Here is a 52,466-nt window from a genome sequence, read left to right as displayed (position 1 = left end):
ACTGTTTAGCATTGGCAGAGAATTTTGGCAAATCTTTCTTGGGCGCTACCCACATAATCAGCTGTGCTGCTCATCCCACAAATGCATGATCCTCACAAGTTGGACATCATTGTGAAGGTAAATAAACAGGCTTTCCAACATTGTAAAATACAATGCCAGTTAGCATTGTAACAACAGAGAAATAATCCACCAAACACTAATTTCCAAACTTTTTTTTCTGCGTTTAGTTCCCCCTGCCCATAAAACCATGATGTGAATGTAGCTGAGTAGATGCACAGAATAGGATGCCACTTTTAGGTTTGGTGATGTTGTTGGCCTTTTTGGCAATGGTACTGCTGGAGTAGAAAGGAGTTTATGGAGTATTAAGGTGTGCGGCAGCAGCAGCAGCAGTTAAAAAAAGCTTTTAGGTTATCAAACACCTAGAAAATAGAGAATCTACAGCAGAGGAAGGAGTTATTTTTTTTAGTTAGTAAATGGATATTTTAGTTTAAATCCAGTAGTTGGCGGTAATGCAACATGTTGGATGTGAGTCGCCTTTAAAAACCAAAGAAGAAGAAGAGTAAGTTTCTCATAAGGTGCTTCTCATTTCATCATTTTTCGCCTCTTCGTCTCCTCGCTCCTCGCTCCTCGCTCCTCGCTCCTCGCTCCTCGCTCCTCGCTCCTCCGGCTGTGACCCGGAAATCGATCTCAGTCCTCCATCTTGAAGGACGTCCCAATTCATAAAATGCGCATCGAGGAGCGAGGATACATCAACATCACTGCAGTTTTATACCGGAGGGAAGACAGATCACAGATCACAGATTAAAAGATTTATAGTTTAGTTGTCTTCTGATTCACCATCTAGTTATAATCTGTGTTAACTGTAGGTGTGAACAACAGACGGACCATGTTGATGGTAAAGTGTTCCAGCAGCAGAAGGACCTGCAGCATCTCTGCTTCCCACACCGTCACTGGGGTTTATAAAACCTGACAAGGAACGGACCTCAATCAACTTTCTTCAATCATTAGAAAGAGTTTCCTTTTGATGATCTGTTATTTCACTCATTAACTTTTATTAAGGATACAGTTAAAGTCAGAGAGAGAAGGAGAGTCTGTCTTTTATACCTTTTACATCATTTATCCTCATTTCCATTCAGTCACGTGAGGCTGATAATTCCTGAGTGTCGGGTTTGATATGCGTTACATCATTTCACTTTTCCCTCAAACATTCAGCCAGTACATAACTTCTACTATCAGAATATCAATAACTACAGACGCTAATAATGAATAAATAATATAAAGATATTGTTCCAGTAGAGATGGTTCCTGGTCCTCTAAACAGGACACAGTCCACAGTAGAAATACAGACTGCAGCTGTTATTCATGTGCAGGTGTTAAACAGAGAGAAAACACTGCTGCTCTGATAACTCTGTTTCTTTATTAATATTAGATCAGTTCAGACATAAACAGCTGTTAAAGCCGACTGACAGCTGATCCAGCTGTGATCAGCTGCTGCTGTCATCAGAAACAGACGTTGCTTCACGTGAAGCTTCTGAGGAAAGGACTTCTCATGTCTCTAAAAACATATTTCCTCGTTTCCTCTCTCCTCGAGTCTTTTCCTCGTTTCCGCTCGCATCTCCCGTGGGCGGGACTAAGACGCGAGGAGAGGAGTCGAGGAGAGGAGTCAAGCCGTATAAAAGAACAAATGGGAAAGAACCTTAGTTTCGCTTTCTGTTTACTGTAAACGTGGTTATTATTGGATGTGCGCACTTAGAGCAGAAATACGATCTAGACTGTTTTTTATTTTATATTTTGGTTAAATAATTGACAGCTACCTTCAGCAAACGGCTGATAGTAACGTTGATGGATCCAGGTTATTGAAGTAAATCATCTGTCGTGTGATTGGGTCAGTTTGAAGGTTTCGTTCTCAGTTTCAACATCTTCTCTCCAGTACTGAAGAGTTTAGCTCGTCTACACAACTAAAGGTTTGTATCCTGATCTCTCACAAGGCATTTCAATACAACAACAGAGGAGAAAAAAATAGATCTACAAATCCATGTGATAAATCTGTCTTGATCCGTCTGTCTTGTTTTTGTGCAGGTGAAGTCATGTCACGTTTACTGAGTGAAATAAAACAACAGGACAAATATGCAGCTGCTGCGTTGGAACGTAAGTGACTGTTTTTAGAGAGTTTAGTGCAAATAAACCACAAACATAGTAGCCTCAGTTTTATAAACACAGACGACTGTTAAACTGTCACATTGATGCTGAACTAAGGTTCAGCATCAATGTGACAATCGATTAAAATATTTAATCGTGATTAATCGCATGATTGTTCATAGTTAATCGTGATTATTCACAAATTAATCACACATTTTTGTATCTGCTCAAAATGTTCCTTAAAGGAAGATTTGTCAGGTATTTAATAAGATGGCAGTGGGAAAATATGCTTGCTTTATGCAAATGTATGTATATATCTATTATTGGAAATCAATTAACAACACAAAACAATGACAGATATTGTCCAGAAACCCTCACAGGTGCTGCATTTAGCATAAACAAATATGCTCAAATCATAACATGGCAAACTGCAGCCCAACAGGCAACAACAGCTGTCAGTGTGTCAGTGTGCTGACTTGACTATGACTTGCCCTAAACTGCATGTGATTATCGTTAAAGTGGGCATGTCTGTAAAGGGGAGACTCGTGGGTACCCATAGAACCCATTTGAAATCACATATCTTGAGGTCAGAGGTCAAGGACCCCTTTGAAAATGGCCATGCCAGTTTTTGCTCAAAAAATGTTGCGTAAATCGAAGAGTGCTTACCCAACACAACACCTGTTGTTGCAGAGGAAGGGCTACTCACTGACTTGGACATCCAGACGCTGACTAGAGAAGAACTAAATGAGCTGTTTGCTGGACGTGGGTATTTAAAACTGAGAAGGACCATCTTTGAAATAATACACAAAAAGGTGAGTTGACAAGTTGAAGTGTGATTAGAGAGAGCTTTAAATAGAGATAAATGACAATTGTACAAGTCGAATGCTGCATTGAAATAATTCTGTAATATAATATTTATTGTTTCAGAAGCCAGTTGATCAGGTCCTGAAAGAACTGAAAGGGTTCATCCCACATGAATTTTTGAGGGGTATGTATGTACATCATTGTGATGAAGAAAATAAATAGTTCTTATCCAATTCTGTGGCTGGTTCAGATGAGTTTAATTCACTGCACAGTGGAGACAGAAGTTCACAACAAAGCTGTAGATTTCTCTCGGACCAGAGTGAGTTTCTGGCCAGGATTATATACTGTACAGGGTTACAGGAAATAACAGGATAAACAAACAATGTACACAAAGACAATATATAAAAAGAATAGAGATATAAAAGAGAAATAGAAATATAAAATCTTCTTCTTGACTTGCTAGCAGTTACTTTCACTTTCACATTCGTCAGCTATTTAGTTTTTTTGCACCATGATAGCAGGGCAATAATATTACTGTATCTAAGTGTGTTTCTGTTGTCATCCAGATTCTAACAACCTGATTCTCTCTGTCCAGATGCTCTGACTAACAACGGTGTCCTGGTTGATTACCTGCACATCCTCAAGGACATGAAGACCCAAATGAATCATGTCCAGAGTTTCCTTGATGCTCACATCTGTCTTCTGGAAGAATTCAACACAAATCAGCCAAACCAGCAATCTGCCACCTGTGGTCCAGATCCAGTGTCCCACAATGGCCAACCTGATGGGCGTCAACAAGGAGCACCAGGTGAATCTCGCTCTCTTCAACTTCACACACACATTTACTAGCTGAGTTGAGCTTCCATTGTGACTGAAAATGGAGTTGATATTTAAAGGACCAGTGTGTAACATTTAGAGGGATCTATTGGTAGAAATGGAAGATACTATTAATAAGTATGTTTTTCTTTAGTGTATAATCACCTGAAAATAAGAGTCGTTGTGTTTTCCTTACCTTAGAATGAGCCGTTTATATTAGGATTGTCAAAGTTAATGCGATAATAACATGACAAACGTTATAATACTGTTTTGATTCATTTTAATATCATTGTATCTTAAAGGGGAACTACGCCCGTTTTTAAAATTCATACATGTTTAGTTGAATTAGTAGTTTTTATTTAGACACTCATGCTGATGATTGACACATAGTAAAATGCAGAGCGCGGAGGTTTACTCTTGACCGTAGAAACACATATCTGTAAATAGATATTCCATATTCATTTATTAGCTTTTTTTCTACAGCTTTCGACCGTTTCCCACTGCCTTATTCAGCGAACGCTATGTAACTTGCTCATTAATAATGTCACTCTGCTACATATAAGTGTTAAGTTGATCTATTTGATATGGTTTAGTTTATTTTTGGAGTCAGTAATTGCATTATGTCATTTGTCAGGTACAAGTACCTCAGCCACTGTTGGTCCAAAGGAGTCCCATAATGGCCCAACTGACTGCGGTCCACAAGGAGCACGAGGTGAATCTCACTCTCTTCAACTTCACACTCTCATTACATGTTTAATCAGTAGTATTCAGTTTGAGGTTCCATCATAACTCAAAATGGAGTTGATTTTTTAAATTATATACTATAAGATTTAAAGTCACACAAAAATGTGAAAGGCTCTCTCAGGAGCCAGTGTTTGGTTTGTCCGTTCTGGGCTACTGTAGAAACATGGCGGAGCAACATGGCGGACTCCTTGAAGAGGACCTGCTCCCTTTGTAGATATGAAGGGCTCATTCTAAGCTAAGGGAAACACAATGATCCTTAGTTTCAGGTGATTATACATTAACAAAAAATAGTTATGAATATTATATTTCATTTCTATTAGTTCACCAAAATGTACACACTGGACCTTTAATCTAATAAATCAAAGTAGATTCAAAGACTTGACATATTTGTATCTGGACACTCGTGCTGTTGATGGACACATAGTAAAATATCTATCTGTATGGTTTAGTTTATTTTTATTTTTGGAGTCAGTAATTCTATTATGCCATTTGTCAGGTACAAGTACCTCAGCCACTGATGGTCCAGTGCAGTCCCTCAATGTCCAAACTGATAGCGGTCCACAAGGAGCACGAGGTGAATCTCACTCTCTTCCACTTCACACTCTCATTACATGTTCAATGATTATTTGAGATTCCATTATGACTCAAAATGAACGTATCTTTTTAGAGTTGATTTATAAATGAGGTCCTATTAGATTTGGAGTCAGTAAGATCATATACACCATTTTATGTTGCAGACTCTAACTCTGGTACAGGTACCTCGGGCGCTGGTGGTCAAACGGTGTTCCTTACTGGCCAAACTGGTAGGCATCCACTATATTCCATATTCATTTATTAGCTTTTTTCCGCAGCTTTTGACCCTATCCCACTGCCTTATTCAGTGAACAGTATGTCACTTGCTCAGTTATAACGTCACTCTGCTACATATAGGTGTTAAGTTAATCTATTTGGTTTAGATTATTTTTATTTTTGGAGTTAGTAATTGCATTGTCATTTGTCAGGTACAAGTACCTCAGCCACCAATGATCTGATGGACTCCGATAATGGCCAAACTGACTGCGGTCCACAAGGAGCACGAGGTGAATCTCACTCTCTTCAACTTCACACTCTCATTACATGTTTAATCAGTAGTATTCAGTTTGAGGTTCCATCATAACTCAAAATGGAGTTGATTTTTAAATTATATACTATAAGATTTGAAGTCACACAAAAATGTGAAAGGCTCTCTCAGGAGCCAGTGTTTGGTTTGTCCGTTCTGGGCTACTGTAGAAACATGGCGGAGCAACATGGCGGACTCTGTGAAGAGGACCTGCTCCCTTTGTAGATAGGAAGGGCTCATTCTAAGCTAGCGGAAACACAATGATCCTTAGTTTCAGGTGATTATACGTTAAAGGGACTGTTTGTAACTTTTTAAGCATATAAATGTAGCGGGTCGGCACACATGCGCGTTCGCATATGCATGCTTGCGTGTGGCCGGAGCCTCGTCTCCGCTGCCTGCTCTCCTTCACTCAGACAGCGCGCGTGTCCTCCACCTCTAGACGTGAACACGTGCTCACTCCACACTGCAGAAGAGTTAGTTTAGCTCTGAGAATATCTAGTGAATGCACAGGGGACGTTTGTGCAGAAATAACTGCTGCAGCTCCTCCAGACCAACAGAGCCTTCCCGTGTCTTGTGAAGTGACGGAGCTCTTCAGAGAGTTACGTTGTCTTCTCGTTACTGACCGGGTGCCGGCGTCTACTCTGCTCTCTCCGGCTGCGGGCGGAGAGAGCAGGGAGACACGCTGCAGAGCCCCGCTGCTTCAGCCTGCACTTAGGCAGGAAAAGTCAACACCAGGATCAGATCTAAATCATGTTCATGGAGAGATCTTCGTCTGGTCAGCTAACATTAATGCCAAGCAGCTGAAATATAGAGTGATATTGTGGTTTTATCTGACGTGTGTCGACTCACTGTTTTGAGTGATGCTCGTTCAGGTATATTTAGAGCGAGCAAGCGCCAGCCCGACGCTGACTTTCGTTGATTTCACGGCCACAGGTGTCGCTGTTAACAAGCATTTCTGAAAGTTACAAATAGTCCCTTTAACAAAAAATAGCTATGAATATTATATTCCATTTCTATTAGTTCCCCAAAATGCAACACACTGGACCTTTAATCTGATAAACCAAAGCAGATTCAAAGCCTTGACATAATTTTATCTGGACACTCGTGCTGTTGATGGACACAGTAAAATATCTATCTATCTGTATGGTTTAGTTTATTTTCATTTTTGGAGTCAGTAATTCTATTATGCCATTGGTCAGGTCCAAGTACCTCAGCCACTGGTGGTCCGATGGAGTCCCTCAATGGCCAAACTGATGTCGGTTCACAAAGAGCACCAGGTGAATCTCACTCTCTTCAACTTCACACTCTCATTACATGTTTTATCAGTAGTATTTAAGATTCCATTATGAAAAGGTCAGAAGGTCTCTTTTTAGAGTTAATTATGTACTATCAGATTTGGAGTCAGTAAGTACATTTATGCCATTTAATGTTACAGACTCATTACGTGGTGCGGGTACTTCAGGCGCCAGTGGTCAAATAACGCTCCATATTGTCCTTACGTTCAAATGTTTAGTTTCCATTTCTGCCAGGCCTTCTATCAACCCATTTTAAAATACTTTAACTTTTTGATACTGAAATAACTTTAATCCAGTAAAGTGAATCATGCACAAAGCCCACAGTGGAGTTAAATTGTGTGTTGGGGAGTCATATCTGACTTTGGACCTTTTATACAACAGCTGCTTAAAAAATTTAATTCTATTTTTTTTTCTTTTGCTAAATATACACTAACATTCAAATGTTGGGTATTCACCTCTTATATTGATTGTTACCTCCGCCAAGGCCGAAGGCCTAGGAATGAGAGCTTTTCTTCTTTCCTTCAATAATGGCTATTTTAACAAAGATAAAAACTGTATAATTCAGACACCAACAATCAAATGTAGTTTTGGCCCAAAAAGAAGAATTAAATGATTCAAACTTCCATTTAGTTGATGTCCCCACGGTGTTGCATGACTATATTTCCCCCCAAATACCCTTTAGTTTTGAATTTGTTCTCCAGACCAGAAAAGCACAAGTGAGCTTCGATCATTATTGAACCACAACGTTGCAACTGGGCTCTAAATATTCTGGGAACCCGTTTTTCTTTGGGCCCTCTGTAGTCTGGTGGTTAGATTGAAGAGGTTTAAACTGTGATTTGTCAGTCCATAGTATGTTCAGCTGATATTCCAACAGTACTAACCCTAGTCTAACCTTCTATTTCTATTGTGAAGTTTGAGGAAGAGTTTTGCTAAAGCAACATGTTGCCTGTTAATTCCAGCTTGTTATGGCATTATTGTGCACTTGACACTGAAACAGGAACCGGTTTCTATATTTCTATCTGCAAACATTTTGATGCTAAGCTTCCAGTTTCTTTACCAATGACTGATGATTTCTTCTATTCCTATTGAGCTGTTGCTCAGAGGGATCTTTTTCCCTTTCTGTCCTTTCAATTGTCAGTCTGGTTGAACCATTGTAGTGTTTTGTTCTCCATGTGCTAAACAAACCCTTCATACAAAATGACATCTATTTATAAAGAGGACATTCTACAACCTAAAAGCATGAAAGACCTTTCAAAAATATAGAGTAGTCCTCTCAGCCATCTGACGGAGAAGTTTGTCTTCAGAGATTTCTGCCAGAAAGGGTTTATTTTAACCCAAAACATGATATTTTCCTAAACCTAATCAAGTAGGTTTGTTGCCCTAAACCTAAGGAGATTTCTAGAGTCACCTGAAGGCAAACCTCTCACATGTGCGCTTTTGTGGCAGGAGATTCCAAACTTTATATATATATATATATATATATATAAACTGGAAAAACAAAGTTTGGAAACTTGTGTTTGGTGGATTTTTTCTCTGTTGTTCCAATGCTAATGGTATTTTACATCGTTGGAAAGCCTGTTTATTTACCTTCGCAATGATGTCCAACTTGTAAGGATTATGAATTTGTGGGATGAGCAGCACAGCTGATTATGTGGGTAGCGCCCAAGAAAAATTTGCTAAAATGCTCCGTCAATGGTAAACAGTGTATTCTCCTGTTAGTATTGACTCTTGTTTTGAGTTGTTTGGTGGATTGGATGATTGAACTCTCTATCAGTAACAAGGAACAAACAAGACATATTGGCAATTTTACACTTTATTCATTTAATACACCGTCGGGAGCCTCAGTAGCGGTGGAAGATCCATACGCAGCCACAAACAGCCTGGCACCTCCTCCTCATGCTGGTCACCAACCTGGTCACACGTTGCTGTGGGATGGCGTTCTATTCCTCAACCAGGATTCGTTGCAGGTCAGCCAGCGTGGTTGTGTTGGTCACTCTAACACGTACAGCACGCCCACGCTGATCCTACAAGTGTTGAATTGGGTTGAGGTCTGGACTCTTGGCAGGCCGTTCCATTCTCTCTCCTCCCACATTGTGGAGGTAGTCTGTGATAACCCTGGCTCTGTGGGGGTGAGCGTTGTCATCTTGGAGGATGAAGTTAGGTCCCAGATTGTGGAGATATGGGATCGCCACTGGCTGCAGAATCTCATCCCGATATCTCCCTGCATTGAGATGGCCTTCAATGATGACAAGCCTTGTTTTGCCAGTGAGGGAGATGCCGCCCCACACCATGACACCGCCCCCACCAAAAGCTGTTACTCCATCGGGGCAACAATCAGCATAGCGTTCTCCACGTCGTCTCCATACTTTGACCCTGCCATCCAACTTTAACAGACAGAACCTGGACTCATCACTGAACATGACATTCCCCCACATGTTCAGGTTCCATTGTCTGTGTTGTCGACACCAGCGCAAACGGGCCTGACGGTGATGGGCAGTCATTGCAGGCTTCCTGGTAGCCTTATGAGAATACACTGTTTAACATTGGCAGAGCATTTTGGCAAATTTTTCTTGGGCGCTACCCACATAATCAGCTGTGCTGCTCATCCCACAAATGCATAATCCTTACAAGTTGGACATCATTGTGAAGGTAAATAAACAGGCTTTCCAACGATGTAAAATATAATGACCATTAGCATTGATACAACAGAGAAATAATCCACCAAACACAAGTTTCCAAACTTTGTTTTTCCAGTATATATATATGTGTGTCTTATACACGTTCATCTTTCTCTCTCTAGCCAAATTGAAGTACAGGATGGTTGTCAGCGGTAACACCTTCGGTGCCCATCTCAACCTGATGCAGAGAGTGAAGGATCAAGTTCAGAATCAGCTTCAGCTTGATGAAAGCAGTCAGGATCACGAGATCACTTTTCTCTTCCGCCCGATCTGTTCACGCATTGAATCAGATGTTAAGGCAGCAATGACTGATGTTAAAGGTAAGGGAAAGATTTGTCACTCCGTTCATATTGAAATAGAAATTGCATCTAATTTATTTGTGATTTGGTTTTTTATCTTTTAATGAATTTTGAATTACAAGTTTCTTTCTGACTTATATAATAAAAGTTAAGTAATGAAGTCTCTGAGAATTGCCTTCCACACTTAACCTTACAATTTATTTTTTCCATCCTAACTATCTCATTCTCCCTCCTCTTTTTTAGTGTCTTCAGACGATAAACCTGTCATTCTGGTGTTAATGCACCACACACGTGAGTTCAAGTACACATCACCTCTGCAAACATGGCGTGACTACAATAAAGTTGTGTTGTACGTTCATGTTTTCTTCCATGACACAATAAAAGGATTACTGAAGTGTGAAGAAAATAATGCTGTTGTCGCTAAGATACAAAACGAATTACTGAAGCACTTCATTCCAAGAAGTAAAGATAGCGGTGGAAATCCCCAGGGTGTGGTTGCTGGTAGTTTGACTGGTAATACTTCTGGAGGTGGTGGTAACTACAGGGGCTCTGATGTTGACAGTAGGAGCAGTGGTCTTAGCAGTAGGTTTCTTGGTTTTTATGATTACATCAGCAGCAAAAAATAAAACAGGCAATTGATTGATTTAGACCATTTACCGATTGCAAAAAAGCATTATTTTATCCTCGTTGGTAAAAAAAGAACAGCTACTGATTGTGGTCTGATGATGTTAGTATTCATGCAACGACGTACATGAAACCTGCTTTGGTGGAGGTCTGCACTCTCTGAGTGCACTATAGTCTTGTAATAAAATGCATTTCCTATAATCACATGTCCAATATTCAGCTCTCCAGTTGCTATTGTTGTTTCTGTATATATGTTAAGATGAATGTACAATAAGTGATTAAAGAGTGTCGCACAGCTCAGTAACCGGCCAAAGGATGACCTTTGTGTATTTATCAGGACACATGCTAAATAATGAATGCAAAAATATAGATTCAAAATAAAGATGTTTGCTTTAAAGTGTGAATGTGCATTTTTGCTGTCCCTTATTGTAAAGTCATGTTGCAGAAAGTGTATGTAAGGTGTGATGATTAATATACCTAATACTTTAAATAAACTGCAATCATTGGTGTAAAAAGTGTCTGCATCAGCCTCATATGAATGACTAAATACCATGAACCTATCATGTATCTTTTCCACGTACACAGTGTAAGAATAGTGTGTGGATCCAAAATCACTGATTCTATCATGAATTACTCAATAATAATAATAATAATAATAATTAGGGATGTCAAAGTTAATGCGGTAAGGCGTTAACACATTCGTTTTAACACCACTAATTTCTTTAACGCATTAACACAATCGATCTTTCGGAGGTTGTAGCGGCCTCAGTTTTAAAGCAAGAGGGAAGATACTGGTTTCGTATGAAACTACAAAACATAAGGAGCCATATGTCATACATGTGGCACAAACTGGCATGGCCATTTTCAAAGGGGCCCCTTGACCTCTGACCTCCAGATATGTGAATGAAAATTGTTTCTATAGGTACCCACGAGTCTCCCCTTTACAGACATGCCCACTTTATGATAATCACATGCAGTTTTGGGGCAAGTCATAGTCAAGTCAGCACACTGACACACTGACAGCTGTTGTTGCCTGTTGGGCTGCAGTTTGCCATGTTATGATTTGAGCATAGTTTTTATGCTAAATGCAGTACCTGTGAGGGTTTCTGGACAATATCTGTCATTGTTTTATACATACATTTGCATAAAGAAAGCATATTTGTCCACTCCCATATTTACAAGTGTATTAAATACAGGACAAATCTCCCTTTAAGGTACATTTTGAACAGATAAAAAATGTGCGATTCATTTTCGAGCCATGCATTATCAAATTATGACAAAATTATATCAAAATGACACTGTTTGTCTGTATGGCTTACTACTAAGATACAATATCTCTTTCTCAACTTGGCTCCAAGGTGTGTAAAATACAGATGTAATGTTTTGACACTATAGACAATAATTCATATTTAGTAGTGATTACAGCTGAAATTTTTTAAAATAAAATTGAAGTCTGACCTAGACAACAAGTCTAACCTACATTTTTTAGAAACATTTACTGAAACTCAATTGAATTCTTCAAGTTAATATTTACTTCTGTGCAAAATGTGTACTAGGTCAAGTGTCCGATGCAAAATCCAAGATCCAAAATGTCAACAAATGTGTTAATGTAACTGAAGCGCAGCTACATGTGACATTGAATCAGATGAGCAGGTTAAGATGTTGCAGTTTGTTAATAAAAAGCTGTACAGTGCTGCACCCTGCTGGCTTTACTATATACATGAACATGCTGTGTTGCTGAAAAACATGTTGCCACCATACTTTTAGGCTGTGATGCACAGCTGGAAGGATCTATAGAGACAAACCACTGCTTTAAAAATTAAAAAGCACTGCTCTAATTAGCAGCAGAATGGAGGTCAAAGGGGCTGAACTGAACCAACATCTTGGTCACATCTGGCAGGTAAAAAGGTCTGTAAACACACAGACTTGCACATGGCTTCGGACCTGGACTGCTTTTTCATTCATCTGTTTTTTTATATCCATATGTACCGTATACTGTGTATACTGGACTATTTTGCACTATTTTAAGTATTTTACTAGTTTTAGTACTATATTAGTATCATTATTTTAACTTTCAAGATGTTTCAAAATTTCCTGTATTGTGTTGTTAATTGTGCTACTCTACGAGCTTCTACAATTGCCCCTCTGGGACAAATAAAGTGATTTGAATTGAATTGAATTGAAAAGAAATAGTTCCCTCTGCCTATAAAACCATGATGTGAATGTAGCTGAGTAAATGTACAGAATAGGATGCAACTTTTAAGTTGGTTTATGTTGTTGGCCTTTTTGGCAATGGTACTGCTGGAGTAGAAGGGGTTTATGGATTATTAAGGTGTGCAGCAGCAGCAGCAGTTAAAAAAAGCTTTTAGGTTCTCAAACACCTAGAAAATAGAGAATCTACAGCAGAGGAAGGAGTTATTCTTTTTAGTTAGTAAATGGATACTTTAGTTTAAATCCAGTAGATGGCGGTAATGCAACATTTTGATGTGAGTCGCCTTTAAAAACCAAAGAAGAGTAAGTTTCTTAGTTTCACTTTCTGTTGACTGTAAATGTGGTTATTATTGGATGTGCGCACTTAGAGCAGAAATACGATCTAGACTGTTTTTTATTTTATATTTTGGTTAAATAATTGACAGCTACCTTCAGCAAACGGCTGATAGTAACGTTGATGGATCCAGGTTATTGAAGTAAATCATCTATCGTGTGATTGGATCAGTTTAAAGGTCTCTTTCTCAGTTTCCTGTCAACATCTTCTCTCCAGTACTGAAGAGTTTAGCTCGTCTACACAACTAAAGGTTTGTATCCTGATCTCTCACAAGGCATTTCAATACAACAACAGAGGAGAAAAAAATAGATCTACAAATCCATGTGATAAATCTGTCTTGATCCGCCTGTCTTGTCTTTCTGCAGGTGAAGTCATGTCACGTTTACTGAGTGAAATAAAACAACAGGACGAAGCAGCAGCTGCTGTGTTGGAAGGTAAGTGACTGATTTTAGAGAGTTTAGTGCAAATAAACCACAAACATAGTAGCCTCAGTTTTATAAACTGTCACATTGATGCTGAACTGTATTTAGATTAGGGCTGTCAATCGATTAAAATATTTAATCGCGATTAATCGCATGATTGTTCATAGTTAATTGTGATTATTCACAAATTAATCACACATTTTTTTGATCTGTTCAAAATGCATTTTAAAGGGAGATTTGTCAAGTATTTCATACTCTTATGGCAGTGGGCAAATATGCTTGCTTTATGCAAATGTATGTATTTATTATTGGAAATCAATTAACAACACAAAACAATGACAAATATTGTCCAGAAACCCTCACAGGTACTGCATTTAGCATAAAAAATATGCTCAAATGATAACATGGCAAACTCAAGCCCAAGAGCTGTCAGTGTGTCAGTGTGCTGACTTGACTATGACTTGGCCCAAACTGCATGTGATTATCATAAAGTGGGCATGTCTGTAAAGGGGAGACTCCGTGGGTACCCATAGAACCCATTTGAAATCACATATCTTGAGGTCAGAGGTCAAGGACCCCTTTGAAAATGGCCATGCCAGTTTTTCCTCACAATATTTAGCGTAAGTTTGGAGCGTTATTTAAACCTCTTTATCAACAAGCTAGTATGATGTGGTTGGTACCAATGGATTCCTCAGGTTTTTCTAGTTTCATACGATACCAGTACCTTCAGCTTCGAGCTTTAAAACTGAGCCCCAACACCTGTTGTTGCAGGCGCAGAGTTACGCACTGACTCGGACATCCAGATGCTAACTATAGAAGATCTGCGTAAGCTGTTTCCTGGACATGAGAACATAAAACCGAGAAGGACCATCTTTGAAATAATACACAAAAAGGTGAGTTGACAAGTTGAAATGTGATTAGAGAGAGATTTAAATAGAGATAAATGACAATTGTACAAGTCGAATGCTGCATCAAAATAATTCTGTAATATAATATTTATTGTTTCAGAAGCCAGTTGATCAGGTCCTGAAAGAACTGAAAGGGTTCATCCCACATGAATCTTTCAGGGGTATGTATGTACAGCATTGTGATGAAGAAAACAAATTGTTCTCATCCGATTCTGTGGCTGGTTCAGATGAGTTTAATTCACGGCACAGTGGAGACAGAAGTTCACAACAAAGCTGTAGATTTCTCTCTGACCAGAGTGAGTTTCTGGCCAGGATTATATACTGTACAGGGTTACAGGAAATAACAAGATAAACAAACAATGTACACAAAGACAATATATAAAAAGAATAGAGATATAAAAGAGAAATAGAAATATAAAATCTTCTTCTTGACTTGCTAGCAGTTACTTTCACTTTCACATACGTCAGCTATTTAGTTTTTTGCACCATGATAGCAGGGCAATAATATTACTGTATGTAAATGTTTCTGTTGTCATCCAGATTCTAACAATCTTATTCTCTCTGTCCAGTTGCTCTGACTAAGGACGGTGTCCTGGTTGATTACCTGCACATCCTCAAGGACATGAAGACCCAAATGAATCATGTCCAGAGTTTCCTTGATGCTCACATCAGTCTTCTGGAAGGATTCAGCACAAATCAGCCAAACCAGCAATCTGTCACCTGTGGTCCAGATCCAGAGTCCCACAATGGCCAACCTGATGGGCGTCAACAAGGAGCACCAGGTGAATCTTGCTCTCTTCAACTTCACACACACATTTAGCTGAGCTGAGCTGAGCTTCCATTGTGACTGAAAATGGAGTTGATTTTTAAAGGACCAGTGTGTAACATTTAGAGGGATCTATTGGTAGAAATGGAAGATAATATTAATAAGTATGTTTTTCTTTAGTGTATAATCACCTGAAAATAAGAATCGTTGTGTTTTCCTTACCTTAGAATGAGCCGTTTATGTTAGAGCTGTCAAAGTTAACACGATAATAACGCGGCGAAATAACATGACATTTAATGGATTGACAGCCCTAATGATAATAATAATAAATAGTGCAATCAAGTCAACTTTGCACATTTCACCTCACCACACGAAACACAAAACACTGTTCAATTCAAGAGCCATGCATTATCAAATTATGACAAAATGATATCAAAATGACACTGTTTTTCTGTATGGCTTACTATTAAGATACAATATCTGTTTCTCAACTTGGCTCCAAGGTGTCTAAAATACAGCTGTAATATTTTGACACGACAGACAATATTTCATATTTAGTAGTGATCACAGCTGATTACAAAGTCTGACCTAGACAACAAGTCTAACCTGCATTTTTTAGAAACATTTACCGAAACTCAATTTAATTCTTCAAGTTCATATTTACTTCTGTGCAAAATGTGTACTAGATCAAGTGTCCGATGCAAAATCCAAGATCCAAAATCCAAAATCCAAAATGTCAACAAATGTGTTAATGTAACTGAAGCGCAGCTACATGTGACATTGAATCATATGAGGAGGTTAAGATGTTGCAGTTTGTTAATAAAAGCTGTACAGTGCTGCACCCTGCTGGCTTTACTATATACATGAACATGCTGTGTTACTGAAAAACATGTTGCCACCATACTTTTAGGCTGTGACACACAGCTGGAAGGATCTATAGAGACAAACCACTGCTTTAAAAATTAAAAAGCACTGCTCTAATTAGCAGCAGAACGGAGGACAAAGGGGCTGAACTGAACCAACATCTTGGTCACTTCTGGCAGGTAAAAGAAATAGTTCCCCCTGCCTATACAGTAAAACCATGATGTGAATGTAGCTGAGTAAATGTCCAGAATAGGATGCCACTTTTAGATTTGGTGACGTTGTTGGCCTTTTTGGCAATGGTACTGCTGGAGTAGAAAGGAGTTTATGGATTATTAAGGTGTGCACCAGCAGCAGCAGCAGCAGCAGCAGCAGCAGTTAAAAAAAGCTTTTAGGTTATCAAACACCTAGAAAATAGAGAATCTACAGCAGAGGAAGGAGTTTTTTTTTTTTGTTAGTAAATGGATACTTTAGTTTAAATCCAGTAGTTGGCGGTAATGCAACATTTTGGATGTGAGTCGCCTTTAAAAACCAAAGAAGACGGAATAGGTTTCTATTAGTTTCACTTTCTGTTGACTGTAAACGGGGGTTCTTGTATGTGCGCACGTAGAACGGAAATACGATCTAGACTATTTTTTATTTTATATTTTGGTTAAATAATTGACAGCTACCTTCAGCAAACGGCTGATAGTAACGTTGATGGATCCAGGTTATTGAAGTAAATCATCTATCGTGTGATTGGATCAGTTTGAAGGTCTCTTTCTCAGTTTCCTGTCAACATCTTCTCCCTAGTACTTTCGAGTTTAGCTTGTCTACACAAAAAAAGGTTTTTATCCTGATCTCTCACAAGGCATTTCAATACAACAACAGAGGAGAAAAAAATCCATGTGATAAATCTGTCTGTTTTGTGTCTTGTTTTTCTGCAGGTGAAGTCATGTCACGTTTACTGAGTCAAATAAAACAACAGGACGAAGCAGCAGCTGCTGTGTTGGAAAGTAAGTGACTGTTTTTAGAGAGTTTAGTGCAAATAAACCACAAACATAGTAGCCTCAGTTTTATAAACACAGACGACTGTGAAACTGTCACATTGATGCTGAACTGTATTTAAATTAGGGCTGTCAATCGATTAAAATATTTAATCGCGATTAATCGCATGATTGTTCATAGTTAATCGTCATTATTCACAAATTAATCACACATTTTTTATCTGTTCAAAATGCACTTTAAAGGGAGATTTGTCAAGTATTTAATACTCTTGTGGCAGTGGGAAAATATGCTGCTTTATGCTGTTTTATGTATTTATTATTGGAAATCAATTGACAACACAAAACAATGACAAATATTGTCCAGAAACCCTCACAGGTACTGCATTTAGCATAAATAATATGCTCAAATCATATCAAGGCATACTCAAGCCCAACAGCTGTGTCAGTGTGCTGACTTGACTATGACTTGGCCCAAACTGCATGTGATTATCATAAAGTGGGCATGTCTGTAAAGGGGAGACTCGTGGGTATCCATAGAACCCATTTACGTTCACATATATTGAGGTCAGAGGACAAGGGACCCCTTTGAAAATGGCCATGCCAGTTTTTCCTCACAATATTTAGCGTAAGTTTGGAGTGTTATTTAAACCTCTTTATCAACAAGCTAGTATGGTGTGGTTGGTACCAATGGATTTCTCAGGTTTTTCTAGTTTCATACGATACCAGTACCTTCAGCTTCAAGCTTTAAAACTGAGCCCCAACACCTGTTGTTGCAGGGGCAGAGTTACGCACTGACTCGGACATCCAGATGCTGACTATAGAAGATCTGTGTGAGCTGTTTCCTGGACCTGAGAACATAAAACTGGGAAAGACCATCTTTAAAATAATACACAAACAGGTGAGCTAAAAAGTTGAAATGTGATTAGAGAGAGATTTAAATAGAGATAAATGACAATTGTACAAGTCGAATGCTGCATCAAAATAATTCTGTAATATAATATTTATTGTTTCAGAAGCCAGTTGATCAGGTCCTGAAAGAACTGAAAGAGTTCATCCCAAGTGAATCTTTGAGGGGTATGTATGTACATCATTGTGATGAAGAAAAAAATCGTTCTTATCCGATTCTGTGGCTGGTTCAGATGAGTTTAATTCACTGCACAGTGGAGACAGAAGTTCACAACAAAGCTGTAGATTTCTCTCTGACCAGAGTGAGTTTCTGGCCAGGATTATATACTGTACAGGGTTACAGGAAATAACAGGATAAACAAACAATGTACACAAAGACAATATATAAAAAGAATAGAGATAGAAAAGAGAGATAGAAATATAAAATCTTCTTCTTGACTTGCTAGCAGTTACTTTCACTTTCACATTCGTCAGCTATTTAGTTTTTTTGCACCATGATAGCAGGGCAATAATATTACTGTATGTAAATGTTTCTGTTGTCATCCAGATTCTAACAACCTGATTCTCTCGGTCCAGATGCTCTGACTAAGGACGGTGTCCTGGTTGATTACCGGCCCATCCTGAAGGACATGAAGACCCAAATGAATCATGTCCAGAGTTTCCTTGATGCTCACGACAGTCTTCTGGAAGGATTCAGCACAAATCAACCAGACCAGCAATCTGCCACATGTGGTCAGCATCCAGAGTCCCCCTATGGCCAACCTGATGGGCTTCAACAAGGAGCATCAGGTGAATCTCGCTCTCTTCAACTTCACACACATTTAGCTGAGCTGAGCTTCCATTGTGACTGAAAATGGAGTTGATTTTTAAAGGACCAGTGTGTAACATTTAGAGGGATCTATTGGTAGAAATGGAAGATAATATTAATAAGTATGTTTTTCTTTAGTGTATAATCACCTGAAAATAAGAATCGTTGTATTTTCCTTACCTTAGAATGAGCCGTTTATGTTAGAGCTGTCAAAGTTAACACGATAATAACGCGGCGAAATGACATGACAAATGTTATAGTACTGTTTTGATTCATTTTAATATCATTGTATCTTAAAGGGGAACTACGCCCGTTTTTAAAATTCATACATGTTTAGTTAAATTAGTAGTTTTTATCTGGACACTCATGCTGATGATTGACACATAGTGAAATGCAGAGCGCGGAGGTTTACTCTTGACCGTAGAAACACATATCTGTAAAAAAATATTCCAAATTAATTTATTAGCTTTTTTTCTACAGCTTTTGACCGTTTCCCACTGCCTTATTCAGCGAACAGTAGTAATCTCACTCTCTTCAACTTCACACTCTCATTGCATGTTTAATCAGTAGTATTCAGTTTGAGGTTCCATCATAACTTAAAATGGAGTTGATTTTTAAATGATATACTATAAGATTTGAAGTCACACAAAAATGTGAAAGGCTCTCTCAGGAGCCAGTGTTTGGTTTGTCCGTTCTGGGCTACTGTAGAAACATGGCGGACTACGTGAAGAAGACCTGCTCCCTTTGTAGATATGAAGGGCTCATTCTAAGCTAACGGAAACACAATGATCCTTAGTTTCAGGTGATAAAACATGAACAAAAAATAGTTATGAATATTATATTTCATTTCTATTAGTTCCCCAAAATGTACACACTGGACCTTTTAATCTGATAAATCAAAGCAGATTCAAAGCCTTGACATATTTTGATCTGGACACTCGTGCTGTTGATGGACACATAGTAAAATATCTATCTATCTGTAGGGTTTAGTTTATTTTTATTTTTGGAGTCAGTAATTCTATTATGCCATTGGTCAGGTACAAGTACCTCAGCCACTGATGATCCAGAGGAGTTCGTCATTGTCCAAACTGATGGCAGTACACAAAGGGCACAAGGTGAATCTCACTCTCTTCCACTTCACACTCTCATTACATGTTCAATGACTATTTGAGATTCCATTATGACTCAAAATGAACGTATCTTTTTAGAGTTGATTTATAAATTATGTCCTATTAGATTTGGAGTCAGTAAGAACATATACACCATTTTATGTTGCAGACTCTTACTCTGGTACAGGTACCTCAGGCGCTGGTGGTCAAACGTTGTTCTTTACTGGCCAAACTGATGAGCATCCACTATATTCCATATTCATTTATTAGCTTTTTTTCCGCAGCTTTTGACCCTATCCCACTGCCTTATTCAGTGAACAGTATGTAACTTGCTCAGTTATAATGTCACTCTGCTACATATAGGTGTTAAGTTGGTCTATTTGGTTTAGATTATTTTTATTTTTGGAGTCAGTAATTACATTATGTCATTTGTCAGGTACTAATACCTCAGCCACCGATGATCCGATAGAGTCCCTCAATGGCCCAACTGATGGCGGTTCACAAGGAGCACGAGGTGAATCTCACTCTCTTCAACTTCACACTCTCATTGCATGTTTAATCAGTAGTATTCAGTTTGAGGTTCCATCATAACTCAAAATGGAGTTGATTTTTAAATGATATACTATAAGATTTGAAGTCACACAAAAATGTGAAAGGCTCTCTCAGGAGCCAGTGTTTGGTTTGTCCGTTCTGGGCTACTGTAGAAACATGGTGGACTCCGTGAAGAGGACCTGCTCCCTTTGTAGATATGAAGGGCTCATTCTAAGCTAACGGAAACACAATGATCCTTAGTTTCAGGTGATTAAACATTAACAAAAAATAGTTATGAATATTATATTTCATTTCTATTAGTTCCCCAAAATGCAACACACTGGACCTTTAATCTGATAAATCAAAGCAGATTCAAAGCCTTGACATATTATTATCTGGACACTCGTGCTGTTGATGGACACATAGTAAAATATCTATCTATCTGTATGGTTTAGTTTATTTTTATTTTTGGAGTCAGTAATTCTATTATGTCATTGGTCAGGTCCAAGTACCTCAGCCACCGATGGTCAAGTGCAGTCCCACAATGACCAAACTGATGGCGGTCCAAAAAGGACACGAGGTGAATCTCACTCTCTTCCACTTCACATTCTCATTACATGTTCAATGACTATTTGAGATTCCATTATGACTCAAAATGAACGTATCTTTTTAGAGTTGATTTATAAATTATGTCCTATTAGATTTGGAGTCAGTAAGAACATATACACCATTTTATGTGGCAGACTCTTACTCTGGTACAGGTACCTCAGGCGCTGGTGGTCAAACGGTGTTCCTTACTGGCCAAACTGGTGGGCATCCACTATATTCCATATTCATTTATTAGCTTTTGTTCCGCAGCTTTCAACCCTATCCCACTGCCTTATTCAGTGAACACTATGTAACTTGCTCAGTTATAACGTCACTCTGCTACATATAGGTATTAAGTTAATTTATTTGATATGGTTTTGTTTATTTTATTTTTGGAGTCAGTAATTACCTCCACCAAGGCCAAAAGCCTTGGGCCAAGGAGGTTATATTTTCACCGGCGTTGGTTTGTCTGTCTGTCTGTGTGTTAGCAGGATTACTCGAAAAGTTTGCGATGAATTTGAATGAAAGGAGGGGTGGGGTGTGGCACAATGAACAATCCATTCGATTTTGGTGGCGATCTGGATCATGGTCCGAAGACAGGACTTATTTTAAGGATTCCGATTAGCCTGAGCATTCAGACCACAGGGTATAACACATGCGCAGTGTAACTGATGACGCGTTGATGATGCGTGACCCAGCCCCCTTCTGAGAGCAGAGAAATACGTGTGTGGATGTGTGGCGAGACTCCGAGGTGCGGGAGCTGCTGGCCGTCCGCGTTTAGAAAGAAAAAAGCGGTAGATGACGGGATGAGAGACAACGTAGTGTAACGTTATACAGACATAACAAGGCTGCTGAATGAGAGAGGCATCTGCCGATACGTTACACGGAAACACACCGTGTTAATAATAAGCCGACCACCTCAGGGTAAGCTGTGATCTGTTTTTTAAGTCATGCACCTTGGCGGAGGTCTGCGCTCTCCGAGTGCCATTATAGTTGCATTATGTCATTTGTCAGGTACAAGCACCTCAGCCACCGATGGTCCAGAGGAGTCCCATAATTGCCAAACTGATGGCGGTCCACAAGGAGCACCAGGTGAATCTCACTCTCTCCCACTTCACACTCTCATTCCATGTTTAACTAGAATTGGACTCGGAGAGCGCAGACCTCCGCCTGCGCGTGACTTTAAAAACAGATCACAGCTCACAGCTGGCGGTTACGTGAGGTGGTCGGCTTATTATTAACACGGTGTGTTTCAGTGTAACGTATCGGCGGATGCCTCTCTCATTCAGCAGCCTTGTTATGTCTGTATAACGCTACACTACGTTGTCTGTCATCCCGTCAGCTACAGCTTTGTTCTTTCTCACCGCGGACGGACAGCAGCTTCCGCACACACCTCCACACCATGGATGTATTAAGATCCACACACATATCTCTCTGCTCGAAGAAGGAGGAAGAAGTCGGGGCCATGCGACATCAACGCGTCATCAGTTACACTGCGCATGTGTCATACCCTGTGGTCTTAATGCACAGGCTGATCGGAATTCTTAAAAAAATTCCTGAATCTGGATCATGATCTGGATCGCCACCAAAATCTATTGGATTGTTCCTTGTGCCACACCCGACCCCTCCAAAACATTTCATTCAAATCCATTGCAGACTTTTGGAGTAATCCTGCTAACGGACAAACAAACAAACAAACCAACAAACAAACCAACGCCAGTGAAAACATAACCTCCTTCCTAGGCCTTCGGCCTTGGCGGAGGTAATCAGTAGTATTCAGTTTGAGGTTCCATCATAACTCAAAATGGAGTTGATTTTTAAATTATATACTGTAAGATTTGGAGTCACTAAGTGCATTTACGCCATTTTATATTGTAGACTCTTTGCCAGGTAGAGGTACCTCGGATGCCAGTGGTGAAATTAAGCCCCATACTGGCCAAACTGGTGGCCCTACAGGATTATGGAGTCGGTTGCAAAGATACGGAAAACAACAGTGGTCTTCAGGTAACGTGAAAACATGAAAGGCTCTCTCTAGAGCCAGTGTTTGGTTTGTTCGTTCTGGGCTACTGTAGAAACATGGCGGAGCAACATGGCATACTCTGAAGAGGACCCACTCCCTATGTAGACATGAAGGGCTCATTCTAAGCTAACGAAAACACAATGATTCTTATTTTCAGGTGATTATACACTAATGAAAACATAGTATTCATATTTGTATATAATATTGTAATTGTATTCCATTTCTATTAGTTCCCAAAATGCTACACACTAGACCTTTAATCCAATAAATCAAAGCAGATTCAAAGCCTTGACATATTTTTATCTGGACACTCGTGCTGTTGATGGACACAGTAAAATATCTATCTAGCTGTATGGTTTAGTTTATTTTTATTTTTGGAGTCAGTAATTGCATTATGCCATTTATTACCTCAGCCACTGGTGGTCTGACAGAGTCCCTCAATGACAAACCTGAGGCCGGTCCACAAGGCGCACAAGGTGAGTCTCACTCTCTTCAACTTCACACTCTCATTACATGTTTAATGAGTAGTATTTAAGATTCTATTAGGAAAAGGTCAGAAGGTCTCTTTTTAGAGTTAATTATGTATTATCAGATTTGGAGTCAGTAAGTACATTTATGCCATTTAATGTTACAGACTCATTACCTGGTGCAGGTACTTCAGGCGCCAGTGGTCAAATAACGCTCCATATTGTCCTTACTTCAAATGTTTAGTTTCCATTTCTGCCAGTCCTTCTATCAACCCATTTTAAAATACTTTAACTTTTTGATACTGAAATAACTTTAATCCATTAAAGTGAATCATGCACAAAGCCCACAGTGGAGTTAAATTGTGTGTTGGGGAGTCATATCTGACTTTAGACCTTTTATACAACAGCTGCTTAAAAAATTAAATTTGATAAATATACACTATCGTTCAAAAGTTGGGGATTCACCTCTTATATTGATTGCTTTTCTTCTTTCCGTTAACAGTTTAACAAAGATAAAAACTGTATAATTCAGACACCAACAATTAATGTAGTTTTGGCCCAAAAGAAGAAGAATTAAATGATTCAAACTTCCATTTAGTCAATGTCCCCACGGTGTTGCATGACCATTTCCCCCCCCAAATACCCTTTAGTTTTGAATTTGTTCTCCAGGCCAGAAAAGCGCAAGTGAGCTTTGATCATTATTGAACCACAACGGTGCAACTGGGCTCCAAATATTCTGGGAACCCGCTTTTCTTTGGGCCCTCTGTAGGCTGGTGGTTAGATTGAAGAGGTTTAAACTGTGATTTGTCAGTCCATAGTATGTTCAGCTGATATTCCAACAGTACTAACCCTAGTCTAACCTTCTATTTCTATTGTGAAGTTTTAAGAAGAGCTTTGATAAAGCAACATGTTGCCTGTTAATTCCAGGTTATGGCATTATTGTGCACTTGACACTGAAACAGTAACAGTTTATTTTTGAATCTGCACACACTTGATGCTAAGCTTCCAGTTTCTTAACCAACTATTGTAGTGTTTTGTCCTCCATGCACAAAACGAACCCTTCATACAAAATAACATCTATTTATAAAGACGACATTCTACAACCTAAAAGCATGAAAGACCTTTCAAAAATATAGAGTAGTCCTCTCAGCCATCTGACTGAGAAGTTCGTCTTCAGAGCTTTCTGCCAGAAAGGGTTTATTTTAACCCAAAACATGATCTTTTCCTAATATATATATATATATATATATATATATGTATATGTATATGTGTTTGTGTGTGTGTCCTATGCACATTCATCTTTCTCTCTCTAGCCAAATTGAAGTACAGGATGGTTGTCAGCGGTAAAACCTTCGGTGCCCATCTGAAGCTGATGGAGAGAGTGAAGGATCAAGTTCAGAATCAGCTTCAGCTTGATGAAAGCAGTCAGGATCACGAGATCACTTTTCTCTTCTGCCCGATCTGTTCACGCGTTGCATCAGATGTTGAGGCAGCAATGACTGATGTTAAAGGTAAGGGAAAGATTTGTCCCCCCCGCCCCTTTCATATTGAAATGGAAATTGCACCTAATTTATTTTTGATTTGTTTTTTTATCTTTAATTGAATTTTGAATTACAAGTTTCTTTCTGACTTATATAATAATAGAGAATTGCCTTCCACACTGAACCTTACACTTTACTTTTCCATCCTAACTAACTCATTCTCCTTCCTCTCTTTTGGTGTCCTCAGATGATAAACCTGTCATTCTGGTGTTGATGCACCACACACGTGAAGTCAAGTACACATCATCTCTGCAAACATGGCATGACAACAATAAAGTTGTGTTGTACATTCATGTTTTCTTCCATGACACAATACAAGGATTACTGAACTGTGAAGAAAATAATGCTGCTGTCTCTAAGATACAAAAAGATTTACTGGAGCGCTTCTTCCCGGGAAGTATAGATAGCAGGGGAAATCCCCAGGGTATGGGAGCTGGTGGTTTGACTGGTAATACTTCTGGTTGAGGTGGTGGTAACGACAGGGGCTCTGATGTTGACAGTAGTAGCAGTGGTCTTAGTAAGTGGTTTACGGTTGGTAAACCTAGTTGGTTAGGTCAGTAGAGTTAGCAATGTAGGTGATGGTCATGATGGTGATGATTATTTCAGTTCACATCACAACTATGGATTACATCAACAGCAAAAATAAAACAGGCAACTGATTGATTTAGACCATTTACCGATTGCAAAAAAGCATTATTTTATCCTCGTTGGTAAAATTAGAACAACTACTGATTGTGGTCTGATGATGTTAGTATTCATGCAACGACGTACATGAAACCTGCTTTGGTGGAGGTCTGCACTCTCTGAGTGCACTTCTAGTCTTATAATAAAATGCATTTCCTATAATCACATGTCCAATATTCAGCTCTCCAGTTGCTATTGTTGTTTCTGTATATATATTAAGATGAATGTACAATAAGTGATTAAAAAGTGTCGCACAGCTCAGTAACCGGCCAAAGGATGACCTTTGTGTATTTATCAGGACACATGCTAAATAATGAATGCAAAAATATAGATTCAAAATAAAGATGTTTGCTTTAAAGTGTGAATGTGCATTTTTGCTGTCCCTTATTGTAAAGTCATGTTGCAGAAAGTGTATGTAAGGTGTGATGATTAATATACCTAATACTTTAAATAAACTGCAATTATTGGTGTAAAAAGTGTCTGCATCAGCCTCATATGAATGACTAAATACCATGAACCTATCATGTATCTTTTCCACGTACACAGTGTAAGAATAGTGTGTGGATCCAAAATCACTTTGATTCTATCATGAATTACTCAATAATAATAATAATAATAATTAGGGATGTCAAAGTTAATGCGATAATAAGGCGTTAACACATTCGTTTTAACACCACTAATTTCTTTAACGCATTAACACAATCGATCTTTCGGAGGTTGTAGCGGCCTCAGTTTTAAAGCAAGAGGGAAGATACTGGTTTCGTATGAAACTACAAAACCTAAGGAGCCATATGTTATACATGTGGCACAAACTGGCATGGCCATTTTCAAAGGGGCCCCTTGACCTCTGACCTCCAGATATGTGAATGAAAATTGTTTCTATAGGTACCCACGAGTCTCCCCTTTACAGACATGCCCTCTTTATGATAATCAAATGCAGTTTGGGGGAAAGTCATAGTCAAGTCAGCACACTGACAAACTGACAGCTGTTGTTGTCTGTTGGGCTGCAGTTTGCCATGTTATGATTTGAACATATTTTTTATGCTAAATGCAGTACCTGTGAGGGTTTCTGGACAATATCTGTCATTGTTTTATACATACATTTGCATAAAGCAAGCATATTTGCCCACTCCCATATTTACAAGTGTATTAAATACTCGACAAATCTCCCTTTAAGGTACATTTTGAACAGATAACTATGGACAATCATGTGATTAATTGTGATTAAATATTTTAATCGATTGACAGCCCTAATAATAATAATACTAAATAGTGCAATCAAGTCAACTTTGCACAGTTCACCTCACCACACGGAACACAAAACTACAAAACCTAAGGAACCATATGTCATACTTTCGTGTCGCGAAGGAGGCTAAATAATGCTCCAAACCTATGCTAAATTGCGGAAAAACTGGTATGGCCATTTTCAAAGGGGCCCCTTGACCTCTGACCTCCAGATATGTGAATGAAAATTGTTTCTATAGGTACCCACGAGTCTCCCCTTTACAGACATGCCCACTTTATGATAATCACATGCAGTTTTGGGGCAAGTCATAGTCAAGTCAGCACACTGACACACTGACAGCTGTTGTTGCCTGTTGGGCTGCAGTTTGCCATGTTATGATTTGAGCATAGTTTTTATGCTAAATGCAGTACCTGTGAGGGTTTCTGGACAATATCTGTCATTGTTTTATACATACATTTGCATAAAGAAAGCATATTTGTCCACTCCCATATTTACAAGTGTATTAAATACAGGACAAATCTCCCTTTAAGGTACATTTTGAACAGATAAAAAATGTGCGATTCATTTTCGAGCCATGCATTATCAAATTATGACAAAATTATATCAAAATGACACTGTTTGTCTGTATGACTTACTACTAAGATACAATATCTCTTTCTCAACTTGGCTCCAAGGTGTGTAAAATACAGATGTAATGTTTTGACACTATAGACAATAATTCATATTTAGTAGTGATTACAGCTGAAATTTTTTAAAATAAAATTGAAGTCTGACCTAGACAACAAGTCTAACCTACATTTTTTAGAAACATTTACTGAAACTCAATTGAATTCTTCAAGTTAATATTTACTTCTGTGCAAAATGTGTACTAGGTCAAGTGTCCGATGCAAAATCCAAGATCCAAAATGTCAACAAATGTGTTAATGTAACTGAAGCGCAGCTACATGTGACATTGAATCAGATGAGCAGGTTAAGATGTTGCAGTTTGTTAATAAAAAGCTGTACAGTGCTGCACCCTGCTGGCTTTTCTATATACATGAACATGCTGTGTTGCTGAAAAACATGTTGCCACCATACTTTTAGGCTGTGATGCACAGCTGGAAGGATCTATAGAGACAAACCACTGCTTTAAAAATTAAAAAGCACTGCTCTAATTAGCAGCAGAATGGAGGTCAAAGGGGCTGAACTGAACCAACATCTTGGTCACATCTGGCAGGTAAAAAGGTCTGTAAACACACAGACTTGCACATGGCTTCGGACCTGGACTGCTTTTTCATTCATCTGTTTTTTTATATCCATATGTACCGTATACTGTGTATACTGGACTATTTTGCACTATTTTAAGTATTTTACTAGTTTTAGTACTATATTAGTATCATTATTTTAACTTTCAAGATGTTTCAAAATTTCCTGTATTGTGTTGTTAATTTTGCTACTCTACGAGCTTCTACAATTGCCCCTCTGGGACAAATAAAGTGATTTGAATTGAATTGAATTGAAAAGAAATAGTTCCCTCTGCCTATAAAACCATGATGTGAATGTAGCTGAGTAAATGTACAGAATAGGATGCAACTTTTAAGTTGGTTTATGTTGTTGGCCTTTTTGGCAATGGTACTGCTGGAGTAGAAGGGGTTTATGGATTATTAAGGTGTGCAGCAGCAGCAGCAGTTAAAAAAAGCTTTTAGGTTCTCAAACACCTAGAAAATAGAGAATCTACAGCAGAGGAAGGAGTTATTTTTTTTAGTTAGTAAATGGATATTTTAGTTTAAATCCAGTAGATGGCGGTAATGCAACATTTTGATGTGAGTCGCCTTTAAAAACCAAAGAAGAGTAAGTTTCTTAGTTTCACTTTCTGTTGACTGTAAACGGGGGTTGTTATTGTGTGTGCGCACTTAGAGCAGAAATACGATCTAGACTGTTTTTTATTTTATATTTTGGTTAAATAATTGACAGCTACCTTCAGCAAACGGCTGATAGTAACGTTGATGGATCCAGGTTATTGAAGTAAATCATCTGTCGTGTGATTGGATCAGTTTAAAGGTCTCTTTCTCAGTTTCCTGTCAACATCTTCTCTCCAGTACTGAAGAGTTTAGCTCGACTACACAACTAAAGGTTTGTATCCTGATCTCTCACAAGGCATTTCAATACAACAACAGAGGAGAAAAAAATAGATCTACAAATCCATGTGATAAATCTGTCTTGATCCGTCTGTCTTGTCTTTCTGCAGGTGAAGTCATGTCACGTTTACTGAGTGAAATAAAACAACAGGACGAAGCAGCAGCTGCTGTGTTGGAAGGTAAGTGACTGATTTTAGAGAGTTTAGTGCAAATAAACCACAAACATAGTAGCCTCAGTTTTATAAACTGTCACATTGATGCTGAACTGTATTTAGATTAGGGCTGTCAATCGATTCAAATATTTAATCGCGATTAATCGCATGATTGTTCATAGTTAATCGTGATTATTCACAAATTAATCACACATTTTTTGATCTGTTCAAAATGCACTTTAAAGGGAGATTTGTCAAGTATTTAATACTCTTGTGACAGTGGGCAAATATGCTTGCTTTATGCAAATGTATGTATTTATTATTGGAAATCAATTAACAACACAAAACAATGACAAATATTGTCCAGAAACCCTCACAGGTACTGCATTTAGCATTCAAAAATATGCTCAAATCATATCATGGCAAACTCAAGCCCAACAGCTGTCAGTGTGTCAGTGTGCTGACTTGACTATGACTTGGCCCAAACTGCATGTGATTATCGTAAAGTGGGCATGTCTGTAAAGGGGAGACTCGTGGGTACCCAGAGAACCCATTTACGTTCACATATATTGAGGTCAGAGGTCAAGGAACCCATTTAAAAAATGGCCATGCCAGTTTTTCCTCACAATATTTAGCGTAAGTTTGGAGCGTTATTTAAACCTCTTTATCAACAATCTAGTATGATGTGGTTGGTACCAATGGATTCCTCAGGTTTTTGTAGTTTCATACGATACCAGTACCTTCAGCTTCGAGCTTTAAAACAAATTTGCGGTAACACGTTATTATTCCGTTAATTTTGACAGCCCTAGTTCAAATCGAAGAGTGCTTACCCAACACAACACCTGTTGTTGCAGAGGCAGAGTTACACACTGACTCGGACATCCAGACGCTGACTAGAGAAGAACTACATGAGCTGCTTCCTGGAAATAAGAAATTCCAACTGAGAAGGACCATCTTTAAAATAATACACAAACAGGTGAGCTGACAAGTTGAAGTGTGATTAGAGAGAGATTTAAATAGAGATAAATGACAATTGTACAAGTCGAATGCTGCATTGAAATAATTCTGTAATATAATATTTATTGTTTCAGAAGCCAGTTGATCAGGTCCTGAAAGAACTGAAAGAGTTCATCCCACGTGAATCTTTGAGGGGTATGTATGTACATCATTGTGATGAAGAAAACAAATTGTTCTTATCCGATTCTGTGGCTGGTTCAGATGAGTTTAATTCACTGCACAGTGGAGACAGAAGTTCACAACAAAGCTGTAGATTTCTCTCTGACCAGAGTGAGTTTCTGGCCAGGATTATATACTGTACAGGGTTACAGGAAATAACAGGATAAACAAACAATGTACACAAAGACAATATATAAAAAGAATAGAGATAGAAAAGAGAGATAGAAATATAAAAAATGTTCTTGACTTGCTAGCAGTTACTTTCACTTTCACATTCGTCAGCTATTTATTTTTTTGCACCATGATAGCAGGGCAATAATATTACTGTATGTAAATGTTTCTGTTGTCATCCAGATTCTAACAACCTGATTCTCTCTGTCCAGATGCTCTGACTAACAACGTTGTCCTGGCTGATTACCTGCCCATCCTAAAGACCCAAATGAATCATGTCCAGAGTCTCCTTGATGCTCACGTCAGTATTCTGGAAGGATTCAGCACAAATCAGCCAAACCAGCAATCTGTCACCTGTGGTCCAGATCCAGTGTCCCACTATGGCCAACCTGGTAGGCGTCAACAAGGAGCACCAGGTGAATCTCGCTCTCTTCAACTTCACACACACATTTACTAGCTGAGCTGAGCTTCCATTGTGACTGAAAATGGGGTCGATTTTTAAAGGACCAGTGTGTAACATTTAGAGGGATCTATTGGAAGGAATGGAAGATAATATTAATAGGTATGTTTTTATTTAGTGTATAATCACCTGAAAATAAGAGTCGTTGTGTTTTCCTTACCTTAGAATGAGGCGTTTATATTAGGGCTGTCAAAGTTAACGCGATAATAACGCGGCTAAATAACGCTCCAAACCTACGCAAAATTTTGGCAAGGAAGAACTAGCATGGCCATTTTCAAAGGTTCCCTTGACCTCTGACCTCAAGATATGTGAATGAAAATAGTTTTTAGGGTACCCACGAGTCTCCCCTTTACAGACATGCCCACTTTATGATAATCACATGCAGTTTGGGGCGATTCATAGTCAAGTCAGCACACTGACACACTGACAGCTGCAATCTGCAACTTCACCGCTAGATACCGCCAGATGTTACACACTGCACCTTTCAAATGATGTACTATAAAATTTGGAGTCACTAAGTGCATTTATGCCATTTTATGCTACAGACTCTTTGCCAGGCCCAAGTACCTCGGACGCCAGTGGTGAAATGGGGCACTATACTGGCCCAACTGGTGGCTATCCACAAGGACCACAAAGTAAATCTCATTTTCTTCCTCTTCACACTTTCATGACAGTAAGATTTTCTCATGTTAATGTTTGTTAATGTTTACAAGAGCAGACCGTTTAATGTGCTTTATTTGGTTGAGTAGCACTTCCCACATTCCATTCAACATTTACAACCACCTGTTACCACTTGGGTTAGTTTATTTTTTTATTTTTGGAGTCAGTAATTGCATTATGCCATTTGTCAGGTACAAGTACCTCATGGCCAAACTGATGGCGGTCCAAAAAGGGCACGAGGTGAATCTCACTCTCTTCCACTTCACAGTCTCATTACATGTTCAATGACTATTTGAGATTCAATTATGACTCAAAATGAAGGTATCTTTTTAGAGTTGATTTATAAATTATGTCCTATTAGATTTGGAGTCAGTAAGAACATATACACCATTTTATGTGGCAGACTGTTTGCCTGGTACAGGTACCTGGGGCGCTGGTGGTCAGACGGTGTTCCTTACTGGCCAAACTGATGAGCATCCACTATATTCCATATTCATTTATTAGCTTTTTTTCCACAGCTTTTGACCCTATCCCACTGCCTTATTCAGTGAACAGTATGTCACTTGCTCAGTTATAATGTCACTCTGCTACATATAGGTGTTAAGTTGGTCTATTTGGTTTAGTTTATTTTTATTTTTGGAGTCAGTAATTGCATTTTTATTTGTCAGGTACTAATACCTCAGCCACCGATGATCCGATGGACTCCCATCATGGCCAAACTGATGGCGGTTCACAAGGAGCACGAGGTGAATCTCACACTCTTCAACTTCACACTCTCATTACATGTTTAATCAGTAGTATTCAGTTTGAGGTTCCATCATAACTCAAAATGGAGTTGATTTTTTAAATTATATACTATAAGATTTGAAGTCACACAAAAATGTGAAAGGCTCTCTCAGGAGCCAGTGTTTGGTTTGTCCGTTCTGGGCTACTGTAGAAACATGGCGGAGCAACATGGCGGACTCCTTGAAGAGGACCTGCTCCCTTTGTAGATATGAAGGGCTCATTCTAAGCTAAGGGAAACACAATGATCCTTAGTTTCAGGTGATTATACATTAACAAAAAATAGTTATGAATATTATATTTCATTTCTATTAGTTCGGGGCTGCACGGTGGTGCAGTGGTTAGCACTGGCGCCTCACAGCTAGAGGGTTGCAGGTTCGAATCCGGCTTGGGACCCTTCTGTGTGGAGTTTGCATGTTCTCCCCGTGTGAGCGTGGGTTTTCTCCGGGTACTCCGGTTTCCTCCCACAGTCCAAAGACATGCAGGTTAGGTTAATTGTGGACTCTAAAATTGCCCGTAGGTGTGAATGTGAGCGTGAATGGTTGTCTGTCTCTATGTGTCAGCCCTGCGATGGACTGGCGACCTGTCCATGGTGTACCCTGCCTTCGCCCAATGTCGGCTGGGATCGGCTCCAGCCCCCCCGCGACCCCTAACGGGATAAGCGGTTGCAGATGGATGGATGGATTTCTATTAGTTCACCAAAATGTACACACTGGACCTTTAATCTGATAAATCAAAGCAGATTCAAAGGCTTGACATATTTTTATTTGGACACTCGTGCTGTTGATAGTAAAATATCTATCTGTAAGGTTTAGTTTATTTTTATTTTTGGAGTCAGTAATTCTATTATGCCATTTGTCAGGTACAAGTACCTCAGCCACTGATGATCCAGAGGAGTTGGTCATTGTCCAAACTGATAGCGGTCCACAAGGAGCACGAGGTGAATCTCACTCTCTTCCACTTCACACTCTCATTACATGTTCAATGACTATTTGAGATTCCATTATGACTCAAAATGAACGTATCTTTTTAGAGTTGATTTATAAATTATGTCCTATTAGATTTGGAGTCAGTAAGAACATATACACCATTTTATGTGGCAGACTCTTACTCTGGTACAGGTACCTCGGGCGCTGGTGGTCAAACGGTGTTCCTTACTGGCCAAACTGGTAGGCATCCACTATATTCCATATTCATTTATTAGCTTTTTTCCGCAGCTTTTGACCCTATCCCACTGCCTTATTCAGTGAACAGTATGTCACTTGCTCAGTTATAATGTCACTCTGCTACATATAGGTGTTAAGTTAATCTATTAGGTTTAGTTTATTTTTATTTTTGGAGTCAGTAATTGCATTGTCATTTGTCAGGTACTAATACCTCAGCCACCAATGATCTGATGAAGTCCCATCATGGCCAAACTGATGGCGGTTCACAAGGAGCACGAGGTGAATCTCACACTCTTCAACTTCACAATCTCATTACATGTTTAATCAGTAGTATTCAGTTTGAGGTTCCATCATAACTCAAAATGGAGTTGATTTTTGAATTATATACTATAAGATTTGAAGTCACACAAAAATGTGAAAGGCTCTCTCAGGAGCCAGTGTTTGGTTTGTCCGTTCTGGGCTACTGTAGAAACATGGCGGACTACGTGAAGAAGACCTGCTCCCTTTGTAGATATGAAGGGCTCATTCTAAGCTAACGGAAACACAATGATCCTTAGTTTCAGGTGATAAAACATGAACAAAAAATAGTTATGAATATTATATTCCATTTCTATTAAGTCCCCAAAATGTACACACTGGACCTTTAATCTGATAAATCAAAGCAGATTCAAAGCCTTGACATATTTTTATCTGGACACTCGTGCTGTTGATGGACACATAGTAAAATATCTATCTATCTGTATGGTTTAGTTTATTTTTATTTTTGGAGTCAGTAATTCTATTATGTCATTGGTCAGGTACAAGTACCTCAGCCACTGATGATCTGATGGAACCTGAGGCCGGTCCACAAAGAGCAACAGGTGAATCTCACTCTCTTCAACTTCACACTCTCATTACATATTTAATGAGTAGTATTTAAGATTCCATTATGAAAAGGTCAGAAGGTCTCTTTTTAGAGTTAATTATGTACTATCAGATTTGGAGTCAGTAAGTACATTTATGCCATTTAATGTTACAGACTCATTACCTGGTGCAGGTACTTCAGGCGTGGTCAAATAAAGCTCCATATTGTCCTTACTTCAAATGTTTAGTTTCCATTTCTGCCAGTCCTTCTATCAACCCATTTTAAAATACTTTAACTTTTTGATACTGAAATAACTTTTATCCAGTAAAGTGAATCATGCACAAAGCCCACAGTGGAGTTAAATTGTGTGTTTGGGAGTCATATCTGACTTAAGACCTTTTATACAACAGCTGCTTAAAAAATTAAATTCTATTTTTTTCTTTTGCTAAATATACACTATCATTCAAATGTTGGGGATTCACCTCTTATATTGATTGTTTTTCTTCTTTCCTTCAATAATGGCTATTTTAACAAAGATAAAAACTGTATAATACTGACACCAACAATCAAATGTAGTTTTGGCCCAAAGAGAAAAAGAATTAAATGATTCAAACTTCCATTTAGTTGATGTCCCCACGGTGTTGCATGACCATTTTCCCCCCAAATACCCTTTAGTTTTGAATTTGTTCTCCAGACCAGAAAAGCACAAGTGAGCTTTGATCATTATTGAACCACAACGTTGCAACTGGGCTCTAAATATTCTGGGAACCCGTTTTTCTTTGGGCCCTCTGCAGTCTGGTGGTTAGATTGAAGAGGTTTAATCTGTGATTTGTCAGTCCATAGTATGTTCATCTGATATTCCAATAATGTTAACCTTAGACTAACTTTCTATTTCTATTGTGAAGTTTGAAGAAGAGCTTTGCTAAAGCAACATATTGCCTGTTAATTCCAGCTTGTTATGGCATTATTGTGCACTTGACACTGAAACAGGAACCAGTTTAATTGCCGGTTTCTTTATTTCTATCTGCACACATCTATATATATCTTAACCAACCATTGTAGTGTTTTGTCCTCCATTTACAAAACAAACCATTCATACAAAATTACATCTATATGTAAAGAGGACATTCTACAACCTTAAAGCATGAAAGACCTTTAAAAAATATAGAGTAGTCCTCTCAGCCATCTGACTGAGAAGTTTGTCTTCAGAGCTTTCTGCCAGAAAGGGTTTATTTTAACCCAAAACATGATCTTTTCCTAATATATATATATATATATGTGTGTGTGTGTGTGTGTGTGTCCTATGCTCATCCATGTTTCTCTCTCTAGCCAAATTGAAGTACAGGATGGTTCTTGGTGGTAAAACCTTTGATGCCCATCTCAACCTGATGGAGAAAGTGAAGGATCAAGTTCAGATTCAGCTTCAGCCTGCTGGAAGCAATCAGGATCACGATATCACTTTTGTCTTCTGCCCGATCTGTTCACGTGTTGCGTCAGATGTTGAGGCAGCAATGACTGATGTTAAAGGTAAGGGAAAGATTTGTCACTCCGTTCATATTGAAATAGAAATTGCATCTAATTTTTTTTTTTTTTTTTTTATCTTTAATTGAATTTTGTATTACAGCTTCTTTCTAACTGATATAATCAAAGTTAAGTTATCAACATATTGATGTGTTGGCAAAAGAGAGTCTTTTGGTATATAATTTTGGTTAGTCTCTGAGAATTGCCTTCCACACTTAACCTTACAATTATTTCTTTCCATCCTAACTATCTCATTCTCCTTCCTCTCTTTTAGTGTCCTCAGATGATAAACCTGTCATTCTGGTGTTGATGCACCACACACGTGAGGTCAAGTACACATCATCTATAAAAACATGGCGTGACGACATTAAAGTTGTGTTGTACGTTCATGTTTTCTACCATGAGACAATACAAGGATTACTGACGTGTGAAGAAAATAATGCTGCTGTCTCTAAGATACAAAACGAATTACTGAAGCGCTTCATCCCGAGAAGTATAGATAGCAGGGGAAATCCCCAGGGTATGGGAGCTGGTGGTTTGGCTGGTAATACTTTTGGTAGAGGTGGTGGTAACTACAGGGGCTCTGATGTTGGCAGTGGTAGCAGTGGTCGTAGTAATTGGTCACCTGGTTGGCGGCGCAGTGATTATAGTTAGCAATGTAGGTGATGGTCATGATGGTGATGATTATTTCAGTTCACATCACAAGTAAAACAATATGTAATGGATTACATCAACAGCAAAAATAAAACAGGAAATTGATTGATTTAGACCATTTAGCGATTGCAAAAAAGCATTATTTTATCCTCGTTGGTAAAATTAGAACAGCTACTGATTGTGGTCTGATAATGTTAGTATTCATGCAGCGACATACATGAAACCTGCTTTGGTGGAGGTCTGTGCTCTCTGAGTGCACTTGTAGTCTTATAATTAAATGCATTTCCTATAATCACATGTCCAATATTCAGCTCTCCAGTTGCTATTGTTGTTTCTGTATATACACACGTGGACAAAATTGTTGTCACCCTTCCGTTAAAGTAAGAAAAACCCACAATGGTCACTGAAATAACTTGAAACTGACAAAAGTAATAATAAATAAAAATGTACTGAAAATTAACTAATGAAAATCAGACATTGCTTTTGAATTGTGGTTCAACAGAATCATTTTAAAAAAACAAACTAATGAAACTGGCCTGGACAAAAATGATGGTACCCTTAACTTAATATTTTGTTGCACAACCTTTTCAGGCAATCACTGCAATCAAGCGATTTCTGTAACTCTCAATGAGACTTCTGCACCTGTCGACAGGTATGTTGGCCCACTCCTCGTGAGCAAACTGCTCCAGCTGTCTCAGGTTTGAAGGGTGCCTTCTCCGAATGCATGTTTCAGCTCCTTCCACAGATGTTCAATAGGATTTAGATCAGGGCTCATAGAAGGCCACTTCAAAATAGTCCAATGTTTTGTTCTTAGTCATTCTTGGGTGTTTTTAGCTGTGTTTTGGATCATTATCCTGTTGGAGGACCCATGACCTGCGACTGAGACCAAGCTTTCTGACACTGGGCAGCACATTTCACTCCAGAATGCCTTGATAGTCTTGAGATTTCATTGTACCCTGCTTAGGGCGGCTGTGGCTCAGAGGGTAGAGCAGGTTGTCCACCAATCGGAAGGTCAGTGGTTCAATCCCCGGCTGCTCCGGGTCACATGTCGATGTGTCCTTGAGCAAGACACTTAACCCCAAATTGCTCCCGGAGGCATAGCCATCGGTGTGTGAATGAGTATTTAGATTAAATCCTGATGGGCAAAGTTGGCACCTTAGTAGCCTCTGCCATCAGTGTATGGATGTGTGTGTGAATGGGTGAATACTGACATGTAGTGTAAAGCGCTTTGAGTGGTCGGAAGACTAGAAAAGCGCTATATAAATCCAAGTCCAAGTCCATCCATATATTCAAGACACCCTGTTCCAGATGCAGCAAAGCAGCCCCATAACATAACCGAGCCTCCTCCATGTTTCACATTAGGTACAGTGTTCTTTTCTTTGGATGCTTCATTTTTGCGTCTGTGAACATAGAGCTGATGTGACTTGCCAAAAAGCTCCAGTTTTGTCTCATCTGTCCAAAGGACATTCTCCCAGAAGCTTTGTGGCTTGTCAATATGCATTTTGGCAAATTCATGCTCGCTTTTTTTATGATTTGGTGTCCTCCTCGGTCGTCTTCCATTAAGTCCACTTTGGCTCAAACAGCGACGGATGGTGCGATCTGACACTGATGTACCTTGACCTTGGAGTTCACCTCTAATCTCTTTGGAAGTTGTTCTGGGCTCTTTGGTTATCATTCGTATTATCCGTCTCTTCAATTTGTCATTAATTTTCCTCTTGCGGCCACGTCCAGGCAGGTTGGCTACAGTCCCATGGACCTTAAACTTCTGAATAATATGTGCAGCTGTAGTCACAGGAACATCAGGCTGCTTGGAGATGGTCTTATAGCCTTTACCTTTAACATGAAGGTCTATAATGTTCTTTCTGATCTCCTGAGACAACTCTCTCCTTAGCTTTCTGTGGTCCATGTTCAGTGTGGTACACACCATGATGCCAAACAGCACAGTGACTACTTTTCACCCTTTAAATAGGCAGACTGACTGATTAAAAGTTTGAAGATGCCTGTGATGCTAATTACAGGACACACCTTAGTTTAACATGTCCCTATGGTCACATTATTTTACATCTTTTCTAGGGGTACCATCATTTTTGTCCAGGCCAGTTTCATTGGTTTGTTTTTTTAAATGATTCTGTTGAACTACAATTCAAAAACAATATCTGATTTTCATTAGTTAATTTTCAGTGAATTTTTATTTATTATTACTTTTGTCAGTTTCAAGTTATTTCAGTGACTATTGTGGGTTTTTCTTTCTTTAACGGAAAGGTACCAACAATTTTGTCCACGTATGTATATTAAGATGAATGTACAATAAGTGATTAAAGAGTGTCGCACAGCTCAGTAACCGGCCAAAGGATGACCTTTGTGTATTTATCAGGACACATGCTAAATAATGAATGCAATAGTATAGATTAAAAATAAAGATGTTTGCTTTAAAGTGTGAATGTGCATTTTTGCTGTCCCTTATTGTAAAGTCCACGTTGCAGAAAGCGTATGTAAGGTGTGATGATTAATATACCTAATACTTTAAATAAACTGCAATCATTGGTGTAAAAAGTGTCTGCATCAGCCTCATATGAATGACTAAATACCATGAACCTATCATGTATCTTTTCCACGTACACAGTGTAAGAATAGTGTGTGGATCCAAAATCACTTTGATTCTATCATGAATTACTCAATAATAATAATAATAATAATAATTAGGGATGTCAAAGTTAATGCGATAATAAGGGGTTAACACATTCGTTTTAACACCACTAATTTCTTTAACGCATTAACACAATCGATCTTCGGAGGTTGTAGCGGCCTCAGTTTTAAAGCAAGAGAGAAGATACTGGTTTCGTATGAAACTACAAAACCTAAGGAACCATATGTCATACTTTCATGTCGCGAAGGAGGCTAAATAACGCTCCAAACCTATGCTAAATTGCGGAAAAACTGTCATGGCCATTTTCAAAGGGGCCCCTTGACCTCTGACCTCCAGTTATGTGAATGAAAATTGTTTCTATAGGTACCCACGAGTCTCCCCTTTACAGACATGCCCTCTTTATGATAATCACATGCAGTTTTGGGGAAAGCCATAGTCAAGTCAGCACACTGACACACTGACAGCTGTTGTTGCCTGTTGGGCTGCAGTTTGCCATGTTATGATTTGAACATATTTTTTATGCTAAATGCAGTACCTGTGAGGGTTTCTGGACAATATCTGTCATTGTTTTATACATACAATGGATAAAGCAAGCATATTTGTCCACTCCCATATTTACAAGTGTATTAAATACAGGACAAATCTCCCTTTAAGGTACATTTTGAACAGATAAAAAATGTGCGATTCATTTAACTATGGACAATCATGTGATTAATCGTGATTAAATATTTTAATCGATGGACAGCCCTAATAATAATAATACTAAATAGTGCAATCAAGTCAACTTTGCACATTTCACCTCACCACACGGAACACAAAACACTGTTCACATTTTTTTAAGAGCCATGCATTATCAAATTATGACAAAATTATATCAAAATGACACTGTTTTTCTGTATGGCTTACTACTAAGATACAATATCTCTTTCTCAACTTGGCTCCAAGGTGTGTAAAATACAGCTGTAAAGTTTTTATCACGACAGACAATATTTCATATTTAGTAGTGATCACAGCTGATTACAAAGTCTGACCTAGACAACAAGTCTAACATACATTTTTTAGAAACATTTACCAAAACTCAATTGAATTCTTCAAGTTAATATTTACTTCTGTGCAAAATGTGTACTAGGTCAAGTGTCAAGTTGCCACCATACTTTTAGGCTCTGATGCACAGCTGGAAGGATCTATAGAGACAAACCACTGCTTTAAAAATTAAAAAGCACTGCTCTAATTAGCAGCAGAACGGAGGTCAAAGGGGCTGAACTGAACCAACATCTTGGTCACATCTGGCAGGTAAAAAAGTCTGTAAACACACAGACTTGCACATGGCTTCGGACCTGGACTGCTTTTTCATTCATCTGGTTTTTTATATCCATATGTACCGTATACTGTGTATACTGGACTATTTTGCACTATTTTAAGTATTTTACTAGTTTTAGTACTATATTAGTATCATTATTTTTAACTTTACAATAGCCCCTCGGGGACAAATAAAGTGATTTGAATTGAATTGAATTGAATTGAAAATAAATAGTTCCCTCTGCCTATAAAACCATGATGTGAATGTAGCTGAGTAAATGTACAGAATAGGATGCAACTTTTAAGTTGGCTGATGTTGTTGGCCTTTTTGGCAATGGTACTGCTGGAGTAGAAGGGGTTTATGGATTATTAAGGTGTGCACCAGCAGCACCAGCAGCAGCAGCAGTTAAAAAAAGCTTTTAGGTTATCAAACACCTAGAAAATAGAGAATCTACAGCAGAGGAAGGAGTTATTCTTTTTAGTTAGTAAATGGATATTTTAGTTTAAATCCAGTAGATGGCGGTAATGCAACATTTTGATGTGAGTCGCCTTTAAAAACCAAAGAAGAGTAAGTTTCTTAGTTTCACTTTCTGTTGACTGTAAATGTGGTTATTATTGGATGTGCGCACTTAGAGCAGAAATACGATCTAGACTGTTTTTTATTTTATATTTTGGTTAAATAATTGACAGCTACCTTCAGCAAACGGCTGATAGTAACGTTGATGGATCCAGGTTATTGAAGTAAATCATCTATCGTGTGATTGGATCAGTTTAAAGGTCTCTTTCTCAGTTTCCTGTCAACATCTTCTCTCCAGTACTGAAGAGTTTAGCTCGTCTACACAACTAAAGGTTTGTATCCTGATCTCTCACAAGGCATTTCAATACAACAACAGAGGAGAAAAAAATAGATCTACAAATCCATGTGATAAATCTGTCTTGATCCGTCTGTCTTGTCTTTCTGCAGGTGAAGTCATGTCACGTTTACTGAGTGAAATAAAACAACAGGACGAAGCAGCAGCTGCTGCGTTGGAAGGTACGTGACTGATTTTAGAGAGTTTAGTGCAAATAAACCACAAACATAGTAGCCTCAGTTTTATAAACTGTCACATTGATGCTGAACTGTATTTAGATTAGGGCTGTCAATCGATTCAAATATTTATTCGCGATTAATCGCATGATTGTTCATAGTTAATTGTGATTATTCACAAATTAATCACACATTTTTTGATCTGTTCAAAATGCACTTTAAAGGGAGATTTGTCAAGTATTTAATACTCTTATGGCAGTGGGCAAATATGCTTGCTTTATGCAAATGTATGTATTTATTATTGGAAATCAATTAACAACACAAAACAATGACAAATATTGTCCAGAAACCCTCACAGGTACTGCATTTAGCATTCAAAAATATGCTCAAATCATATCATGGCAAACTCAAGCCCAACAGCTGTCAGTGTGTCAGTGTGCTGACTTGACTATGATTTGCCCCAAACTGCATGTGATTATCATAAAGCGGGCATGTCTGTAAAGGGGAGACTCGTGGGTACCCATAGAACCCATTTACGTTCACATAATAGGTCAGAGGTCAAGGAACCCATTTAAAAAATGGCCATGCCAGTTTTTCTTCACAATATTTAGCATAAGTTTGGAGCGTTATTTAAACCTCTTTATCCACAACCTAGTATGATGTGGTTGGTACCAATGGATTCCTCAGGTTTTTGTAGTTTCATACGATACCAGTACCTTCAGCTTCGAGCTTTAAAACAAATTTGCGGTAACACGTTATTATTCCGTTAATTTTGACAGCCCTAGTTCAAATCGAAGAGTGCTTACCCAACACAACACCTGTTGTTGCAGAGGCAGAGTTACACACTGACTCGGACATCCAGTCGCTGACTAGAGAAGAACTACATGAGCTGCTTCCTGGAAATAAGAAATTCCAACTGAGAAGGACCATCTTTAAAATAATACACAAAAAGGTGAGTTGACAAGTTGAAGTGTGATTAGAGAGAGATTTAAATAGAGATAAATGACAATTGTACAAGTCGAATGCTGCATTGAAATAATTCTGTAATATAATATTTATTGTTTCAGAAGCCAGTTGATCAGGTCCTGAAAGAACTGAAAGAGTTCATCCCACGTGAATCTTTGAGGGGTATGTATGTACATCATTGTGATGAAGAAAACAAATTGTTCTTATCCGATTCTGTGGCTGGTTCAGATGAGTTTAATTCACTGCACAGTGGAGACAGAAGTTCACAACAAAGCTGTAGATTTCTCTCTGACCAGAGTGAGTTTCTGGCCAGGATTATATACTGTACAGGGTTACAGGAAATAACAGGATAAACAAACAATGTACACAAAGACAATATATAAAAAGAATAGAGATATAAAAGAGAGATAGAAATATAAAAAATGTTCTTGACTTGCTAGCAGTTACTTTCACTTTCACATTCGTCAGCTATTTATTTTTTTGCACCATGATAGCAGGGCAATAATATTACTGTATGTAAATGTTTCTGTTGTCATCCAGATTCTAACAACCTGATTCTCTCTGTTCAGATGCTCTGACTAACAACGGTGTCCTGGTTGATTACCTGCACATCCTAAAGACCCAAATGAATCATGTCCTTGATGCTCACATCAGTATTCTGGAAGGAATCAGCACAAAACAGCCAAACCAGCAATCTGCCACCTGTGGTCCAGATCCAGAGTCCCACAATGGCCAACCTGATGGGCTTCAACAAGGAGCACCAGGTGAATCTCGCTCTCTTCAACTTCACACACATTTAGCTGAGCTGAGCTTCCATTGTGACTGAAAATGGGGTCGATATTTAAAGGACCAGTGTGTAACATTTAGAGGGATCTATTGGTAGAAATGGAAGATAATATTAATAGGTATGTTTTTATTTAGTGTATAATCACCTGAAAATAAGAGTCGTTGTGTTTTCCTTACCTTAGAATGAGCCGTTTATATTAGGGCTGTCAAAGTTAACGCGATAATAACGCGGCTAAATAACGCTCCAAACCTACGCAAAATTTTGGCAAGGAAGAACTAGCATGGCCATTTTCAAAGGTTCCCTTGACCTCTGACCTCAAGATATGTGAATGAAAATAGTTTTTTGGGTACCCACGAGTCTCCCCTTTACAGACATGCCCACTTTATAATAATCACATGCAGTTAGGGGCGATTCATAGTCAAGTCAGCACACTGACACACTGACAGCTGCAATCTGCAACTTCACCGCTAGATACCGCCAGATGTTACACACTGCACCTTTCAAATGATGTACTATAAAATTTGGAGTCACTAAGTGCATTTATGCCATTTTATGCTACAGACTCTTTGCCAGGCCCAAGTACCTCGGACGCCAGTGGTGAAATGGGGCACTATACTGGCCCAACTGGTGGCTATCCACAAGGACCACAAAGTAAATCTCATTTTCTTCCTCTTCACACTTTCATGACATATATACAGTAAGATTTTCTCATGTTAATGTTTGTTAATGTTTACAAGAGCAGACCCTTTAATGTGCTTTATTTGGTTGAGTAGCACTTCCCACATTCCATTCAACATTTACAACCACCTGTTACCACTTGACCCGGGTCCTGCACTTTTGGAACACTTTTGGATATGGTCATAAATCTCTGCTACATATAGGTTTGAAATTAATCTATTTCATGTGGTTTAGTTTATTTTTTTATTTTTGGAGTCAGTAATTGCATTATGCCATTTGTCAGGTGCAAGTACCTCAGCCACCGATGGTCAAGTGCGGTCCCTCAATGGCCAAACTGATGGCGGTCCAAAAAGGGCACGAGGTGAATCTCACTCTCTTCCACTTCACAGTCTCATTACATGTTCAATGATTATTTGAGATTCAATTATGACTCAAAATGAAGGTATCTTTTTAGAGTTGATTTATAAATTATGTCCTATTAGATTTGGAGTCAGTAAGAACATATACACCATTTTATGTGGCAGACTGTTTGCCTGGTACAGGTACCTGGGGCGCTGGTGGTCAGACGGTGTTCCTTACTGGCCAAACTGATGAGCATCCACTATATTCCATATTCATTTATTAGCTTTTTTTCCACAGCTTTTGACCCTATCCCACTGCCTTATTCAGTGAACAGTATGTCACTTGCTCAGTTATAATGTCACTCTGCTACATATAGGTGTTAAGTTGGTCTATTTGGTTTAGTTTATTTTTATTTTTGGAGTCAGTAATTGCATTTTTATTTGTCAGGTACTAATACCTCAGCCACCAATGATCCGTTGGAGTCCCATCATGGCCAAAGTGATGGCGGTTCACAAGGAACATCAGGTGAATCTCACTCTCTTCAACTTCACACTCTCATTACATGTTTAATCAGTAATATTCAGTTTGAGGTTCCATCATAACTCAAAATGGAGTTGATTTTTAAATGATATACTATAAGATTTGAAGTCACACAAAAATGTGAAAGGCTCTCTCAGGAGCCAGTGTTTGGTTTGTCCGTTCTGGGCTACTGTAGAAACATGGCGGAGCAACATGGCGGACTCCTTGAAGAGGACCTGCTCCCTTTGTAGATATGAAGGGCTCATTCTAAGCTAAGGGAAACACAATGATCCTTAGTTTCAGGTGATTATACATTAACAAAAAATAGTTATGAATATTATATTTCATTTCTATTAGTTCGGGGCTGCACGGTGGTGCAGTGGTTAGCACTGGCGCCTCACAGCTAGAGGGTTGCAGGTTCGAATCCGGCTTGGGACCCTTCTGTGTGGAGTTTGCATGTTCTCCCCGTGTGAGCGTGGGTTTTCTCCGGGTACTCCGGTTTCCTCCCACAGTCCAAAGACATGCAGGTTAGGTTAATTGTGGACTCTAAAATTGCCCGTAGGTGTGAATGTGAGCGTGAATGGTTGTCTGTCTCTATGTGTCAGCCCTGCGATGGACTGGCGACCTGTCCATGGTGTACCCTGCCTTCGCCCAATGTCGGCTGGGATCGGCTCCAGCCCCCCCGCGACCCCTAACGGGATAAGCGGTTGCAGATGGATGGATGGATTTCTATTAGTTCACCAAAATGTACACACTGGACCTTTAATCTGATAAATCAAAGCAGATTCAAAGGCTTGACATATTTTTATTTGGACACTCGTGCTGTTGATGGACACATAGTAAAATATCTATCTGTAAGGTTTAGTTTATTTTTATTTTTGGAGTCAGTAATTCTATTATGCCATTTGTCAGGTACAAGTACCTCAGCCACCGATGGTCAAGTGCAGTCCGTCAATGTCCAAACTGATAGCGGTCCACAAGGAGCACGAGGTGAATCTCACTCTCTTCCACTTCACACTCTCATTACATGTTCAATGACTATTTGAGATTCCATTATGACTCAAAATGAACGTATCTTTTTAGAGTTGATTTATAAATGAGGTCCTATTAGATTTGGAGTCAGTAAGATCATATACACCATTTTATGTTGCAGACTCTTACTCTGGTACAGGTACCTCGGGCGCTGGTGGTCAAACGGTGTTCCTTACTGGCCAAACTGGTAGGCATCCACTATATTCCATATTCATTTATTAGCTTTTTTCCGCAGCTTTTGACCCTATCCCACTGCCTTATTCAGTGAACAGTATGTCACTTGCTCAGTTATAACATCACTCTGCTACATATAGGTGTTAAGTTAATCTATTAGGTTTAGTTTATTTTTATTTTTGGAGTCAGTAATTGCATTGTCATTTGACAGGTACTAATACCTCAGCCACCAATGATCCGATGAAGTCCCATCATGGCCAAACTGATGGCGGTTCACAAGGAGCACGAGGTGAATCTCACACTCTTCAACTTCACAATCTCATTACATGTTTAATCAGTAGTATTCAGTTTGAGGTTCCATCATAACTCAAAATGGAGTTGATTTTTGAATTATATACTATAAGATTTGAAGTCACACAAAAATGTGAAAGGCTCTCTCAGGAGCCAGTGTTTGGTTTGTCCGTTCTGGGCTACTGTAGAAACATGGCGGACTACGTGAAGAAGACCTGCTCCCTTTGTAGATATGAAGGGCTCATTCTAAGCTAACGGAAACACAATGATCCTTAGTTTCAGGTGATAAAACATTAACAAAAAATAGTTATGAATATTATATTTCATTTCTATTAGTTCCCCAAAATGTACACACTGGACCTTTTAATCTGATAAATCAAAGCAGATTCAAAGCCTTGACATATTTTTATCTGGACACTTGTGCTGTTGATGGACACATAGTAAAATATCTATCTATCTGTATGGTTTAGTTTATTTTTATTTTTGGAGTCAGTAATTCTATTATGTCATTGGTCAGGTCCAAGTACCTCAGCCACCGATGGTCAAGTGCAGTCCCACAATGACCAAACTGATGGCGGTCCAAAAAGGACACGAGGTGAATCTCACTCTCTTCCACTTCACACTCTCATTACATGTTCAATGACTATTTGAGATTCCATTATGACTCAAAATGAACGTATCTTTTTAGAGTTGATTTATAAATTATGTCCTATTAGATTTGGAGTCAGTAAGATCATATACACCATTTTATGTGGCAGACTCTTACTCTGGTACAGGTACCTCAGGCGCTGGTGGTCAAACGGTGTTCCTTACTGGCCAAACTGGTGGGCATCCACTATATTCCATATTCATTTATTAGCTTTTGTTCCGCAGCTTTCAACCCTATCCCACTGCCTTATTCAGTGAACACTATGTAACTTGCTCAGTTATAACGTCACTCTGCTACATATAGGTATTAAGTTAATTTATTTGATATGGTTTTGTTTATTTTATTTTTGGAGTCAGTAATTACCTCCACCAAGGCCAAAAGCCTTGGGCCAAGGAGGTTATATTTTCACCGGCGTTGGTTTGTCTGTCTGTCTGTGTGTTAGCAGGATTACTCGAAAAGTTTGCGATGAATTTGAATGAAAGGAGGGGTGGGGTGTGGCACAATGAACAATCCATTCGATTTTGGTGGCGATCTGGATCATGGTCCGAAGACAGGACTTATTTTAAGGATTCCGATTAGCCTGAGCATTCAGACCACAGGGTATAACACATGCGCAGTGTAACTGATGACGCGTTGATGATGCGTGACCCAGCCCCCTTCTGAGAGCAGAGAAATACGTGTGTGGATGTGTGGCGAGACTCCGAGGTGCGGGAGCTGCTGGCCGTCCGCGTTTAGAAAGAAAAAAGCGGTAGATGACGGGATGAGAGACAACGTAGTGTAACGTTATACAGACATAACAAGGCTGCTGAATGAGAGAGGCATCTGCCGATACGTTACACGGAAACACACCGTGTTAATAATAAGCCGACCACCTCAGGGTAAGCTGTGATCTGTTTTTTAAGTCATGCACCTTGGCGGAGGTCTGCGCTCTCCGAGTGCCATTATAGTTGCATTATGTCATTTGTCAGGTACAAGCACCTCAGCCACCGATGGTCCAGAGGAGTCCCATAATTGCCAAACTGATGGCGGTCCACAAGGAGCACCAGGTGAATCTCACTCTCTCCCACTTCACACTCTCATTCCATGTTTAACTAGAATTGCACTTGGAGAGCGCAAACCTCCGCCTGCGCGTGACTTTAAAAACAGATCACAGCTCACAGCTGGCGGTTACGTGAGGTGGTCGGCTTATTATTAACACGGTGTGTTTCAGTGTAACGTATCGGCGGATGCCTCTCTCATTCAGCAGCCTTGTTATGTCTGTATAACGCTACACTACGTTGTCTGTCATCCCGTCAGCTACAGCTTTGTTCTTTCTCACCGCGGACGGACAGCAGCTTCCGCACACACATCCACACCATGGATGTATTAAGATCCACACACATATCTCTCTGCTCGAAGAAGGAGGAAGAAGTCGGGGCCATGCGACATCAACGCGTCATCAGTTACACTGCGCATGTGTCATACCCTGTGGTCTTAATGCACAGGCTGATCGGAATTCTTAAAAAAATTCCTGAATCTGGATCATGATCTGGATCGCCACCAAAATCTATTGGATTGTTCCTTGTGCCACACCCGACCCCTCCAAAACATTTCATTCAAATCCATTGCAGACTTTTGGAGTAATCCTGCTAACGGACAAACAAACAAACAAACCAACAAACAAACCAACGCCAGTGAAAACATAACCTCCTTCCTAGGCCTTCGGCCTTGGCGGAGGTAATCAGTAGTATTCAGTTTGAGGTTCCATCATAACTCAAAATGGAGTTGATTTTTAAATTATATACTGTAAGATTTGGAGTCACTAAGTGCATTTACGCCATTTTATGTTGTAGACTCTTTGCCAGGTAGAGGTACCTCGGATGCCAGTGGTGAAATTAAGCCCCATACTGGCCAAACTGGTGGCCTTACAGGATTATGGAGTCGGTTGCAAAGATACGGAAAACAACAGCGGTCTTCAGGTAACGTGAAAACATGAAAGGCTCTCTCTAGAGCCAGTGTTTGGTTTGTTCGTTCTGGGCTACTGTAGAAACATGGCGGAGCAACATGGCATACTCTGAAGAGGACCCACTCCCTATGTAGACATGAAGGGCTCATTCTAAGCTAACGAAAACACAATGATTCTTATTTTCAGGTGATTATACACTAATGAAAACATAGTATTCATATTTGTATATAATATTGTAATTGTATTCCATTTCTATTAGTTCCCAAAATGCTACACACTAGACCTTTAATCCAATAAATCAAAGCAGATTCAAAGCCTTGACATATTTTTATCTGGACACTCGTGCTGTTGATGGACACAGTAAAATATCTATCTAGCTGTATGGTTTAGTTTATTTTTATTTTTGGAGTCAGTAATTGCATTATGCCATTTATTACCTCAGTCACTGGTGGTCTGACAGAGTCCCTCAATGACAAACCTGAGGCCGGTCCACAAGGCGCACAAGGTGAGTCTCACTCTCTTCAACTTCACACTCTCATTACATGTTTAATGAGTAGTATTTAAGATTCTATTAGGAAAAGGTCAGAAGGTCTCTTTTTAGAGTTAATTATGTATTATCAGATTTGGAGTCAGTAAGTACATTTATGCCATTTAATGTTACAGACTCATTACCTGGTGCAGGTACTTCAGGCGCCAGTGGTCAAATAACGCTCCATATTGTCCTTACTTCAAATGTTTAGTTTCCATTTCTGCCAGTCCTTCTATCAACCCATTTTAAAATACTTTAACTTTTTGATACTGAAATAACTTTAATCCATTAAAGTGAATCATGCACAAAGCCCACAGTGGAGTTAAATTGTGTGTTGGGGAGTCATATCTGACTTTAGACCTTTTATACAACAGCTGCTTAAAAAATTAAATTTGATAAATATACACTATTGTTCAAAAGTTGGGGATTCACCTCTTATATTGATTGCTTTTCTTCTTTCCGTTAACAGTTTAACAAAGATAAAAACTGTATAATTCAGACACCAACAATTAATGTAGTTTTGGCCCAAAAGAAGAAGAATTAAATGATTCAAACTTCCATTTAGTCAATGTCCCCACGGTGTTGCATGACCATTTCCCCCCCCAAATACCCTTTAGTTTTGAATTTGTTCTCCAGGCCAGAAAAGCGCAAGTGAGCTTTGATCATTATTGAACCACAACGGTGCAACTGGGCTCCAAATATTCTGGGAACCCGCTTTTCTTTGGGCCCTCTGTAGGCTGGTGGTTAGATTGAAGAGGTTTAAACTGTGATTTGTCAGTCCATAGTATGTTCAGCTGATATTCCAACAGTACTAACCCTAGTCTAACCTTCTATTTCTATTGTGAAGTTTTAAGAAGAGCTTTGATAAAGCAACATGTTGCCTGTTAATTCCAGGTTATGGCATTATTGTACACTTGACACTGAAACAGTAACAGTTTATTTTTGAATCTGCACACACTTGATGCTAAGCTTCCAGTTTCTTAACCAACTATTGTAGTGTTTTGTCCTCCATGCAGAAAACGAACCCTTCATACAAAATAACATCTATTTATAAAGACGACATTCTACAACCTAAAAGCATGAAAGACCTTTCAAAAATATAGAGTAGTCCTCTCAGCCATCTGACTGAGAAGTTCGTCTTCAGAGCTTTCTGCCAGAAAGGGTTTATTTTAACCCAAAACATGATCTTTTCCTAATATATATATATATATATATATATATATGTATATGTGTTTGTGTGTGTGTCCTATGCACATTCATCTTTCTCTCTCTAGCCAAATTGAAGTACAGGATGGTTGTCAGCGGTAAAACCTTCGGTGCCCATCTGAAGCTGATGGAGAGAGTGAAGGATCAAGTTCAGAATCAGCTTCAGCTTGATGAAAGCAGTCAGGATCACGAGATCACTTTTCTCTTCTGCCCGATCTGTTCACGCGTTGCATCAGATGTTGAGGCAGCAATGACTGATGTTAAAGGTAAGGGAAAGATTTGTCCCCCCCGCCCCTTTCATATTGAAATGGAAATTGCACCTAATTTATTTTTGATTTGTTTTTTTATCTTTAATTGAATTTTGAATTACAAGTTTCTTTCTGACTTATATAATAATAGAGAATTGCCTTCCACACTGAACCTTACACTTTACTTTTCCATCCTAACTAACTCATTCTCCTTCCTCTCTTTTGGTGTCCTCAGATGATAAACCTGTCATTCTGGTGTTGATGCACCACACACGTGAAGTCAAGTACACATCATCTCTGCAAACATGGCATGACAACAATAAAGTTGTGTTGTACATTCATGTTTTCTTCCATGACACAATACAAGGATTACTGAACTGTGAAGAAAATAATGCTGCTGTCTCTAAGATACAAAAAGATTTACTGGAGCGCTTCTTCCCGGGAAGTATAGATAGCAGGGGAAATCCCCAGGGTATGGGAGCTGGTGGTTTGACTGGTAATACTTCTGGTTGAGGTGGTGGTAACGACAGGGGCTCTGATGTTGACAGTAGTAGCAGTGGTCTTAGTAAGTGGTTTACGGTTGGTAAACCTAGTTGGTTAGGTCAGTAGAGTTAGCAATGTAGGTGATGGTCATGATGGTGATGATTATTTCAGTTCACATCACAACTATGGATTACATCAACAGCAAAAATAAAACAGGCAACTGATTGATTTAGACCATTTACCGATTGCAAAAAAGCATTATTTTATCCTCGTTGGTAAAATTAGAACAACTACTGATTGTGGTCTGATGATGTTAGTATTCATGCAACGACGTACATGAAACCTGCTTTGGTGGAGGTCTGCACTCTCTGAGTGCACTTCTAGTCTTATAATAAAATGCATTTCCTATAATCACATGTCCAATATTCAGCTCTCCAGTTGCTATTGTTGTTTCTGTATATATATTAAGATGAATGTACAATAAGTGATTAAAAAGTGTCGCACAGCTCAGTAACCGGCCAAAGGATGACCTTTGTGTATTTATCAGGACACATGCTAAATAATGAATGCAAAAATATAGATTCAAAATAAAGATGTTTGCTTTAAAGTGTGAATGTGCATTTTTGCTGTCCCTTATTGTAAAGTCATGTTGCAGAAAGTGTATGTAAGGTGTGATGATTAATATACCTAATACTTTAAATAAACTGCAATTATTGGTGTAAAAAGTGTCTGCATCAGCCTCATATGAATGACTAAATACCATGAACCTATCATGTATCTTTTCCACGTACACAGTGTAAGAATAGTGTGTGGATCCAAAATCACTTTGATTCTATCATGAATTACTCAATAATAATAATAATAATAATTAGGGATGTCAAAGTTAATGCGATAATAAGGGGTTAACACATTCGTTTTAACACCACTAATTTCTTTAACGCATTAACACAGTCGATCTTTCGGAGGTTGTAGCGGCCTCAGTTTTAAAGCTAGAGAGAAGATGCTGGTATCGTATGAAACTACAAAACCTATGGAATCATATGTCATACTTTTT

At 38.8% G+C, this 52,466-nt stretch overlaps 1 protein-coding gene across 1 annotated transcript; it reads left to right on the top strand.

Moving 5' to 3' along the window:
• The first annotated feature begins 1,620 nt into the window (after positions 1-1,620).
• LOC141755710 (uncharacterized) lies at positions 1,621-52,137 on the top strand. The gene is made up of 35 exons (XM_074614821.1): positions 1,621-1,964; positions 2,080-2,148; positions 2,830-2,951; positions 3,067-3,127; positions 3,539-3,751; positions 13,409-13,477; positions 14,237-14,358; positions 14,474-14,534; positions 14,943-15,155; positions 16,927-16,995; positions 17,763-17,884; positions 18,000-18,060; positions 18,469-18,681; positions 19,738-19,815; positions 20,246-20,323; positions 20,843-20,920; positions 21,943-22,020; positions 22,807-22,877; positions 31,579-31,597; positions 32,291-32,368; positions 33,268-33,345; positions 33,527-33,574; positions 33,773-33,850; positions 43,890-43,967; positions 44,278-44,355; positions 44,784-44,861; positions 45,768-45,845; positions 46,009-46,074; positions 46,273-46,350; positions 46,870-46,947; positions 47,970-48,047; positions 48,834-48,959; positions 49,389-49,451; positions 50,750-50,947; positions 51,165-52,137. Exons 2-35 carry the CDS (start codon positions 2,088-2,090, stop codon positions 51,440-51,442), a joined length of 3,348 nt encoding a protein of 1,115 aa, XP_074470922.1. The 5' UTR covers positions 1,621-1,964; positions 2,080-2,087; the 3' UTR covers positions 51,443-52,137.
• The last annotated feature ends 329 nt before the right edge of the window (positions 52,138-52,466 follow it).

The sequence above is a fragment of the Sebastes fasciatus genome, chromosome 18 (assembly GCF_043250625.1).
Source record: "Sebastes fasciatus isolate fSebFas1 chromosome 18, fSebFas1.pri, whole genome shotgun sequence".
Classification (NCBI taxonomy): domain Eukaryota; kingdom Metazoa; phylum Chordata; class Actinopteri; order Perciformes; family Sebastidae; genus Sebastes; species Sebastes fasciatus.
Note: the sequence above shows the minus strand (reverse complement) of the source record. Positions and strands in the feature narration are given on the sequence as shown.

Coding starts and splice junctions, on each gene's coding strand:
- LOC141755710 (XM_074614821.1), top strand. CDS start 2,088: ATGTCACGTTTACTGAGTGAAATAAAACAACAGGACAAATATGCAGCT. Junction 3,752..13,408: donor GCGTCAACAAGGAGCACCAG/GTGAATCTCGCT, acceptor GTCTTTCTGCAG/GTGAAGTCATGTCACGTTTA. Junction 17,885..17,999: donor TTAAAATAATACACAAACAG/GTGAGCTAAAAA, acceptor TTATTGTTTCAG/AAGCCAGTTGATCAGGTCCT.